Here is a 72,089-nt window from a genome sequence, read left to right on the forward strand (position 1 = left end):
ACAGAAATTGACTCAAAGTAGCAATGATAGATGATCTTTTAACTGATCACAGTAAAGCATTAAGAAAGTGCTGTATAGAAATCAAAATATATTTTTTTTTACTTAAATAGGATTGACATAGCAACACAAACTGATAAGAGAAATGTTTATAAACACAAATAGTTACTATAACAGTGACAAAATGTGTAATAAATTATTTACTAAGCTCATTTTACATTCTCAAAAGGCTGCTTCTCTCTTAAAAAGCTAACAAACCTTTTAATCTTCATGTGGAACCCTCTAGCCACCACATCTGCTCTGTCCGAGGGAGTTAGATAATCAAAAATGACCATAGCGTTACACGTAAACGTTACGAAGGTTCCAATCAAAGTTATTCTTCATTCGGATTTGCATTTGTAGCAAGTTTATGCCTAGACATGAGATTCTCGATTGCTTCCATGCTTGGTGGCGCATTTGCGCTTCGATTGGGACCCGTATTCCTCTGTTTTTCTTGAAAATGTTGGCCCTTTACCACTTATCCCAACTCCTCAAATGTAGCTTGCGATGTCCATTTTCCGCTTGCATACATGATTCTGTTAGGGCTTCAGTCGTCGTGTTAACTGAAAAAGATGTAAAATTTCTGACTTGTTAATCAATACTCTCCCATTTGTCCTAAACCCAGAGTTAAATATTCATCTTATGATCTTAATGAAGTGAACTACACATACACTATCTGAAAATATGCAAATGTTCACCTTCAACATAAATAATTACTTTAATGAAGCAAACTAATTTAAATTTTACCTAATCTGAATATTTTGTATTGACCTCTTTAAAAAGACATACACACATCGTCATATTTCTATTCTAGTTTTGACAGCTTCATTGTTTCAGAAAACAACAAAACTCAACGTTACAATCTTCTAGAAAACTGCAAAGCAAGAAAACAGGAAACCCTTATTCTAACAAACAAAACGTCACAAACTTGATAAAGTGACAGCCCTTTTTAATCAATATAAAATTAAAATCCTGTAATTATCAAAACACCATATGAACCCGTGCAGTTTGTTGAAATCAATATGCAGTCAACAGAAGCATACATTATACAACAGCTTATAAACTCAAATTCAAGGAACCCTAGTACTAAAATCCCTTTAATCAAGTGAATAAACCAGATTCTGACCTGAGTTTTTTTTTTTTTTTTTTTTTTTTTAACACATAAGTTGCATATTCAAACTTGAAAACCCTATATTCTTTTAAAATAGCTGCTGCTGGTGGTGATTAAGAGAAGAGAGGGTTATCTCTATTATTTGATCATCTGGTCTTGCACTTCCTTCCCTTCACATATGACTTTAACCTCACAATATGTTGGTGCATTATGTATTATTTGATCAACAGTCTCGCCACCTCCCTTTTTGCTGCTATTTCTGAGTTTGCAGTTATCGAAGGCAGAAGGATTAAACAAAGATTATAATGCGAAGTTGGGACGAAATTATATTATGAGATAGTTATAGCTGGTGCACTTGCTTTAAGTTCGATTTAGTGGTTCCTAACACCAGCGTTCTTATATTTAGATCTGGATTGACGTCCAGAAAGCTTTTGCTTCCATATCACTCTCAATAAGCACGGTTTCAACTTGGACCTGGTAACCATCAGTTCATTAAATAGTCAATACTCGCAACTGATATTCAATTGCAATCATAATCGTAATTGTCATCATAGTTAGGTTATAACACTGGGTAGATATGCAGCTGGTACCTCTGAAGAAGAGCAATCAGAAAGAAACTTTTGGAGGTAATCACTTCTGTTGCTTCTTTCTTGAATCAAGTAGCCTTCCTTTTGCTCCGGGTTTGCTTGACTTAATGGTTTACCAGTAATAACTTGATAACCACAAAAGAAACATGATTAAAGAAGGTAAATCAAAACCAAAAGGTGTTGATATCGAAAACTTTAATAAACAAAGTAGTATAACAAATAGCATATTCACCATGGTGATTTAGGCTTTCTATATTAGATCATGAAACATATCTTATACTAATTATAATAAAATGCCACTCCAATTGGAAGTCAAGAAGCTATCTGTTAGGATTACATCCTAATTGGGTTGTTATCACCCCTTTTATTTAGCTTTCTGTGATTCTTCATCATCGATGATCTTACTATCGACTAAACACTATTGTCACTTTATCCTTAATATTATCTGTATAAACGGCGTGTTACAGTCTTAATTATCTTCTTTCTAAAATCATACACACTTACATTCATGGCTAAAGAAACCAATCCAACGACTGCTGTTGAAACATGAACACATCTAAAATAGAAAGTAAAACAACAGACCTGCGCATTCTCCGTTAAGCAAACTACGCTGACCAGGAACCAAAGTCGAAGTCGTAAGTTGATCAACTGGCAACAAACAATTGTGAATTAAAGTGAATACTAAAATTGCAAAGAAAATAACACATAGTAAACATAAGCAAACAGCTCAGACAGTATACCTTCATTGGACTCGTTGACCACAACGGCATCTACATTGTTGGCACTGTGAGTTGTCAAGCCTACTGCGACAACAGGTACTACAGACTCCAAAACAACATTGGCAAAACCACCATGAAGCAACAGGCTTAAACTATTGCAATCTCTCAATTAGTTACCCTTGTTAATTTGTCATTGCGACACAGAATCGAAAATGCCTACCTCAGGAACACGGGTACTTATCACCAGAAATGAACACTGACCAATCTCAACCTTCCTTTGCCTCTTTCTACCACTCATGTCGTATATCAACTACTATCAACTACTAACGACTGATTAACACTAAACTCAACTTAAACTAAACAGGAAACACACTTTTGAATGACCAATGTCAACCTCTACAGCCAGTAACAACCATAAACGAAAAAAAAAAAAAAAACCTGCAAACCATGAAAACACAAACAAAGATTATGATAAAGACACGTCTTACCAGCTGAAACGATGATCCTTGCAAGAAAGCTTAAAAGAAGACAACAATGAATATTGTGCCTCACCTGAAACAAAAAGCGAAAAAAAGAAGAAGGAAAAAAACCACTCTGTCATTACCACAAATACAAAATCATTAACTAACCCAACCCTTCTGTTGCGCCACCTCCACTAATTGTCATTCCCGATTGAGTTTTTTCCTTCTATGTTCTCGGGCTAAGCAATTCCTTCCCTTCAATTAAATGATATATTAAAAAAAAAAAATTAGACACAAATTATACGCTAATCGTTTTAATAAGTTGGTTTCACTTTTCTTGATATGCTACTATATTCATTCAGGGATGGAACACATATGAAGCGATGAATAATCAATATAAGTTTTGGAACCCCAAAATTGAAACCCTAATATTTGTTCGACTAATTTTTTGTGAAAGGATCAGGTTATCCGTGTTTTTTAATTATTAGAAAAAGAGGTATTTTAGGAATGAGTGTATGTAAAATTGATTTATTAGTTAATTTTTTTAGTGGATGATTAAGGATCGTTAGATCAAGAGGTATTATAATGTAATTTTCTAATCTAATGGTAATTAAGGGGGTTATTAAAATATTTATTAGCTAATCGAGACTCTCTTTTAATGTATATAGTGATAGTGAAGTGATATAGTGATATTTTAAATTCAGAAACGTGATTCCATTATTTTAAAACCCGATAATATTAACAAAACGTAATTAAATAAAACCTGCTATTCAATATTTTAAACAAATCAATATTTTAAACAAAGCACTAACAAATTAGTATTCAAGCTTCCTTCATAAACATACAAAATTCTTCAAAATATATTAAATAATTCTATAGTTATGATCTAAAACCACAATAACTTGCAAACAATACTACATACCAAGAGCAAAAGGTACACAAGTCTTAGTTTTGGTAAAACATCAACCAAAATAACGTCACAAGTCTTAGTTATGTAGAAACATCAACCAATCTGTTCAACAATCATAAGTAAAATAACTAAGTACCACTAAAAACTTAACGAATCAAGGCTTTGACAAGTACTCGGAGATCCATGTACTAACGATATTTTCCAACTCGGTCGCGCTAAACGGTTGTATAATCATCCAAGGTATCTAAAAAAAGAACACAATACATGTTAGAACCATTACTACAACGGTTAAAATGTGAATATACATAAAGCATCATATAACATTTTGCCATATATAATACATCATATTTGTGAAGAAGGTGCATGTCATTGATAATAATAATTTACTACACTAGTTTACATTGGAGATAAAGAAGTGTTTATAAGGAACCCAGCCAAATATTAACATGTTAGCAGAAGATATTATTGTCCCATTTGAACACATGAGGTACTTGACATCTATATGATACATTTTACAAACATTGCATTCGTTTTTGAAAAGACAATCTTTCATTATATTGAAAGTTGACTGCATGCATACCATTTTATAATTATATCTAACTATAATTGACTTAATAATAATCTTGATGAACTCAACGACTCGAATGCAACGTCTTTTGAAATATGTCATGAATGACTCCAAGTAATATCTTTAAAATGAGCAATTGCACAGCGGAAGACTTCTTTCATACCTGAGAATAAACATGCTTTAAAGTGTCAACCAAAAGGTTGGTGAGTTCATTAGTTTAACATAAATAATCATTTCATAATTTTAATAGACCACAAGATTTTATATTTCCATTTCTCATAAACATACGTCCCATGCATAGAGACAAAATATCATTCATATGGATTGAACACCTGGTAACCGACATTCACAATATGCATATAAGAATATCCCCATCATTCCGGGATCCTCCTTCGGACATGATATAAATTTCGAAGTACTAAAGCATCCGGTACTTTGGATGGGGCTTGTTGGGCCCGATAGATCTATCTTTAGGGTTCGCGTCAATTAGGGTGTATGTTCCCTAATTCTTAGATTACCAGACTAAAAAGGGGCATATTCGGTTTAATAATCCAGCCATAGAATGTAGTTTTAAGTACTTGTGTCTATTTCGTAAAATAGTTATAAAAGCAGCGCATGTATTCTCAGTCCCAAAAATATATATTGCAAAAGCATTTAAAAAGGGAGCAAATGAAACTCGCACATATAAATATTGTAAAACAATTGATAAAGCATTTTGCATGTATTCTCAGCCCTAAAATGTATATAAAAAGGGAATAATGAAACTCACCATACTGTATTTTGTAGTAAAAATACATAGGACGACATTGAACAAGTATAGGGTTGGCCTCGGATTCACGAACCTATATCATTTGTATATTTATTAATACATATCATGAAATCACATAATTTTATTTATCAATATATATTATTTATGTATATATTTGTAGTTATATAGAATTTATTTCAAATTACATTTAAAGCATATACTTATATTATATCTTAAATTATATATTAAATATATTTATTTTTTATATATATATATATATATATTTTGGGAAGTGATATTTCCAGTTGCAATTTTTATAGATCCAACATTTTTTATGTCATTGGCCAAAAATACCCTTTATATTAAATTTAAAATTATTTATTTAATGTTTATTCATGTTAGGTTTCCATTACAATCTGTTTCTCTTACACATTCTCAGCAACCTTTTTCTCTTTCAAGTACAACAAAATTTTTCTTCCAAATAAATATACATCGGAATATTGTAATCAAACCATAAATTAAAACTTAGATACTCCGTAAATCACTCGTCTTGCCTCAAAAATATCATAGTTTGTCGATGAGGAGATGAAGACGACGATATTATGGCCGGAGTTCATGACCCAGCTGATTAAAGGTGAGATTATACAATAAATTGTTGATAAGGACCCAGAAATGCTGTTGAACAAGAGTTCTTGTTTTGAGCATAAAGGTGTTTATGGGAGTTGTAGATCTCAGTGCCATTTGCGTTATATAATTCCCAGTGATTTTGATTTGTAATCTGATTAAGTTTTAGTTTGGGTCAACGCATTTAGGTATTTTGATTTAAAGGTTGAAGATGAAGTTGAGAATTTTGATTTGAAGGGCTGGTATTACACCTATTTGATGAATTACAATTAAAATATTGATACATGGCTGGGGGTTCAGAATTGATTTGGTTTATAGATAAGCCTTAGAATTATAGTAGTAATAAAAATTCTAGTTTCTATTGAAGAATTAACGCATACTGTAAAAAAGAGATCGAGAAATGAAATAGACTGGAGAGAAAAGAGAACTGAAACAGACAAAAAAAAAAATGCAAAGGTGAAAAGTCTCCTTAATAGATTAAACAATTGAAATACAAGGGTATTTTGGGTAGATCATATAAAAAGTTGTGGATCTATAAAAATATAGAGTGGAAATATCAGCTCCCATATATTTTAAAATGATTAGTATTTATTCATTTAGTTATAGTAATATATGCATTTCCATATATATATATAATATATATATATATATATATATATATATATATATATATATATATATATATATATATATATATATATATATATATATATATATATTACATTGTTATTATTATGTTTGAAAATCAATAGTTCGTTACTTGTAATTATTTATCTAGATAATGTTAATGTATATAGTTATATGAAATATTAATATAGTTATAGTATATGTACTAAATATATTTTATATACAGATTATTTATTTGTTGAAAATGAAAGTTTTTTAACATTAGTGAGTTACTAAAAATAATAACTTTATTAATAATGATAGTACTGATAATAGTAATAATATTATTACTAATTATAATAATAATTCTAATAATTATAAAACGATACTAATTAAAGAAAGTAATAATAACTTTTATTATTTTCATAGTATTGATAATAATAGTAATCTTAAACATGTTAATAATAATACAACAACAACAACAACATTACCCAATCCAACGAAAGTGGGGTATGGGGGAGGTGAGTGTAGACAATCATTCCTCGTACCCTAGATTAGAAGGAAGTCACTACTCCACCCGCGGGTATAGAACCCGCGCCTAGATAAGGTCGTCCCTCCCTCTACTCTAGCGCAAAAGAGATTGCTTCCTAAAGGACCTCCGGCCCGAAGAGCTCATAAGAACGAAATAGACAGGGCAAATGATACGTACCTGTACGAGTAATGAGCACCTAGCAAGAAGCAACCATACACAGTAACCATAAAGGGGACACATATAGCAGTAATGCACAACAGTAGGGCAAAGAGCATGAATAAAATAGTGCACATAACCATTTAATTTCAGGTAGACATACAGACAAACAAGATATATACATATACATATACATATACATATACGCACCCACACAGACACACACATCGATGTATATATACCACACGAAAGCATGAAAAAAAAAAAAAAAAAAAAAAAAAAACTCATGCTTAAACATAAATACATATAGATACATTCGTAGATATATATATCTAGGTACAGATACAAGACAGACAAACCTACATACACCAATACATGCACTTAGATACATAGATACATATATATATAGATACAAACATATACATCGGTACATATATATAGCCTAAAAACATATACATAGATACAAAGGCATATAAACCATGTAGAGGGGTATAAATAGTGTGGTTATTGAATATCTGGTTATAGTTATATATGTAGTTGTATAATAAAAGTAACTAACACAATGAAAAAAAAAAAAAAAAAAAAAAAACCTACTCAATAATTCTAATTCTACTCCTCCACAGGCTCCTATCAGAAGTCATGTCCTCCGTCAGTAGGAGCTCTTTCATGTCAAGCTTCAATCTATCCTCCATCCTACGTCTAGGTCTACCCCTTCTCCTTACGCCGCCAACGGCGAGGGTCTCGACTCTCCTAACTGGGGCTAAAAGTGGGCGCCTCCTAACATGCCCAAACCATCTAAGTCGTCCTTCCCTAAGTTTGTTGATGATGTTCCCAACTTCCAATTTCTCTCTAAAAACTCCATTTGGTATCATATCTAGCATGGTCTTACCACACGTCCATCTAAGCATCCTCATTTCTGCCACCTCCATCCTCCTCTCTTGGGCCTTCGTCATTGGCCAACACTCTGATCCGTACAACATGGCTGGTCTAATTGCCACCTTAAAGAATTTACCTTTCAGTTTAAGTGGGACCTTCTTGTCGCACAACACCCCTTTCGCAGCCCTCCACTTCAACCATCCTACTCGTATACGATGCGTCACATCCTCATCTATCCTTCCCGAAATGTGAAGCATCGAGCCTAAATATCTAAAGGACTCTTGCGGGGGTAGAATCTGATCCCCAATTCTGATATCCACTATATCGTCGTGTTCCTCTTCGCCCCCCTTGAAATCGCATCTAAGGTACTCCGATTTAAGTCTGCTAATCCGTAGGCCATTTGATTCTAAGGCGATCCTCCATTGCTCTAGCCTCCTGTTAAGCTCATCCTGAGAATCCGAAACTAATACAATATCGTCGGCGAAAATCAGGCACCATGGGATGTTGTCTTGTATCCTATGAGTCAACTCGTCTAGGATCAAAGCGAAAAGATAAGGGCTAAGGGCAGATCCCTGATGTAAACTAACCTCTACCGGGAAAAACTCTGTGTTTCCTACCGTCGTACGTACACGAGTCTTCGCCCCCTCGTACATATCTCTAATAGATCTTATATATCTACTTGGGACTCCCCTAGCATTAAGAGTCTTCCAAATCAGCTCACGCGGGACACAGTCATAAGCTTTTTCCAAGTCTAAGAACGCCATGTGTAGGTTCTTTTGCTTTTCCCTATACTTCTCCATAAGGCTTCTAACTATGTGAATCGCTTCCATCGACGAGCGTCCTGGCATGAAGCCGAATTGGTTCTCTGAAACCTTTGTCTCGCGTCTGAGCCTCGTCTCGATCACTCTTTCCCAAAGCTTCATAGTATGACTGAGTAACTTTATGTCTCTATAGTTACTACATAATTGCGCATCTCCCTTGTTCTTGTAAATGGGAATAACCTCACTGAGTCTCCATTCCATAGGCATATTTGCGCTTCTAAACGTCGTGTTGAAAAGGTTTGTCAACCATCTAACCCCGTCACCTCCTAGGCACTTCCACGCCTCAATCGGAATTTGGTCTGGTCCTACTGCTTTGTTTCTCCCCATCTTTCGTAGGGCCAATCTAACTTCCTCCTGATTAATCCTCGTGCAGAAACAGTTGTTTTGAAACTCCTGAACCTCGTGGGGTTCACCGTTCCGCTCTGGTCTTCCCCTACCGAAAAGGGATGCAAAATATTCTTCCCATCTTTTCCTAATAAGGTCTTCTCTCACTATACTTTGCCCTGCTACATCCTTGATATATTTGATGTTACCTAAGTCCCTCCTTCCTCGCTCCCTAGCTTTGGCTATCCTATATATGTCATTAGCTCCCTCTTTAGAGTCTAGTTTTCTATACAAGTCTTCATATGCTTTGTCTTTTGCAATTGCTACGGCCTTCTTAGCTTCTCTTTTAGCTTCTTTATATCTTTCTTCTACCCTAGTTCTCTCTTCAGGTGTCCCTTCTCCAAGAGTAATGAGCTCCTTAAACCTCGTCTGCTTTAACGCGACTTTCGATTGGACATCGTCACTAAGCCACCACGACTCTCTTCTACTCTTATGGGCTCTCGATGTCCCTATAGCCACTCCTAAGGTCTCTTTTGCCACATCTCTGATAGTGGACGCCATGCGATTCCATATCTGGTCTGCGTCCGTAGGGGCAACGTAATCCTCTTCTACACTCAATCTATTAACAACAATCGCTCTAAAAGTCTCCGCATTCGCTCCATAGAGGTTCTTCCAAAGGATTCTAGGTTGTACAGCCCTAGCCCTCCTGCCAACTCTTCCCCTAGTGACTAGGTCCATGACCAGCAATCTGTGCTGGGAGGAGCACGTCAAAGCTGGAAGGACCTTACAGTCCTTACATGTCCTAAGTTCCCCTTTACGAAGAAGCAAAAAGTCAATCTGGGTGCTGCGACCCCCGCTATGGAATGTGGCTAACTGAGCATCCCTCTTCTTGAAGAAAGAGTTTGCTACCACCAACTCGTGGGCAATGGCAAACTCAAGAATTGAGCGCCCCTCTTCATTTCTAGGACCAAACTCAAAGCCACCATGGGCTCCCTCATAACCTTCTGCCTCCACTCCTATATGTCCATTCAGATCACCACCTATAATCAGTCGATGGTCGGCTGGGCACCCCCTCACCACCTCATCTAACAATTCCCAAAAACTCTTCTTTTCCGCATCACCTAAACCCGCATGAGGTGCGTATGCACTAATGACCGTGAAAGTCTCCTCCTTAATAATTAAACTAACCGACATAATCCTATCGCTAAACCTGCCCACGTCAACAACGTTATCTTTATGTAGTTTTCCTAAAAAGATACCTACCCCGTTTCGTGCTATCCTAGAACCCGAGTACCACAACTTATAGTCCTGAATCTCTATCGCCTCTTCACCCTTCCATCTAGTCTCTTGAACACACACTATGTCTACCTTACTCTTAAGAAAGGTATCAACGAGCTCAATCCTCTTACCAGTCAAGGTTCCTATATTCCAACTACCCACTCTAATCCTACCAACGGTGGCTACCCTACAACCTCCTCTAACCCCTCTAGGCCTACCCGCCCCTAAAACAGGAGAACATGACCTCAAGTGACCATAACTATGCGAAGGATCTATGTTACTTTGTGCACTAAAAAGATGACCAAGTACAAGCTAAACAATATGAATAAGATAAATTCGTATAAATTGTAAATTATAATATTTAGAACTAAAAAAAAGGATATATAAATGTAAGTTATACTATAATATAAATTACAACTAGGCGGTATAACAATAAAAGAATAATATATAATCCAATATAGTCAAATAGGAGAGAAAAAAAGGAAAAAAAAATATATATATATGTATATATAAGAAGAATTTATACCCAATGGAAAATACTTAATAAATTTATAAAAAAAATCTATTAGATGGAAACTTAATATACTATAGCTACAAAAATATTACTCTTAATTCGGGGAAAGCACAGGTTGTAAAGGCGTAAAAAAAAAAAAAAAAAAAAAAAAAAAAAAAAAAAAAGACAAACAGCATAAAAGCTTAAGTTATGAAAACCAAATAGAAATTGTACAGTAAGGTTGGCTACAGAAAAGTTAGGTTATGGAGAAGAGAAATTTAAGGGTCAGAGAAAACAAACACAGCCTTATGAGGATGAAGGAGTTCCGGCAGCAGCGGCTCCCGACGGCAAAGAAGTAGCAGCGGCTCCGTTATATTACCTGCGAGAAAGAAAAAAAAAAAAAAAAAAACGGGAACTATTCCGGCGATCTGAGAGGCGGCGCGTGGTGGCGCGTTGCGAGAGGTTTGCCGGCGAAAGTTATACTCTCAGGTTCGGAAAATTCCTGCGATTTTGATGGTGCCGGTGACGGCTTCTAATTTGATCCAAGCTAAGAGCAATTTAAGTTTAAATGTAATAGGTGGTTGTTTGCTTTTTGGGGTGGAGCAAGGCAGAGAGAAAGACACGTTAGAAGAGAGAGAATATATTAATAATAATAATGATACAATAATAATAAATACTAGTAATGATATTAATAATGATAATACTGATAGTTTTATATGATAATACTAGTGATAATAATATTGTAAGATATATTAATGATAATAATAATCATGTAACTAATAATAATAACTAGCATAAATACAATAATTAATAATAACTAGAATAACAATAATAATAATAAAAATAATAATAATGATAATAATAATAAAAATTGATTACTACCTTAAAGGCTCAAAAAAAATAACAAACTGCCCAAGCTGGGACTCGAACCGGCGACCTCTCGTTACCCTGAAAACTCCCCTAACCATTCATCCATTTTCTATTTTCTGAATTATGTTGTAACCCCTGTATACATATCCCGTTCTACTTTGTGTCAGCCCCATACTATAACAAGATACGGTCCAATATCTAGATTATCTAAGCCCAATAGAAACAAGAGGACTCGGCCCAACAGAAGATAGGACTCGGCCCAATACACAATCACGGCCCAAGATAATATTTGTGGCTGTTTTTCCTCGCCTGCATTCGACCAGAGTGAATCCCAAATAAAAAAAATCGCTAATCAGCAACCTACATGCCACGACATAATTATTATTATCATCCTTCTAGCATCTAATATCCTCAACTAATTCTCATTCTCTAGTGGAGGAAATCTTTAACTTTTAAATGGGGTTCCTCTTTTTTTTCCGATGTATTAGAAAACTAAACTCAATAAAGGTATACGGCTTCTATCTGTGAAGGTCCACAAGAGTATGCATCGATTAAAAGAAAAATTGTGAGTGGAAATTAGAATCCAACCTTGCCCACTTTGTCGACCCCTCTACTTTACTTTTATATATTTAAATTGCATCAATCAAACAATTCAATCTGTCTTACTTCCTTCGGTTTCTTTTTGTTTAAACAAACAGAAACCAGCAGGTACATAATGATATCGATATTGATTTACCTGCAGCAGGTAAATGAAGGAAGAAACAGAAAAGAGTTGCATCGTCTTATAGCTGTGGTGACGGGTTGTAGTGGTGATTGTTTGAATACTTTAACAGTGAAAATAACATCAACGTTTGATGGTGTTTCACAATTTAAAGAGGAGAGAGAGATAGAGAAAAGAGTGATGGTTATTTCGATCATGGTGTTCAATTTTCAAACGGAAAAAAATATGGCATAGCAGTTGCTGCACTTCATGGTTTCGATGGTGTGGTTTATTTGCTGAAGAGATGATTGTGTCATGGTGGTGGTCTTGGTTGTTCAAACGAATAGGAAGCAGAAAAAAAAAACAAAACAAAGCAAGCGGTTGATTGGTTGTTGATGATGTCGTGAAAGTTATACACCAAGGTGATGGTGGTTTAGCCGTTTAGGTAGGGTGGTCACAGTGGTGATTAAAAGGTGATGGTGTTCTCGATCATGAAGAAGAAGACGGTTAGTAGTTCTTCGATCCCATCAACCGAAGGTGGTTATGGTAGTGGCGGTTGTCTAAGTAGAAGTAACAAGTAACTAGTATCAATGGTGAATGATGATTTGTAGGATGGTGTGTGGTTTGGTGGTACATCAAAACGAAAAAGAAAGAAAGGTGATGAAGTTGGGAATCAAGAGTGTTAGTTTGGTTTAGTGGTGATAGTCTCGGCCATCAATTCATGAAGAATATTGGTGTCATTTGTATTGGGTTTTTCATGACTATTAATAGAATATAAGAGTGGTAAACAAGTGGAGTGAATTGACAAGAAGAGTTAATCCAATTACATTCAGACAAAATAAATAAAATGAGATTGAGATTGATAACAACTAATTCGATTATGTATTTGATATCCAACAGAATTCTTGGCTGGTGACCACGACATTTAACAACTTGGTACGAACGATTTTGATATCTAATACTTTTAGAGATTCAAACAAAATTAGATACTGTAATTGATCGAGTTGCAAAATCTGATTTTGATTTTCTGAAAGAAAAATACGTGTTTGTATATATATTTATATATGTGTTTGAGTATATGCGTACTGTATTAGGTGTGTGTATACGTATACTGTATTCGGCATGTATATATGTATATGTACCTGGTTAAGGTCCATATTAATACATATATATTTGTATTAATAATAATTTTAATACTAATAATGAGTTTGTAATTTATAATAATAAAACTAATAATGATAATTAGTATCATTAATTCTAATAATTAATAATTAACTAGTTCAATAATAGTTCTAATAATAACATTAACAATTATGATAATAATAATAATTATTATTAACAATATTAATATTATTATTGTTTAGTTGTAATTTAAATATTATTGGTTATCATGATTAATATTATTATTATTAATATTATTACTCTTATAATTATAATTACCAATATTATGTAATAATATTAATAATTAATAATACATATTTATTTACATATTTATTTATACACAATTGTTCGTGAATCATAGAGAGCAGTCAAAGGTTAAATAAATTCATGTAATCTATTCTAAAATTTTTGAGACTCATTATATTCACTTTGCTTATCATGTCGAGATCTAATAAAGATTAAGTTTAAATTTGATCGGAAATTCCCGGGTCGTCACAGTACCTACCCGTTAAAGAAATTTCGTCCCGAAATTTGGGTGGAGTCGTCATAACTAACAATAACAATGTTTTCATGACGAATATTAATTGATAAATAGAGTTTTATCGTTATTGAGTAATACAGATAAAACAATCCTATTATTCGAAGCGTATGAGTGAAGTTATCACAAAAGAGTGAATTGGAGAAATAAAGTTTCGTCTTAACTTTTGAGGTTGTCTTGGTTGAATTCCGAAATTCAATGGATTTAAAGGAAATCTTCGAAATCTAAAAGATTTGATTCTTTGTCGAGTAAGGAAGTTAAGATCTCTATGATTAAATACGATGATCTGTCTCGATTACCCTGTCTGATATTTCCATTATAAATTAAACTCTTCCGTTCCATTATTCTCACCATTCCTATACTTTCTTTCTTAGTTCATACATCCAAAAGATTTTTGAAAATGCTTAATCCCGTTCTAATCCTTAATATTTTTCTAATTATCACTTCTGTCATCCTTCTTTTAAATCTTCCACCAGAAAATCTGTTTACTTCTACTATTACCTTGGGGTGATACTATTCTTAATTGTACCGTGTCTTTATATTGCTATTCGTATTAATATCCACGGTTTATAACCTCCGTGTTGTTATTGGGCTTTATATTTTCTCTTATATTTTGGAACTCTTTGCCTTCATATTATCTTCTCGATCTCTAGTAAAGCGAGTAACGGTCCAGAATTCGTAAGTATGGAGCTTCGAATGAACTTAATGTTCCAATCAAGAAAGAACGTAATGGCACGGTTTGATTTGTCAAATTACCAGAATCACTGAGAATAGAACTATCAAGAATATACTATCTTGATGTGTTCAGAAGTTAAGCAGAATGAAAGAGATATGTAACATGACACATGATGACTTTATAATCTGTGAATCATCATGTTCCATTTAGAAACTCAGCATGACTTATTGTAATATAATCACGTTGATCAAGTGTCATTATATTATACTAACTCATGCTTTAGTTCCCAACATTACTTCAATAACATTCATATTTTAAGCTCGAAAGTTTACAGAATATAGAAACTAACAGTTTCTATATGATGTAACACTTATATCATGAAGAGATTAATGATTTCAGATAAGAATAGTTATGAAAATATCTTCAGAAAAATGGAGGATATTTATAATGAAAGATACGATGATATCTTGGAATTTCTAATATCGATGGATGATGAAGAAACTATTATCCGCAAGGGTTTAGAGTAAAGAGTAAGATATTTGCTAAAGACTTTAGCAGACATTGAATCATTTGGATTCTTTGAAGTCTAACTTATTCTTTGTGATTTGTCCACGGCTTCCTTCATAGTTTCGCATAATCCGCTTTTTGGTACTAAATTTTTCTATTGAATGTTTTCCAATACTCCATTCTTTATCATCAAACTTTCGACGGTTAAAGTCGTGTACAGTTTTTGCCGCTGTATTCAGCTTTTTCAGAATGGAAGATCATAATTCTAAGAGATAAATGTTATATGTTTACATATAACTGTTGATGTAGACATGCTGCGAGATTTAAAAATATTGATTGCTGATTCTCGGTGTTTGGTACGGCAATTCTCGTTATCAGATGCAGATGAGTAGATGATAGGATTTCAATGAATATAATAACTTTTCACAAGGTCAAAGATCAATGATGTTGCTGGTAAGTTTACTGCTAATGTAGTGAGATATAAACGGTTTTCCGGTATTATAACGAAAGGTAACTTTTATATCAGGGTTATAATAAGCTAATCCGAGTGAAAAGTCGAAGTTGACTTGTTGGAGCTGTGACAAAATTTACTACCTTGAAAAAGGGATTGTAAAGTTATTTTGGGTAATAATAATGCTAAATGATCTAACACAGATACATGTTAAACGTTTACTCAGGTTCTGAGTGTTTTCAGGTGTATAACTATATGTATCAATCTTTTCTTCCGTAGATGAAGTGCGGTTGGTTCATCCTCTCGATTGAGGTGTTTTCAAGAATTACGAAAGGTTTGAATGAGGATCGTAATCGTCAAGATACAAATGAGGTTTAGGATGATATCAAGTGGCAACTTGAAGAATTGTTTAGTTTCATATGTTATAATCCATATTTTAATTCATTTTAATTGTCCAATGTTGGCAGTTCACAGTTGATAGTCCACAGTTAGCAATTCAATAATTCATATATAATATTCGAATTAATTAATACATATCGTGATCCGTGTACATGTCTCAGACTCGATCACAACTCAAAGTATATATATTATTTGAGAATCAACCTCAACCCTGTATAGAGAACTCGATCATTACTGCATATAGAGTGTCTATGGTTATTCCAAATAATATATATATATATATGCGTCGATATGATATGTCAAAACCTTATATACGTGTCCCGATATCTAAAGTGCGTAAAATAAATACAAAAATTAAATGACGATAAATAAAATTGCGATAAATAAACTGCGATAAATAAAATGTAATCAGTTAGCTAGGAATAGTTAGCTAGGATTTTGTTAGCGTGGATTCTTAACAAAATTTCCTCATGGTTAATTTGTTTGTTTCTAACAAATTTTATTTTTGTCAAATGTTTTCTTCATTATGCCACTTGTCGAATTCTGATAGGTCAAAATCTAAATATGAAATTGAATGAAAATGATTATTCTGCGATGAACGGATTCGTATATCTGTGGATGTAAGTAAGATAGTGAATGACTGTTGAATCAGATTCGAAGATTGTACAGTGTAACTTATTAATGTGAAATCTAAATATTCCTCGGGTATTACCTACCCGTTAAAATATTTTCACCATTAACAGTTTGTACGAAAGAATTTTTAATTACAATCTTTATGAAAATATATACATATATATTTTCTTCAGATGTAATCATAGATTTAATGAGTCAATATGATATTAAACTCATTTGGTTTACCGTTAGAACAAGAATATATAATCTCTAAAACATTAGAGATTACATAATCGTCATATAGAACGAAGATAAATGATATAGAACGTCATGTAGAACGATGATTATGCTCGAGATATAGGATGAGATGTTGAGGCATGGATTGTTGATGGTACTGGTGCTGTTACTGGTGGTACTGTTGGTGCCGGTGATGTTGCTGAAGCTGGTACATTTTGCACCATATTCTCCAGAGCCACTACTCGAGCGCAAAGCTCATTGACTTCTTCTATTACGCCGGGATGATTGTCGGTTCGGACGAGCGGATGAATGAGGTTTAGAATTTTAGATAGAATATAATCATAGCGAGATATTCGGGAAATGAGGGTGGAAGTGGTGTTTCGGACTGGTTCGCCGGTAAGTGCTTCAGGTTCATTGCCAGGAGATAAATTCGGTTAGTGGAGGGGATCGCCTTCTGCGCGTTTCCATTGATTAAGTCGACTACGAACCCATCAGATGAATTGGGGATGGATGATTGGTTGATTCATTCTGGTTATATTGCTTTCGGAGTTCGAGTGGTGTCACGACCCGGAAAATTTCGACTAATTTTAAAAATATTTAATTTTGAGTTGGGATCGAGCTCGAATGACAGGTTAATTTTTATGGTTGATATTAAACAGGTCTAAATACGAACTCATGATAAGATCTAGATAAACGTTGATACATAATTAAGTTATATAAATTTAGAATTTATTTAAAAATATTTTTACTTTGATAAGTTGAGTTTTAATACTCCGTATAGATTACTTGAAATTAAAATTAAATATTAGACGCACATTTTTAATCAGGTTTCAAACATTTAATGACCAAAATAAATAAATATATATGAGATTTTTAGGAAAACTCTTAATTGAAAACTGTTTAGCAAATGAGCACAAAATACAGCCCGAGAAAGAAAATCTAAACAATAATTGACGATGGCTTAACTGGTTTTTAATTCTCACGTTTATTAATTTACGAATATTAATATGGGATATTTTCTTGTTTCAAATAATATCTTCCGTGATTTGAGGAGTAACATGAGAATTACTGTTGTTGTCTCACTCACAAACAAATCACCTTATATATAAACATATAATTACATATACATGTACTGGGGAGATTTAAAAACAACATCATCTTGAAACCTTCTTTAACAACGAGCCACCTCCTACCACCATGAACTACACCACCTACAACCACGATCAACCAAACCTTCTATTACAACCACCGGCGACCATCACCAAGAACCACCACTTCCTCCATTAAACTACCACCATCCAATCGAAACCCAACCATCACCACCTTGAGACCACGTCCTGCTGCACTTATAATTTTTGTTCGTGTCTCATTGTTGCTGTAAACAGTCGGAAAGATAGCCATGAGCACCCATCGTTTGCAATTTCTGTTTTCTATCATTGTTAAAGAAATTCTGCTGTTTGTTTTCTGTTACCTCACGCAACCACCACCAACACCATAACTGCCGCCACCTGCAAACCCCTATATGTTGATGTTTCAGTCATCTCCGTGATTGTTGCTTCTGCAGCCTAAACAACTTCTAAAACAGTCGCTACTGCTAAATGTTACCTCATGTTTTAATTCTAAAACTATGATGATGGTGATTGATGGCGATACAGATAATGATGATGATAAACGAAGGGGATAAAAGAATGATGATGATGATGCGTACAGGGAAAATGATCATGATAAAGATGATAGTTATAATTGATGAATGATGTTGATTGTTCCTTTAATGCTCCTGATTAGAACCGAACCCCACAAAAAGCCTAACATTCAGCTATTTTTTTTTTTAAACTCACGAATTATATAACCATTAATAATACAAATGCATCGGTTTGTAAATTAAACTGTTGGACTGCCATTTTTTTTGGGCCGAATAAACTTGGTTAGATTGGGCCTTCGCATGTTTACATCCTGTTGGGCCGAAATAATTCAGACTAGGTATAGATATGACGATGATAGAGGTTATAAAAATTCGAAGTGGTTTTAAAACAGAAAGACAGAATTAGAGGCATGGTTAAGAGTGTATGTGTATGAGCAAGTGGTCGCGGGTTCGAGCCCTGTCGTGGGCAATTCATTTTAGAAAAGCTTTAAAAAGGGTATACATTTTTATATTTATATTTTAATTAGTATTATTATTATTATTATTATTATTATTATTATTATTATTATTATTATTATTATCATTAATATTATTATTAACATTAATATTATTATTATCATTATTAGAAGAAAAAAATTAGCATTTTTATTTACATTTTTACTAAAATTAACATCTCTATTAAAATTGACATTTTTTTTACATTTTTATATGATGTCATATATTTTCACTATCATAAAATCTAATAACATTATTATTATTACTATCATTATTATTGTTATTATTATTATAAATATTATATTATTATTATCATTTCCAGTATTAATATTATCATTATCATTATTATTATTATTATTATTATTATTATTATTATTATTATTATTATTATTATTATTATTATTATTATTAGTATCATTTTTATTGAAGACTATTATTTTAATTAAGAGTATCATTTTTATTATTATTATCATTATTAGAAAAATTATCATTTTTATCAAAATTATTATTATTACTATCATTATTATTATTTTGACACTAATGTTATTATTTTTATATTATCAATATTAGTATCATAATAACTATTATTATTATTGTAAAATAAAATAAGTTTTTATTATCAATGTTATTTTATCAAATAACTATTAGTTATGTAAAATCATATTTATTACATATAAAATAACTATATTAATAATTTTATAATAAATATTAATAAATATAATTAATTAGGTTACTAATGAAAAACCTAATTAAAATAACAATTAAATCACTAATAATATATAAATTTGTTCGATTACCATTATATGTGTTAATATATATATAAATGATATAGGTTCGTGAATTCGATGCCAACCCTACACTTGTTAAATGACGTCATATGTATTTTTACTACAAAATACAGTATGGTGAGTTTCATTTGCTCCCTTTTTAATTGCTTTTGCAATATATATTTTTGGGCTGAGAATACATGCGCTGCTTTTATAAATGTTTACGAAATAGACACAAGTACTTAAGATATATTCTACGTTGAGTTGTACCACTGGCATACTTCCCTGTAGCTTGGTAACTAATATTTACATGGGTATTGTAAACGCGAATCCTGTTGATAGATCTATCGGGCCTGACAACCCCAACCGGACTGGACGACCAGTATTCAACGGTTGCACAGTACTTCGTTTCGTGACTACACTTGGTACGGTGTAGTGAGATTTCATAATAAAGGGAATATGCGACGTTGATTAAATGTTAAGTATGGTTACCAAGTGCTCAACCACTTAGAATATTTTTATTAAAACGTTTGTGTATATGAAATCTTGTGGTCTATTAAGATATTGAAATGATTGTTATGATAAACCTATGAACTCACCAACCTTTTGGTTTACACTTTTAAGCATGTTTATTCTCAGGTACGAATTAAGTCTTCCGCTGTGCATTTGCTCATTTTAAGGACATTACTTGGAGTCGATCATTGCAATGGGACCAAATGTTGATGACTTCGTCCAGGTGGATTAGGACGGGTCGTCTCAGGTGGTATCAGAGCGTTGGTCCTAGCGAACCAGGTCTTGCATTAGTGTGTCTAATTGATAGTTGTTAGGATGTATTAGCAAGTCTGGACTTTGACCTAGTAGTTGTTAGGTTATATTAGTAAGTCTGGACTTGAACCTGGTCTGCATGTTAAAAGTGTTTGTCTACCACCATTTGTCGAAAATTATCTACTTATCATTATCGGTCTCGACGCGTCATATTGCAATTATTGCATAGACGGTGTACAGACAAATTCACATCCCATCACATTAAGTCTTGTCTGACACGTTTCCTTAATTCCCTCCGTAATCTACGGGATTTCCTGTACTATGTATAGGTATTCTATGTAATTAGAATATCATCTGATATTCGAAATTCATTTCATACCAAAAACTCTTTATTTAACCGAGCAAAATGGAACTCACCATTAGTTCAAGTCCCTCGGATACCGATATGGATATTCACCTGGACTCCGAAGAAAGTGTAACCGGAATGGATCAACCACTTAGCCATCACCTATTTTGGATGAAATGGGGATGGGTTCGTAGTCAACTCAACCAATGGAGACAAGAAGAAGGCGATCCTTTCCACCCACCAACCTGCACCCTCGGCAAAGAACCTGAAGCACTTACCGGAGAACCTATCCGAAACACCATTTTTAGCCTCATCTCCAGGGTAGCTCATCACGATTATCTTCTATCTAAAATTCTAAACCTTATTCATCCGCTCGTTCCGACCGACAATCATCCCGAAGTAATAGAAGAAGTCAACGAGCTTCGCTCGAGTAGTGGCTTTAGAAAATATGATGCAGAACCTACCAGCTTCAACAACATCACCGGCACCAACAATACCATCAGTAACGGCACCAGTACCATCAACAATCCATGCCTCAACATCTCATTCTGTACCTCGAGTACAATCAACGTTCTACGTATCGTTCTACATCAATTATCTTCGTTCTTCATGATGATTATGTAATCTCTAATGTTTTAGAGATTATGTATTCTAGTTCTAAAGGTAAATCAAATGAGTTAATATTATATCTACTCATTAAATCCATGATTACATCTGAAGAAAATATATATGTATATATATTTTCATAAAGATTGTAATTGAAAATTCTTTTGTACAACTGTTAATGGTGAAAATATTTTAACGGGTAGGTAATACCCGAGAAATATTTAGATTTCACATTAATAAGTTACACTGTATATTCGATGAAGCTGATTCAACAGTCATTTACTATCCTACTTACAACCACCGATATACGTATCCGTTCACCGCAGAATAACCATTTTCATTCAATTTCATATTAGGATTTTGACCTATCAGAATCCAACAAGTGGCATAATGAAGAAAACATTTGACGAAATAAAAATATGATAGAAACAAAAAAAATAACTACGAAAAACTTTGTTAAGAATCCACGCTAACTGTTCCAGCTAACTGTTCCTAGCTAACTGATTACATTTTATTTATCGCAGTTTATTTATCGCAATTTACATTCTCGCAATTTACATTCTCGCAATTTTATTTATCGTCATTTAATTTCTGTTATTTACTTTACGCACTTTATTTATCGTCATTTAATTTCTGTTATTTATTTTACGCACTTTAAATATCGGGACACGTATACAAGGTTTTGACATATCATATCGACGCATCTATATATATTATTTGGAATAACCATAGACACTCTATATGCAGTAATGCGGGAGTTAGCTATACAGGGTTGAGGTTGATTCTACAATAATGAGTTGTGATCGAGTCTGAGACGTATACGGGTCATGATACATATTAATTAATTTGAATATTATATATTAAACTATATATGAATTGTTGGACTGTAACTGTGGACTATCGACTGTGGACTAATAATATTGGACAATTAAAATGAATTAAAATATTGATTACAACATATGAAACTAAACAATTCTTCAAATTTGTCACTTGATTTCATCTTAAACCTCATTTGTATCTTGACAATTCCAATCTGTGTTCAAATCTTTCATGATTCTTGAAAACACCTCAATCGAGAAGATGAACCAACCGCACTTCATCTACGAAAGAAAAGATTTATGCATATAGTTATGCACCTGAAAAACTCTCAGAAACTGAGTAAACGTTTAACACATAGCTGTGTTAATTCCTTTGGTGTTATTATTACCCAAAATAACTTTGCAGTCCCTTTTCAAATTAGCCAATTTTGTCACAGCTCCAACAAGTCAACTTCGACTTTTCACTCAGGTTAGCATATTATAACCCTGATATCTAAGTTGTCTTTCGTCATCGATACCGGGAAAAAGTTTATATCTCACCACATTATCAGTAAATTTACCAACAACTCCGTTAATCTTTGACTTTCCAAAAAATCACTATATTAAGTGAAACCCTATCATTCACTCATTTACATCTTATACCGAGAATTACTATACCAACTACCGAGAATTAGTAATCGGTATCTTGAAATCTCGCAGCATGTCTACATCAACAGTTATATGTAAACATATAACATTTATCTCTTAGAATTATGATCTTCAATTCTGAAAAGCACCCAGTCTACGAATCAATACCATAAATTCTGAAAAGGCTGAATACAGCAGCAAAAACTGTACACGACCTTAACCGTCGAAATTTTGATGATAAAGAATGGAGTATTGGAAACACTCAATAAAAAAATTTAGTACCGAAAAGCGAATTATGCGAAACTATGAAGGAAACCGCGGACAAATCACAAAGAATAAGTTTGACTTCAAAGAATCCAAATAATTCAATGCCTGCTGAAGTCTTTAGCAAATATCTTTCTCCTTACTCTAAACCCTTGCGGACAATAGTCTCCATCATCCTATGATTTTAGATATTCAAAGATATTATCGTATCTTTCATTATAAATATCCTCGATATTTCTGAATATATTTTCATAACTAATCTTATCTGAAATCATTTATCTATAAGAGTGGTAAACAAGTGGAGTGAATTGACAAGAAGAGTTAATCCAATTACATTCAGACAAAATAAATAAAATGAGATTGAGATTGATAACAACTAATTCGATTATGTATTTGATATCCAACAGAATTCTTAGCTGGTGACCACGACATTTAACAACTTGGTACGAACGATTTTGATATCTAATACTTTTGGAGATTCAAACAAAATTAGATACTGTAATTGATCGAGTTGCAAAATCTGATTTTGATTTTCTGAAAGAAAAATACGTGTTTGTATATATATTTATATATGTATTTGAGTATATGCGTACTGTATTAGGTGTGTGTATACGTATACTGTATTCGGCATGTATATATGTATATGTACCAGGTTAAAGTCCATATTAATAAATATATATTTGTATTAATAATAATTTTAATACTAATAATGAGTTTGTAATTTATAATAATAAAACTAATAATGATAATTAGTATCATTAATTCTAATAATTAATAATTAACTAGTTCAATAATAGTTCTAATAATAACATTAACAATTATGATAATAATAATTATTATTATTAACAATATTAATATTATTATTGTTTAGTTGTAATTTAAATATTATTGGTTATCATGATTAATATTATTATTATTAATATTATTACTCTTATAATTATAATTAGCAATATTATGTAATAATATTAATAATACATATTTATTTACATATTTATTTATACACAATTGTTCGTGAATCATCGAGAGCAGTCAAAGGTTAAATAAATTCATGTAATCTATTCTAAAATTTTTGAGACTCGGTTTTACAGATTTTGCTTATCATGTCGAGATCTAATAAAGATTAAGTTTAAATTTGGTCGAAAATTCTCGGGTCGTCACAAAATCCACACACCAGGCTTATGAGTAGAATAATCGATTACTTTAACAATTCTAAAACCAAAAGAATTTTAAAAATCTGAATGAACAAACGTAAACACTAACCAGCTTATACGGGTAATCGTTGTATTTTTCTTCGAATGGAAGCCTATCTATCATATTGTCTAGTAGTTCCACTTTTCCTACTTCAAATCGAAACAAATCAGATAGAAATGTCTATCTTGTATAACCGGGAAAAACACCTATGAAAACCAAATTAATTGTAAAGTTTAATAACATATATATATAGTAATCGAGCTATAGATAAACATATATTTATATTTATATTATGAACATAATTTAAAAACATAAATAGAAACAAGTGATCAACATACCAAATCGACATTTGATACTGCCCTATATTGTCTGTCTCCACACACAACTTTTTCGATATTAGTCACAAACAGATTATAACAGTTAATGTCTGACATATCTCCATTTATCATGCCATCCTTCTGAAAAACCAAATGTAACAACACATTCAGTTTGCATCCTTACCGGCAGAACAGAAAAATTTTAACTATTACTAACCAGTATTCCACTATGAAAAAACACACTCTTGATTGAATCTCTATCCCTCAACCTTTCCTCCAGATTTAGCAACGTAGCCTAGCAATCCATTATAGGTGACTCAACCCAGTTGCTAGGTAGTAAGCTATGGAACGTGTCCATAATTGTCTGGACACCATCTCTAGTTTCAAACACAATTTCCCTGTGCACATGTTTTATTACACACAGATGTTATAGTTAGTCACCATTTAGTTTAAACAACTTAATACAACTTAATCAAATTATCATCACATTTGCGTGGACTTCAAAATAATAATATTAATAAACAACTAGATACTTACATGCTTAGTTCGGTCCCTGCCTGAATATACTTCCATTAATTATTCTCTTCTGTGAATAATCTTCAATTTCTTGATTTTCAAGAAACTTTAATCGTGATTCACGGATAGTCTCTTCAATAGCAGCTTTGTCCTTCACAAGTCCGACGATAAAAATCCTCCAACTTGTTTTTATACACCTTAAATGAATATTGTCAAAAAATAAAAATAAAAATAAACTTTTCTTGCTAAAAAAATTAAAACATAACTGTAACATTCGTATTTGCAATACATGATATCAAACAAAATTGTTCATCTAAAACTGCTGGTAACATATATTATTAACAACATCTACTTTCAGAATCGTTTCCATACCTGATAATCATTATCATTCACTCCCCCAGCTTCTTTTGATGGTATACGCTCTTCAAAACTTGATGATAGTCTGATACTGATTAGAACTAATAGTTTCAGTTTATGCATTTCGGTTCCGTAATCGGGCCACCTTAAGACATGCTGTAATGAACACTCATAAGTCATAAACTTGATGAAATGGAAACACATCATAAATTGTACATACAAACATGATGATAATCCAAATCAAGTTCGTCATATGCTTAACAAATGCATCATGACTATCACAAATTGCTTTTCATTTCATAAAGTCTACTTTCCTTTTTATCTAGAAACACAAAATTTGAGAATAACCAAAACAATCGCTAATTTTAACAAAATCAAACACTAACTACTGATTTTAACTAACTCTAACACTAAATTTTACAAACCCTAACAATAATTTTAACAAAGAGAAAAAAAATTACCATGTGTGCTTGGATTTTTGTGTTTCAGTTGTAATCTACCAAAATTGCTGCTTTAATTGAAACACGGAGGTGAAGTGACGGAAGTAGGTGATGGGGCTAGTGAAGATGGAGAGGTAGATGTAAGATGGACATGCAGAGGGAGATGGATCGGGAGATGGAGGAGTTTTGTGCGAATTAGATGGAGATACAGAGGGTAGATGCCTAGATAGAGAGGTGAACGATTGAACGATTTGGTTCTAGGGTTTTTTTATGTCTACGAGAGTAATTAAGAGGGAGATGGAATTTTGGTCGATCCCACTGTATTACTTTTCGTTTTCCCGTTGTGATATTTTATTTGACAATTTAAAAAGAGCACAAATGTAAATGAACCGATTTTTTACAAATAAGAGGTTTTAAAAGTTTGAAACCGGTTTTAAAAAGAAAAAGGTTCCTATAGTCAAGGTTGTAAAAGTCGTGAGTTGGGGACGCATCGGTTGAGACCTAAAAAGGACGCGTCGACCGAGTCGGGGGACGCGTCGTGGACGCATAGGTCGTTAACCAACGTTGACTTTATTAATAATTTCTTAAATATATATTTATTATTTATATATATATATATATAATAGTTGATTATGTACCATAAATTTCTTAAATAAGAACTTGAATTTAAAAACAATCAAACTTCAAACTCAATTAATGTTACCGAGTACATAATCAGTAATGACACAGAGAAAAGAGCGGCTCAAAAAATGAAAACAAACCCTAATTTTAAAATATATCATATCTTGACGAAAATTTGATTGACATTGACCGTTTTTGACCAACTTTGACCGTCTTTGACAGACTTTGATCGAGCTTTTAGCTTTGACCGTCTTTTGAGTCATTTTCAGAAAAAACGGAACTGAGAACCCAAAAAAAGGACGCATCGGCCGATGCGTCGGCCAAGTCGGCCGACTTTTACTGTAACATCCCGCATTTTTCCGTTAAATTATTTTAACGCCCGTCTTTTTCTTTTTAAATAATACCCTTCATATCTAGATTCGTATCCTTTGTTAAGTAACATTTTAAATATTCTCGTTATCGGATTTTTAATATCTCCCGTACTTCCGTGTAATTTAAAATAATTCGTTTGGTTAGTTCTCGCACCCGACAACAAACTTGAGGGACTAGTTTCGCCAAGGTGCCAAACATTTGACTAGGTCAAATGGTCAACACCTCCTCTTATCCACTCATTTCACCTCCCACTTTCTTCTTTCTTTTCTCTCCACCATTTTTGAACTCAAAACACCCATTCACTAAATTCATCATCTATTTCCATTCAAGCAATCAAACATCAAAACAAATTATATATTCGTGATCCTCTCTTCATCCTCTTCGATTTGGTACCAATTTCATCACATTTGGGTAACATTTCTAAAACACTAGATTTCTTTAAATTCGTGTTCTTGACTTATAAAGTAGTTAATTAGTGTCTATGGCTCATTGTGATGTCGTGTATGTAATTTGTATGCTCGATTTGTTGTTTTTGGTGTAACTAGTTCATTGTGAAAATTGCTTGCTAAATCTTTGATTTTGGATGATTAAAAGTTGTTTAATTGTTAAAGTTCATGTTTTAAAAGTGTTACTAGTATCATTAGCTTCGTTTTGATGTATAGGTTGATTAAGGAAACTCCAAGAACATGATTAATGATTTTGTGAACTTGGATTAGGGTTTGATGAGCTTTACATGAACTTTTGATGCGTCAAATGCTATGAGATATTGTTGTTAAGTGTTTTGTTGCAATGTGTGTTTGATTACCTTCGAAACGGCATAACATACATGCAAATTGGTTGCCCGAATCATAAAATGCGTTTTTGGAACTTGAACTTTGATTATGAATGTTTAATTGCGGTTTTTGGTTGTTGTAAGTGGAAGTTTGATTGATGAAATGCGTTTAGATGTTTTCCTTATCAAAATACCTTTCCGATGGTATAAGATACATGTTTTAAGTGTTTTCGGTGCATGAGATGTGTTAAATTGTATTTTGGTTCGTGACTTGGACCATTTTTCTGCAAACTGCATGTTTCCCAGGTATTGCGCGCCGCGCATATACCCGCGCGCCGCGCATAATTAGAAATCCCAGATGTTTGCCTTCTTGGTTGAGTTCTGACCAGGATTTACACTTGGGTGCGCGCCGCGCAACCCATAGCGCGCCGCGCATATGCCCAGCTCATTTTTGTTTTTATTTTTCCTTTCACAAAATGTTTCCCGCTTAACCGTAACTCCGATTAACATGGAACTTGGCCATTCTGCTCATAAATGATTTCTCATCATGGGAAAATTGTCGGATACCCGACCCGACCCCGTTGAACTTGACTTTGACCAAGTTTGACTTTTAGTCAAACTTAACCAAACAATTATACGATCGTTCTAACATGTTTAATTACTTGTATCGTGCATGAAACTTGACTAATTGATTCACATGCTACATAATCGAGTCGTAACGAGCCATAGGACTAATTGAACATCTTTGACCGTTTGTGTTTACCGTTATTGATACAACCTATATGTTTAGGTCAAGACTAGCTTTGTCTTTGCACGCGTTTACTCGTTGAAGTACTTTATTGACTCTTGCACTCAAGGTGAGATCATAGTCCCACTTTTTACTCTTTTGAACTTACTTTTGGGATGAGAAAACATAAACGATTCTTTTGAACTAAGTGAACACAAGAACGGGAAAACAAACATTCTACATACGAGTTTAGAACGAAAATCCTCAATCCGATTATCATTAGTTACATCAGATGGTGTAAGCGAGAACTTATGTTATATGGCCATATGGGTTTGACAACCCTCATCTTTGACGGTTCGCTACCGTCTACGGGTGAAATATATTTTCGGGAAACAGTGTTTGTTCTAGCACTAATTACTGGGGTATTCAACGGACGGAATGTTAAGCTTTGATAATTGGGTGCTCGTGAATATTAACTTTAGAATGTATTACTATTATTTCAACTTTACAAATCTTGTGGTTCGGCTTACTTTACTTTTACTCACATACTTACTTAAACCTATGATTTCACCAACGTTTTCGTTGACAGATTTCTATGTTTTTCTCAGGTCTTGCACGATATGTGATACATGCTTCCGCTCACTATTTGATACTTGCATTGGATGTCGAGTATACATGCATTACTTGGAGCGTCTTTTGACTTTACTTTAAACCGTGTCGCCTAGATTTCAAATGTACTTATAACCTTGTAACTTAACTTTTGGTTGAACAATTCTTGTAAACTTTGGAAACAATCTTTATTTTGAAATGAAGGCGACATATTTTGGTCAAACTTTGTCTAAAGGACTTATGACTATGCAATGGGACCTACGTAGACGACGCCGTCATTTGACGATTTGTCGGGGTCGCTACAAGTGGTATCAGAGCCTTGGTTGTAGGGATTTAGAGTTCATTTGTGTCCACCCCGAGTCATAGGGTACATAGGTGAATCTAGACTACAACCGGCATATAGACTGAAGTAGGAATTACTTGACTAATTGTGCATTTATACTCGAACTCTTCTATCATATCTAACTCGTATTCGATCTTGATCTTACGTTGATAAATTTTGTTGATGCGCCACCTTGACTTTATGAAGTAATGTTAAATGCACATGAGAATCAGGGTAATATAATTTCCGGGATTATATTACGGTGATTCACATGGACGTTCCGACATTATGACATAGAGAATTTAAGGCGAGTCAAGGAAAATTTTCTCTCTATCCTTATTCCATGCCACGGTTAGTATTGTTGAAAATACTAACCAACGATATTCTTGTGTCATGAAGGAACAATGGTTCACCAAGGTCAACACAACACTCCTCTCGAAACTCTAGAACAAGCTCTTCAACGAATGATAACCACCGCCGTGGGTACGGCCGTGGCCAATCACTTTTCTAACAACAACAATCATGGAACCGGTAATTCAAACGAAGGTTGCTCCCACAAGAACTTCATGAAGTACAATCCTTCCACTTTCGATGGAACCGGGGGACCGGTTACTCTCACCCGATGGTTTGAACAAACAGAATCCGTTTTTAGCATAAGCGGTTGTCAGGACCAAGATAAGGTCAAGTTTTCCACCCTCACTCTTACCGGTATCGCTCTCTCATGGTGGAACACGTATGTACAATCAGTGGGTATCGATGAAGCCCTTACACTCTCTTGGACCGAATTAAGAGAAAGAATGATCACCGGATACTTCCCGCGCGATGAGACTCGAAGACTCGAGCAAGGGCTAAGGAATTTAAAAACGGTCGGAAATGACCTCGGAGCTTATAATCAACGGTTTACCGAACTAGTCTCAATGTGTCCAAATCTCATGACTCCCGAATCCCTAAGAGTCGAACTTTACATGGATGACCTCCCTAAGAGCATTCAACACGGGGTAATGGCATCCCAACCCATTAACCTACAAGAGGCTTTAACAATGGCCCGCCATACTTTAGACACGGCGAATGAAATGGAAACGCCGGCACCAATGGTCGAGAACCAATCGAGCGGCAATAAAAGAACATGGGAAGCCTCTCAATCAAGCAACCACAACCACAACAACATCTCCAAGAAGCCTTTCACCCTCGGCCGCAAGAAGGGGTACGCCGGAAATCTACCTTATTGTAACAAGTGTCGCAAACATCATTTTGGTGAGTGTGGCAAACCATTTTGCATCAAGTGTCACCGAAGTGGCCATGTGGCCCATGCCTGTAAGAGTACCGCTACCGTCGCTCGAAAGGAGCCCAATGCGCCCACGACGGGTGTTTGCTTTGAATGTGGCCAACCGGGTCATTTTAGGAGTGCATGCCCAAATAAGAAAATCAACCCCAACGCACGCCGTTGAACTTTCGACATCAACGCCTAGGATGCCCGAGACGACGATGGACTAGTCACGGGTACGTTTCTTCACAACAAACCGTATGTTTCATACTTATTCGATTCAATTACCGCTAGACGTTTTACAACCAAGACTTTGACTTGTACTCATTACCTTCCATCTTTTCCCCTAGATACTATTTAGGCGATTTAAGCGACCAACGGAAAAATATTGTGTGCCTATAAATATTATCGGAGGATATACGTTAAGAAATTGAACTCGACACCAATAGAACTAAGGAACTCAAAACCTATTCATTAAGGAGAAATTGTTGCCCTACATTTATGTATAGATTATTGTGAACTAAGAAATTTTCGGTTGGAAACCGATACCCTCTCCCTCGCATCCATGACCTCATGATTATTTGCACGAATCCCGTATGTTCCAAATCGACCTCCGTTCCGGTTATCATCAATTGGGGGTTAAGTGAGACGATGTCTCCTAAGCCACTTTCCGAACTCGCAACGTTAGTTGTAAATCTCTCTTAGTACCGTTTGATTTAATTAGGGCTCGCCCGTATCCATAAACCTCTTAAACCGCGTATGCAAATTCATATAGACTAATCTGTTATCGTATTTATAGATGACATCTTAACTTATTCAAGTAAAGAAGGAAAACGAACAACATCACCATCTTAAGCTCGAACTTTTGAGAAAAGAGCAACTCTATACCAAATTCTCCGAGTGAGAGTTTCTGTTGAACGAAGTCCAATTTTCTAGACCATGATGTTAATGGTCAAGGCATTACAATCAATCTCGAAATCAAGCCACATGTAATCAGGAAACTCTCCCAACTCAGACTTATATTCGTAAAAATATTAGATCTCACCGGTTGTTACCGAAGATTCATTTCTGACTTTTCTCGTGTCACACGACTTTTAAACTCGTTAACTCACTAAGGAAAACTCTAAACCTCTCCGTGTTCGAACCTTGAGCGTGATTCTTCACACCAACATTTCTAGTTAAAATCGTATAGCAACAGATGGAACTCAAACATGGAAATATTTCTACTTGAACGCCGAAAGGCATACTCTCTCGACTCAAAAATCAACATAACTGAAATTCGTTATTTTGCACGAAGAATTCGAATACTAAATTGTGGATCCGATCAATTTTCTCGTCATCCCGTACCACACTACATACCTCTGTTATTTCACCGTCACCGTCTGATATTACTGGAATTTAAGATAGCACACAATCCAACGATACTTCACTCTTCTTTGACTTAACGCCCTTGTGTTTCTGATAATCGGTCAACTATTATTCAACCCCGAACTATACAACTACGTGTACTACCTCGTTTCTCTTTCAGACTTCAACTTTTGACAACTAGAGGCACGTTATGGCAACCTCGAGATGTAAACTCATCCTATTCTAAGTCCTCATTTCACTACTATCTTTACCGTTCGCATTTCCGTTTAAAGAAACTCCTTGTAACATTTCTCCATGGATAGAGAAACTCCTCATATTACATAAGTATTCGCCACGAGGGTGAATAGTCCTAACGAACATTTTTCGAACCCTAACTAACTTGTTCAAACGTATCTTAAGAGATTCTATTCCAACACGGTGTATCTTTGTCAATTATCACGTATCGAAATACTCGCTTCACTTCTAGTTTTACAAGAAACCTTGGGAACCCGCTTAGACATGAGTACCGCGTACCACCCACAAACAGACGAACCGAGCAAACGAACGATTTACGTCTTGGAAAGACATGTCACAAACTCGTATTGTCACCTTTAGTAGATCACTCTTACAACAGTAGTTACCACTCGTGTGTTCACGCGCACTTTCCGAAACCCTATATGACCGCTAATGTCATACCCCTGTTCATTTAACCAAAGCATCAACCACCGAAATCTGAACTCCATCAAGAAACAACAATTGAAATCATTCAAATCCGAGGAGGGCTCGAGACGATCCGTAGTCGCCAAAAGAGTTATACCAAACTTAGATGAAAACCTCACAAATCCCAGTGTGTAACCGCGTAATATTGAGAAACCGCACCTTGGAAAGGTGTAATCCATTTTGGGAAATCGAGAAAGGCTATAGCCGCAATATTGAACCTTTTGAAACCTTGGGGCGTATTGGAACCGCTTCCTACCGTTTAGAACTTCCGACTCAATTAAGTTTCCGTTTACCTTACATTTCGTGTAACAAACATAGAAACGTGTCCTGCGGAACAGGAACGTGCAATTCTTCTAAATGCACCAACTATTGAAGACAAACTTCTCTTCATAGGAAAACCAGTTGAAACCGGGGATCGTAAAAATCCAAATTCATGAGAACACTCAAGGACGTACCTTCACTTATTCATAGCATTGACATCTCCGGTCTCGAGTGAGAGGCATCGATTATTATTTCCAACTAAATTTCGGGACGAAATTTCTTTTGAGGTGTGGATAATGTAACATCCCGCATTTTTCCGTTAAATTATTTTAACGCCCGTCTTTTTCTTTTTAAATAATACCCTTCATATCTAGATTCGTATCCTTTGTTAAGTAACATTTTAAATATTCTCGTTATCGGATTTTTAATATCTCCCGTACTTCCGTGTAATTTAAAATAATTCGTTTGGTTAATTCTCGCACCCGACAACAAACTTGAGGGACTAGTTTCGCCAAGGTGCCAAACATTTGACTAGGTCAAATGGTCAACACCTCCTCTTATCCACTCATTTCACCTCCCACTTTCTTCTTTCTTTTCTCTCCACCATTTTTGAACTCAAAACACCCATTCACTAAATTCATCATCTATTTCCATTCAAGCAATCAAACATCAAAACAAATTATATATTCGTGATCCTCTCTTCATCCTCTTCGATTTTGTACCAATTTCATCACATTTGGGTAACATTTCTAAAACACTAGATTTCTTTAAATTCGTGTTCTTGACTTATAAAGTAGTTAATTAGTGTCTATGGCTCATTGTGATGTCGTGTATGTAATTTGTATGCTCGATTTGTTGTTTTTGGTGTAACTAGTTCATTGTGAAAATTGCTTGCTAAATCTTTGATTTTGGATGATTAAAAGTTGTTTAATTGTTAAAGTTCATGTTTTAAAAGTGTTACTAGTATCATTAGCTTCGTTTTGATGTATAGGTTGATTAAGGAAACTCCAAGAACATGATTAATGATTTTGTGAACTTGGATTAGGGTTTGATGAGCTTTACATGAACTTTTGATGCGTCAAATGCTATGAGATATTGTTGTTAAGTGTTTTGTTGCAATGTGTGTTTGATTACCTTCGAAACGGCATAACATACATGCAAATTGGTTGACCGAATCATAAAATGCGTTTTTGGAACTTGAACTTTGATTATGAATGTTTAATTGCGGTTTTTGGTTGTTGTAAGTGGAAGTTTGATTGATGAAATGCGTTTAGATGTTTTCCTTATCAAAATACCTTTCCGATGGTATAAGATACATGTTTTAAGTGTTTTCGGTGCATGAGATGTGTTAAATTGTATTTTGGTTCGTGACTTGGACCATTTTTCTGCAAACTGCATGTTTCCCAGGTATTGCGCGCCGCGCATATACCCGCGCGCCGCGCATAATTAGAAATCCCAGATGTTTGCCTTCTTGGTTGAGTTCTGACCAGGATTTACATTTGGGTGCGCGCCGCGCAACCCATAGCGCGCCGCGCATATGCCCAGCTCATTTTTGTTTTTATTTTTCCTTTCACAAAATGTTTCCCGCTTAACCGTAACTCCGATTAACATGGAACTTGGCCATTCTGCTCATAAATGATTTCTCATCATGGGAAAATTGTCGGATACCCGACCCGACCCCGTTGAACTTGACTTTGACCAAGTTTGACTTTTAGTCAAACTTAACCAAACAATTATACGATCGTTCTAACATGCTTAATTACTTGTATCGTGCATGAAACTTGACTAATTGATTCACATGCTACATAATCGAGTCGTAACGAGCCATAGGACTAATTGAACATCTTTGACCGTTTGTGTTTACCGTTATTGATACAACCTATATGTTTAGGTCAAGACTAGCTTTGTCTTTGCACGCGTTTACTCGTTGAAGTACTTTATTGACTCTTGCACTCAAGGTGAGATCATAGTCCCACTTTTTACTCTTTTGAACTTACTTTTGGGATGAGAAAACATAAACGATTCTTTTGAACTAAGTGAACACAAGAACGGGAAAACAAACATTCTACATACGAGTTTAGAACGAAAATCCTCAATCCGATTATCATTAGTTACATCAGATGGTGTAAGCGAGAACTTATGTTATATGGCCATATGGGTTTGACAACCCTCATCTTTGACGGTTCGCTACCGTCTACGGGTGAAATATATTTTCGGGAAACAGTGTTTGTTCTAGCACTAATTACTGGGGTATTCAACGGACGGAATGTTAAGCTTTGATAATTGGGTGCTCGTGAATATTAACTTTAGAATGTATTACTATTATTTCAACTTTACAAATCTTGTGGTTCGGCTTACTTTACTTTTACTCACATACTTACTTAAACCTATGATTTCACCAACGTTTTCGTTGACAGATTTCTATGTTTTTCTCAGGTCTTGCACGATATGTGATACATGCTTCCGCTCACTATTTGATACTTGCATTGGATGTCGAGTATACATGCATTACTTGGAGCGTCTTTTGACTTTACTTTAAACCGTGTCGCCTAGATTTCAAATGTACTTATAACCTTGTAACTTAACTTTTGGTTGAACAATTCTTGTAAACTTTGGAAACAATCTTTATTTTGAAATGAAGGCGACATATTTTGGTCAAACTTTGTCTAAAGGACTTATGACCATGCAATGGGACCTACGTAGACGACGCCGTCATTTGACGATTTGTCGGGGTCGCTACATTTACAACACTGCCTATAGGTATAAAAAAGAGACCTCTTATTAAGTAAAAAGAGCTTCCAAAAGTTTGGAACCGGTTTCTATTAAAAAGAGGTTTCTTAACTTAAATAAAGAGACCGGTTTCTTTTTTGAACTACAAAACCGGTTCCTTTGAACTTTTGAAACCTCTTTTCTTCGGCTCCTCTGAAAATAGGTTTCTAATGAGGGTTCCTTTTATCATTTTTGTAGTAGTGCTACCAGAGAATATCGATCGTCGGGGATTATGGGAAGTATGTAAATCGTACGGTAATATCGTCGATTCGTATGTAGCATTCAAGAAATCAAAACAAGGTACTCGTTTTGGTTATGTAAGGTTCGCAGATGTGAAAGATCCATACACGTTTGCGAAGCTTTTGTCTATTATTCACGTAGATAAGATGAAACTTTATGTTATCGTGGCTAGATTTCAACAAAGGAATGATAAGCATGTTAAACCTAATGTTGTCAAGCCTCCCTATTCCTCACATGAATCTACTCAGGTTCATAATAAGGAACATGATTCACAAAACTTTTCAATAATAATAATTCGAATACTTATGCTAATGTGATTGCAAATAGCAAGAACTTTGATGGGAAAAGGGTTGAAAAGGCTCAGATCAAAAGAGTCCAGTTATTGGAACATGATCTTGTTCAAATGTCGAACCTAATGGAGACTATCCTGATTAAACTAAAGGATTTTAATTTATGGCCTAGTTTCGGTATTGTGCTAAAGGAAGAAGAGATCAATGATTTGTCGATCCAGTATATTGGTGGCCTAAGGATTTAGTGTACTTTTGATTCGGTCGATGCGTGTGCTGCATTTAAATTCAACACGAATTTGAGGTTACTGTATGCTTTTGCTAGGCCTATTGTCTCAGACTTTGTTATGGACTAAAGACTACGTGGATCGAAATTTCGAGTATGCCGTTATGTGCATGGAAATCAAGGTCTTTTAAAAGGATATCTGAATTGCTAGGAAGGTTCATCTTTTTCGATAAGGAAAGTTGTAATGTTATGAGTCGTAGACGGGTTTGTATCGCCACGAGTCAAAAAAAGCATTATTAATGAAAGGGTAAATGTGGATATAAATAGTGTCACTTGTGATGTTCATGTACATGAGGTTGGTTCATGGACCATCAAGTTTGAGGGTGGGAACAATAGAGAGTCTGAAGATGATATTTCAACCACGCCTTCGGAGTCATATGAATCGTCAATCGTGAAGGTATCTCGTATGCCCGAGAGACATATTAAATTAACGTGGCTAATATGTTTTGATCCAAGTCGGGTCATACCCAATAACAAGCTTACCGACACCTTATTCGTATTTGATCTTAGCGATTGGATCGTTGATTAAATACGCGACACTTGAACTTTAAGAAAAATGCTTTTCTGAAATATTACTTGATGTGTATATATAAATTATGGAATAATTTATATAATATGGATTTAATTATTTATAGGTTAAATAATTAAATAATTTATGTTACATTTTATATAAATTGGTTTTATATAATAAAATGTACATAAAATTAATATGGAAGTTTTATAAAACAAATTTTATAAAATCTAACTTTTATAAAATTAATTTTATAAACAAATATTGGAAGTGGCCTTGGAGTTGTGAGCACACATGCTAGAGATTCCATCTAGTTGGCCATGCTTTCCCTTTAATCCATATAGATGTTCCTTAACTCTTTGGAACACATACATGCAAAATAACATGAAGAAAAATCTGCACAAAACCTCCCAAAAAGGCTGCTGTTGGTCGTGGCATTTGGTGAGCTCAAAGGAGTTCTTATTTTGGTTTTTGCAAGCTCTTTCAAGTGTTAATTAAATCCTAACCAAAGTACAAGGCGTTGGTGGTTAGCTTGGGGTATAACTACTTGAGGTTTCATTCTTTTGGAGCTCCATTCATCATCATCATCTTCATCATTTACAACCTAGCTTGGAGAAGGTATAAACTCCTTTCTTACTTGTAGTTTGTAAGTATGTTTCACAACTTGATCCTAATTGGGATTTAACTTTAATTGGTTAAAGATTCACGAGTTCAATTAGTAATATATTCATGCTTCCGCTTTAATTTGATTCTTAAAATGTTTTAAACATTATGGAACTTGTTAAATCCCAACAATGGTATCTAAAGCCGAAGTTGATGGAATATGCTTCGAGATGATTTATTAAACTCACTATATTTTTGCATTTTATGAACATGCATTATATTAAAATGCAAAAATTTTCGGGTTTGGGTGGGTTTGTTATCTTGGCCGAAAATTTGGAGACCCAAAATGGGTTTTGGGTGCTTCCATTTTTTCATATTTTGTTGATATATTAATGTTCACAATCATAGCCATGACCTTGTGTTTGAATGAATGTTTGTTTGGTTGATTTGTTAATCTTTCAATGTGGTTGTAATATTCATTCATTTGGTTTGTAATATTAATTATTCATTTGGTATGTAATATTAATTTTGGTTATGTAATTTATTTTATATTTGGCATGTAAAATAGATTAGGTTGTATTTTAATTTTTTTGAGAAAAATGTATTAGGATATATTTTGTAAAAATGAAGATACAAGAAGGTGACAATGAAGAACACAAGGAAGGATGCAAGATTAAGTGTGAGATTTAAAATCTCCTACTTTGTGTTATAACCCCTTAACCGGTGGCATTTGTTTTCGGCCAAACAAATGTCTACCAAATTGGCTTGATTGTGAACATATTTGTTTTGCATGCATGGTTGTTTGTTGTGTTTGTATGTTTGGTTGCTACAAGTAAATCACAAATTAACAACAAGCAAATTGACAATTTAATTGGTTAAATTAGACATTATTAACGACATGCAAAACGATAATTTAATTGGTTAAATTAAAAATGGCTAAATGGATTATAATAATTGGTTATTAGAACACATATAAAATGGTTTATATCAATGTAATAAAATTGGCTTTATTACATAACATGAAAAATGGATTTTCAAATAAACCATACACTAAATGCATGTTGGTGTATGGTATAATTGTTTTCTTAAACTAGAAATAAAGAAAACTTAAAATCCCTTTAATTAACATGGTAAACAAGTTAAACGCCATCCTTTTGTGTGACACTTAGGCATATTAGGGAACTCATAATGGGATAAAGGTCACCTAACCATTATGAGCAAACTAATATGATTAAGGTGAATTTCGCACACTTGTGGGATAAAGGTCACCTAACCACTTGTATGTTAAATTTACACGTTTACACAAGTAGGACGACTTGATTTGGGAATCATGAACTTAGGGTCACCGAAGCATGAGGAACAAATAGGCGTTGATGGGATAAATATGCCATACAAAAGGATTGCATGATCCCATAACTTAGAAGTTGCAAAAGGATTGCAATTGTCATATAATGACAACCTAGCTAAATCAAATGACGGGATAAAGGTCACCTAACCGAAATTTGGTTTACCGTTGGATTCTAAAATTTAATAAATATCAATTGGATTTAAAGGGTATTGATTGTTAAATTAAAATTGATACTTAAACAACTTTGTTAAATTTTGTAGATGGCCACCAATAACAACAACATTCCAAATGCACCAATCAACTTTAACAACCTATCGTTAAGGTCTATCCTCGAAAAGGAAAAACTCAACCATACGAATTTCATGGATTGGTTTCGCAATCTAAGAATTGTCCTCAAACTTGAGGATAGGGCGTATGTGTTGGAAGAATTGTCCTCAAACTTGAGGAGAAGGCATGGCTTATTGGGATAAGTATTGCACCGATTCGGTGCAAGTCATTTGCCTTATGCTTGGGACTATGATACCCAAACTCCAAAAGGATTTCGAATATCATAGTGCATATGACATGATCACACAATTGAAGGAGATGTTCCTTCAACAAGCTCGTGTCGAGCGCTTCGAAACGGTTCGAGCGCTTCATGCATGTTGGATGGACGACTCCCAATCCGTTTCATCTTATGTCCTTAAGATGAAAAGCCTAATTGATCGAGCAAACCATCTAAATTGCAACGTGTCTAATGAATTAGCCACGAACCTTATCCTTAACTCATTGTCAAAAAGGTTTGACACATTCGTGTTAAATTATAACATGAATGGTTGGGATAAGAGCATTGGCGAATTGCATGCCATGCAAAAGACGGCCGAAGCAAGTATGGGAAAAAGGGCTTCACCCGTGTTTATGATCAATGAAGGCGGGTAAAAAAAATAACACTTCTAAGCCAAAGGTGGCTAAGAGGAAAGGACCCGCCTACCAAGGTAAGGGCAAGGGAAAAGGGGAATATGGTTACCCCAACCAATAATAACAAGAAGCAAAAGGTTGCTGGTAAAGCAAACCCCAAAGAAGATCCGTGCTTTGGTTGCGGTGAAATGGGTCACTGGAAACGCAACTGCCCGATCTACCTGAAGGAGTTGAAAGAAAAGAGGGATGCAGGGCAAACCTCAGGTAATGTATATATGGTATACATTGAGCTTAGTATTACTTCTTCTAATACATGGGTATTAGACACAGGATGTGGAACTCATATTTGCAATTCTTTGCAGGGGTTCAAAAGAAGTAAATAATGAGCGGGAACAACAAGTCTCTTCATGGGAAATGGTGCAAAGGTGCACGTAGAAGCTCAAGGAGACTTTGTTTTAAAGCTACAAACTGGGTTGGAGCTTTTTTTGAAAAATATTTTGTATGCTCCTGATTTGACTCGAAACATTATTTCTATTTCCTGTTTAAGACAATGTGGTTTTGATTTCAATTTCATTGATGATGATATCCATGTTTCTTTAGATAATGTGTTCTATTTTAAGGCTTCGCCTTCGAATGGTATTTATGAATTGGTTCATGATGACACATCATACAATAGCTCAATGTTCCATGCAAACACCAAGAAACTCAAAAGGGATTTGAGTGATTCCTACTTATGAAATTGTCACCTTGGTCACATAAACAAGAATCGAATGCATACACTTCAAAAGAATGGACTTTTGAAATCAAATGAACTAGACTCGTTTGATGTATGTGAATCTTGTTTAAAACAGGATGTTGTTGCATTATCCACAACAGAGTCAGAGTACATTGCCGCCTAATTGGCAGCTCAGGAAGCTGCATGGATGAAGAAATTCATTGACGACTTAGGAGTAGTCCCTTCCATTCAGGACCCTCTTGAGATCTTTTGTGACAACGAGGGTGCGATTGCTCAAATCAAGGAACCTCGTGCTCACCAAATGTAACGACCCTGATTTTTCCGATCGTTTTATACATATGAGATTTATATTTACATAAATTAAACCTTACTAACATGATAAGTAATCCTAATTGTTGAGAATGGTGTTTTTGAAAAGAGTTTTACACAACGTTTGACCGTCCAATTTGACTGATGATATCATGAACTATATAACATACGATAATTATACGTTTGTGTATATATATGTATATATATATATATTTAACATGATCTAAGGATGGTTTAATATCTCATTGTGTACCAATAACAATGATTATAAGTATACTTTGAGACTACTAACTTAAGTTTTCAAAACGGTAACTATACGTAACGTTCTTTGACATATATACCTATAGCCTATAATGCTTATACAAGCATCGTATAAATATGTATTTAATCACTTTTAAAGGGCTTTTATACATAAAACAATATAAGTATATTTACAAAAGATAGCTATATTTGAATCCTCGTTCCATTTCCTTAAGATTTCTACACGTACATCTAGGGTATATGTACCCGTATCATACCCAGCTTCTATACGTATTTACTATTAGTATATACACATCAAATCAATATCCTAATCAATCATATTACTGCCCTAGATATGAGGTAATTAGAATTTGGAAGTAGGCTTGACTAATTACACAAAATTACAACATGAAATTTGTTTTTGTCTCCCCCCCATTCACGTTTTTAAAGGGCCACGGGGTACATCATTTTGATTCAAATTCTACAACCATTTCCTAGCTAAACACACACACACTTATAAGCCTTAAACACCTTAATCATCTCAGCAAATAACCATGAAGATCTAGCTTCAAAAACAAGCCTTAATCATCATAAGAAATTCCTTTCAAGAACACTTCAATAATCCTTCCAAGTATACAAGTTTACTTCCAACCTTTTGATCTAACTCCACCACTCTTTGATTCCAAGATTATTTCTTATCTCTTGCAGTAACTTTGTCCAAGTAACTTGAGGTAGTAACCTTGTTCATAATCTTATTCAATTCATATTCATATAGCTATCTTATTTTGTGATATAAAATTTTAACAACAAGAACATAGTTTGAATGATTTCAAACTTGTTCGCAAACTAAATAGATCCTTATAAATTAACTTTTAAAACACTTCAAGACCTGTAATATATCATAAGGATATGCTAATTTAACAAGATACAACTTGATTTTACAAAGAACACCTTAAAACTGAATCTACATCGTTGGAGTGCAACCGGGGGCTGTTTTGGGTTGGATAATTAAAAACCATCTTGAACTTTGAATTGGAAGTTCATATTCTGGAAAAATGATATTTCTTATGAATATGTTAACACATAAAAATTTCATGGTTTAATTCAAAGTATAAGTATTTTTATAAAAATGATCATTAGATGTTGTTTTTATGAGGGAAAATGATCACTTTCATAAGATTCACCAAAGTTTGACCTATAACCTGTGATTTCGAATGCAAACTAAGGTATTTACAGTTCATATTCATAAATAATGACTCGATCCAAGGAAGTGGCAAGTTGAACCAACAAAAATGGAGTTATATTGAAGAAACTACGGCTAAAACAAAATTGGTTATCCGAAGCTAGTTTAGCTACGAAATTAATTGGAGTAAAACTAAACTAATCATATCTTTGCTAATTAATATGATATTTTATATATATTTACTTATGATTTGATTTTATATATTTCAGGACCACCCGTAAACAACACAAGAAGATTAATCATAAGACCTCATGATTGTACGCAACACGTCATTTGACAACACGGTACTTTATGTACGCAACACGTCATTTGACAACATGGTACCATGGGTCGAGATTAATTCTGATCAATACGAATACGATGGGGTCTTTATTTATTTTATTGAGCAACTAATTGTGGACCACTAACATCGGACTGCTAACTCCGGACTAATAGATATTAAAAGTATTAAAAGTATATATGTAACGATTATTTGAAAAGAAAATATGTTAATATATTATATATATGGTTAGGTTCATGATATCTATCGGAGACCAAGTCGTGTTAAATATCTTCAAAGCAAAAGTGAGTATATAGTCCCACTTTTAAACTCTAAATATTTCGAGATGAGAATACATGCATTTTATGATTTACGTTATGGACACAAGTGATTAAAAATATATATTCTACGTTGAGTTGTACCACTGGCATACCTCCCTGTAACTTGGTAACTACTATTTACGTGCGGTATTGTAAACGCGAATCCTGTTGATAGATCTATCGGGCCTGACAACCCCAACCAGACTGGACGACCAGTATTCAACGGTTGCACAGTACTTCGTTTCGGTGACTACACTTGGTACGGTGTAGTAAGATTTCATAATAAAGGGAATATGCGACGTTGATTAAATGTTAAGTATGGTTATCAAGTGCTCAACAACTTAGAATATTTTTATTAAAACGTTTATATATGAAATCTTTTGGTCTATATTTATAACGCTGCCGGCATTCAACCTATATCTCACCAACTTTATGTTGACGTTTTAAGCATGTTTATTCTCAGGTGATAACTAAAAGCTTCCGCTGTATCATGTTGAATTTAAGCAAGATCTGGAGTATGCATATTTGTGTCAAAAATAAAACTGCATATCGGAGGATTTGTAATGTAAAATATGTTGGAAATCGTATTGTTATCATCACTTGTAATGTTTGTAAGGCTAAGATTATCGCTAAACGATAATCATTATTATGCTATTTAAACCATGTATTTTAATAAAAGTTATGGTTTGTATTGTAAAAACGAATGCAGTTTTCATTGAAAAATGTCGCATATAGAGGTCAATACCTCGCGATGAAATCATATGTTATTATATTTGTCCTTATGATTTAGGACGGGTTATGACATGTGGTATCAGAGCGTTGGTCTTAGAGAACCAGAAAATTTGTATTAGTGTGTCTTATCGAGTTTGTTAGGATGCATTAGTGAGTCTGGACTTTGACCGTGTTTGATTTCGAAAACTATTGCTTATCCTTGTTGGTTAAAAATTAATATGTAAATATTATGTGGTACTAACGTGCTAGTTGTTATGTGATAGATGTCTGGCTTAGAACTTGTTATCACATTCAGCGACTCCGAACCAGAATCCTCAGATAATGTTCCAGTCATTAACCTATCCGATGATAAAAACGACACCTTTGGGGAAGACTCATAATTTTCGGATGAATCAATTGAAGAGGAACCGGAAAGTGATCCTGAGGAGGAAGAAATACAGGAAATTACGAAAGACAAGTTCGAACGAGAAAAGAAACGAAAGGCTACTGAATTGGAAAATCCAAATCCCGAGTTTAGTGAGGATGTTGTGGCACCAACTCCACCAGATACTTCCACCCCTATTCCCGCTATTCCTATTCGTTCTATCCCGACATCCAGTTCTTCGGTCCCTCAGCCAAAACGCAGGGAGAAAGCCAGGATAACTTTTAAGCGATTTCTTTGAACACAAACGTTTTGGGTTAAATGATGCGCTGTTGTTTTAAACTATGGGATCATATAACGTTTTGTATAATATTACTAGTGTGGTTTGCTTAATGTTTGATGTAAGATAAGCATATGTAAAATAGTGAAGTGTGAAATGCAATAATTTTCCATGGTTGAGTATTATTTGGGTGGTAGTAATTGATTTCAGTACAAAGCTATTAAGTATGAACTTTAACGGGTAGGTACTACCCTAGATAAAATTATAAAGCGCTAATAAGAAGAAAAGGCTTTTATAATAATAACCGGTTCATATTATTAATAAGCTAAGATGTACTGTAAATACACACTACATCTATAATATTCCATGTGAATAATTATTTTTTTTTTCATTCTTATTGAAGAATATGGCGCGATTGAACCGAATGACGGAACAAGAAATCGAGGAACTCGTCAATCAGCGAGTGAACGACAGAATGTTATGGGTCGAGGCTATAAGAGGTGCTGCAGTTAACCCAAATCCTCGTGTGGGATGTACCTACAAAACTTTTCAAGGTTACAAGCCCTCATCATTCAGTGGAACAGAAGGACCGGTCTGTTTAACCCGGTGGATCGAAAAGATTGAGTCTGTGTTTAAAATCAGTGGTTGTATTGAGAAGGACATAACCAAGTATGCATCGTGCACCTTACAAGATAATGCACTCATGTGGTGGAAAAACTATGTGAAGGCCGTAGGAGGAGATTTAGCTTATGATACTCCCTGGGAAGAATTCAAAACAATGCTAATCAACGAGTATTGTCCAAGGAACGAGGTTAGGAAGTTGGAAGCTGAATTACGAAGCCTGAAAGTTGTTGGTACTGAACTCACCAACTACAATCAGCGATTCATGGAATTAGCTTTGCTATGTCCCGAATTGGTACCAACCGAAGAATCGAAGATAGAACTATACAAAGATGGTTTGCCTAAAAATGTCAAAGCAAATGTTACAGCATCGAAACCCAAGACTATTCACGAAGCCATCACCATGGCAAACGAGTTGATGGACCAGATTATTCTGGATAAGAACACCGATGTCAAGACACCAGAAAACAAAAGAAAGTGGGAAGGTAATCATCAACAATCCAACAAGAAACAAGAAACCACGCAAGGTGCGGGTAGTGGTTCAAGCTCAGGTTACAAGGGACGAAATCCTTTATGTAACAGATGCCACAAACATTACTCTGGTTATTGTAATGTGGTGTGCAATAATTGTAATCGAAGGGGTCATCTTATTGAAGATTGTAGGGTTCCCGTTACAAATGCAAATGGCACCAAGACTCCTGCCACCAATGCAAATGGAACTGCCTTGGCCACTGTTACCTGTTATAGGTGTGGGAAACAGGGTCATTATAAGATCCAGTGCCCGAATCCAGAGAAGAATAATGGATCTGCACGTGGAAGAGCATTTATTATTAATGCTAGAGAGGCTTGTGAAGACCCGGAGCTTGTTACGGGTACGTTTATCATTAATAACTTATCATCATCTATTATATTTGATACTGGTGCTGATAGAAGTTACGTGTGTAGAGACTTTTACGCTAAATTGAATTGTTCATCATTACCTCTAGATGCTAAGTACATGATTAAGTTAGCTAATGGTAAACTAATTAAAGCCGATAAAATTTGCCGTGATTGTAAAATAAATTTAGCCAGAGAAACATTTAAGATTGATTTGATACCCGTAGAATTAGGAAGTTTTGACGTAATTATCGGCATGGACTGGATGTCAAAAGTAGGAGTCGAAGTGGTGTGTGCTGAAAAGGCAATTCGTATTCCTCGAAAGGATAAATCAATGATAATGATTTATGGAGATAAAGGTAACCCAAACCTAAATCTCATTAGCTGTTTGAAAGCTCGAAAGTGCTTAGAAAAGGGATGTTATGCCATCCTAGCACATGTAAAGTAAGTTGAAGAAAAGGAGAAGAATATTAACGATGTAAATATAGTAAGAGACTTTCCCGATGTATTTCCGGAAGAATTACCGGGACTACCTCCTTTCAGGTCTGTAGAATTTCAAATAGATCTTGTGCCAGGAGCTGCACCGGTTGCTCGTGCTCCATATAGACTTGCACCATCCGAGTTAAAAGAACTTCAGAGTTAGTTAAAAGAATTACTGGACCGAGGATTCATACGACCAAGTACTTCACCGTGGGGAGCTCCAATTTTATTTGTTAAAAAGAAAGATGGATCTTTTAGGATGTGTATAGATTATCGTGAATTAAATAAGTTAACTATCAAGAATCGGTATCCACTACCGAGAATTGACGACTTATTTGATCAACTGCAAGGATCATGTGTGTACTCGAAAATTGACTTAAGATCGGGCTATCATCAACTACGTGTCAAAGAAGAAGATATTCCGAAAACTGCTTTCCGGACACTCTACAGTCATTACGAATTTTTAGTCATGCCGTTTGGATTGACGAATGCGCCAGCTGTATTCATGGACCTCATGAATCGAGTTTGTAGTCCGTATCTAGATAAGTTTGTTATCGTTTTCATTGACGATATTCTTATCTATTCCAAAAATGAGCAAGAGCATGAACAGCATTTAAGATTGATATTAGAGTTGTTAAGAAAAGAACAGTTATACGCCAAATTTTCTAAGTGTGCTTTTTGGTTGAAAGAAGTGCAATTTCTTGGCCACGTGGTTAGTAGAAAAGGAATTCAGGTTGATCCAGTTAAAATTGAAGCCATTGAAAAATGGGAGACTCCTAAGACACCAACGCAGATACGCAGATACGCCAATTTTTGGGTTTAGCCGGTTATTATAGAAGGTTTATTCAAGATTTTTCCCGAATAGCTAAACCATTAACAGCGTTAACGCAAAAAGGGAAGAAGTACGAATGGACTTCTGAGCAGGAGAGTGCATTTCAATTACTGAAGAAGAAGTTGACTACAGCGCCCATTTTATCGTTACCTAAAGGGAACAATGATTTTGAGATATATTGTGACGCTTCGCGACAAGGTTTTGGTTGCGTCCTTATGCAACGAAAGCAAGTTATTGCATACGCATCCTGACAATTGAAGATTCACGAGCGAAATTATACGACGCATGATCTAGAACTGGGAGCAGTAGTGTTTGCATTGAAGATATGGAGACACTACTTATATGGGGTTAAATGCACTGTGTTTACCGATCATAAAAGCCTTCAACATATTTTCGATCAAAAACAGCTGAACATGAGGCAACATAGGTGGGTCGAGCTGATAAACGACTATGATTGTGAGATTCGCTATCATCCCGGGAAAGCGAATGTAGTGGCCGACGCTCTAAGCAGAAAGGAACGGGAACCAATTCGAGTACGAGCGATGAACATAAAAATTCGCATGAATCTCAACTCACAAATCAAAGAGGCTCAACGAGAAGCTCTTACTAAAGAAAACATAGGAAATGAAATAATTAAGAAGTATGAGAAGCAACTCATTATACGGGAAGATGGAATTCGATATTTTGCAAACTTTATTTGGGTACCGAAGTTGGGTGGATTAAGGAAGTTGATATTGAATGAGGCGCATAAGACAAGATACTCGATACATCCTGGAATTGGAAAGATGTACCAAGATCTTAAGACGCATTATTGGTGGCCTAATTTAAAGACAGACGTTGCAACATATGTTGGAGAATGTTTAACTTGTTCCAAAGTTAAAGCAGAACACCAGAAGCCGTCAGGGTTACTTCAACAACCAGAAATCCCATAATGGAAATGGGATGGTATTACCATGGATTTCATTACAAAGTTACCTAAGACTGCCTGGGGTTATGACACCATTTGGGTAATAGTTGATCGTCTCACCAAATCTGCACATTTCTTGCCTATAAAGGAAACGGATAGAATGGAGAAACTATTACGATTATACATAAAGGAAATTGTTTCAAGGCATGGAATACCTATTTCCATTATATCCGATCGTGATAGTAGATTTACATCAAAGTTCTGGCAATCTCTACAGGAGGCCCTGGGAACTCGTTTGGATATGAGCACCGCATGTCATCCGCAAACTGATGGGCAGAGTGAAAGAACAATTCAGACTCTTGAAGACATGCTCAGGGCATGTGTGATCGATTTTGGAAACTGATGGGATAAATATCTACCATTAGCAGAATTCTCGTATAATAATAGTTATCATGCGAGCATTAAAGCTGCACCATTCGACGCACTGTATGGAAGGAAGTGTAGATCCCCTATCTGTTGGAATGAAGTGGGATATCGACGATTAACTGGTCCCGAGATCATACACGAAACTACTGAGAAGATAGTACAAATCAAGGAGAGATTGAAAACAGCCCGTAGTCGCCAAAAGAGCTACGCCGATGTCCGAAGGAAACCATTAGAGTTTCAGATTGGAGACATGGTTATGCTAAAGTGTCACCTTGGAAAGGTTTAATACATTTCGGCAAAAGGGGTAAACTAAACCCAAGGTATGTAGGCCCGTTCAAGATCATCGAACGCATTGGACCGGTAGCTTATCGACTCGAGTTACCACAACAACTCGCTGGAGTATATAATACGTTTCACATTTCAAACCTTAAGAAGTGTCTTGCAAAGGAAGACCTCACCATTCCTCTTGAAGAAATCCAAGTCGACGAGAAACTACAATTCATGGAAGAACCAGTCGAAATCATGGACCGTGAAGTTAAACAACTCAAGCAGAGCAACATACCAATCATTAAGGTTCGTTGGAATGCTCGTAGGGGTCCCGATTTTACTTGGGAACGAGAGGATCAGATGAAACAAAAGTACCCACATTTATTTCCCGAGAACGCAAAATAGGTACAACTTTAAAATTTCAGGACGAAATTTATTTAACGGGTAGGTACTGTAATGACCCTGATTTTTCAATCGTTTTATACATATGAGATTTATATTTACATAAATTAAACCTTACTAACATGATAAGAAATCCTAATTGTTGAGAATGGTGTTTTTGAAAAGAGTTTTACACAACGTTTGACCGTCCAATTTGACTGATGATATCACGAACTATATAACATACGATAATTATATGTTTGTGTATATATATGTATTTGTATATATTTAACATGATCTAAGGATGGTTTAATATCTCATTGTGTACCAATAATAATGAGTTATAAGTATACTTTGAGACTACTAACTTAAGTTTTCAAAACGGTAACTATACGTAACGTTCTTTGACATATATACCTATAACCTATAATGCTTATACAAGTATCGTATAAATACGTATTTAATCACTTTTAAAGGGCTTTTATACATAAAACAATATAAGTATATTTATAAAAGATAGCTATATTTGAATCCTCGTTCCATTTCCTTAAGATTTCTACACGTACATCTAGGGTATATGTACCCGTATCATACCCAGCTTCTATACATATTTACTATTAGTATATACACATCAAATCAACATCCTAATCAATCATATTACTGCCCTAGATATGAGGTAATTAGAATTTGGAAGTAATCTTGACTAATTACACAAAATTACAACATGAAATTTGTTTTTGTCTCCCCCACATTCACGTTTTTAAAGGGCCATGGGGTACTTCATTTTGATTCAAATTCTACTACCATTTCCTAGCTAAACACACACACACACACTTATAAGCCTTAAACACCTTAATCATCTTAGCAAATAGCCATGAAGATCTAGCTTCAAAAACAAGCCTTAATCATCATAAGAAATTCCTTTCAAGAACACTTCAATAATCCTTCCAAGTATACAAGTTTACTTCCAACCTTTTGATCTAACTCCACCACTCTTTGATTCCAAGATTATTTCTTATCTCTTGCAGTAACTTTGTCCAAGTAACTTGAGGTAGTAACCTTGTTCATAATCTTATTCAATTCATATTCATATAGCTATCTTATTTTGTGATATAAAATTTTAACAACAAGAACATAGTTTGAATGATTTCAAACTTGTTCGCAAACTAAATAGATCCTTCTAACTTAACTTTTAAAACACTTCAAGACCTATAATATATCATAAGGATATGCTAATTTAACAAGATACAACTTGATTTTACAAAGAACACCTTAAAACTGAATCTACATCGTTGGAGTGCAACCGGGGGCTGTTTTGGGTTGGATAATTAAAAACCATCTTGAACTTTGAATTGGAAGTTCATGTTCTGGAAAAATGATATTTCTTATGAATATGTTAACACATAAAAATTTCATGGTTTAATTCAAAGTATAAGTATTTTTATAAAAATGATCATTAGATGTTGTTTTTATGAGGGAAAATGATCACTTTCATAAGATTCACCAAAGTTTGACCTATAACCTGTGATTTCGAATGCAAACTAAGGTATTTACAGTTCATATTCATAAATAATGACTCGATCCAAGGAAGTGGCAAGTTGAACCAACAAAAACGGAGTTATATTGAAGAAACTACGGCTAAAACAAAATTGGTTATCCGAAGCTAGTTTAGCTACGAAATTAATTGGAGTAAAACTAAACTAATCATATCTTTGCTAATTAATATGATATTTTATATATATTTACTTATGATTTGATTTTATATATTTCAGGACCACCCGTAAACAACACAAGAAGATTAATCATAAGACCTCATGATTGTACGCAACACGTCATTTGACAACACGGTACTTTATGTACGCAACACGTCATTTGACAACATGGTACCATGGGTCGAGATTAATTCTGATCAATACGAATACGATGGGGTCTTTATTTATTTTATTGAGCAACTAATTGTGGACCACTAACATCGGACTGCTAACTCCAGACTAATAGATATTAAAAGTATTATAAGTATATATGTAACGATTATTTGAAAAGAAAATATGTTAATATATTATATATATGGTTAGGTTCGTGATATCTATCGGAGACCAAGTCGTGTTAAATATCTTCAAAGCAAAAGTGAGTATATAGTCCCACTTTTAAACTCTAAATATTTCGGGATGAGAATACATGCATTTTATGATTTACGTTATGGACACAAGTGATTAAAAATATATATTCTACGTTGAGTTGTACCACTGGCATACCTCCCTGTAACTTGGTAACTACTATTTACATGTGGTATTGTAAACGCGAATCCTGTTGATAGATCTATCGGGCCTGACAACCCCAATCGGACTGGACGACCAGTATTCAACGGTTGCACAGTACTTCGTTTCGGTGACTACAATTGGTACGGTGTAGTAAGATTTCATAATAAAGGGAATATGCGACGTTGATTAAATGTTAAGTATGGTTATCAAGTGCTCAACAACTTAGAATATTTTTATTAAAACGTTTATATATGAAATCTTGTGGTCTATATTTATAACGCTGCCGGCATTCAACCTATATCTCACCAACTTTATGTTGACATTTTAAGCATGTTTATTCTCAGGTGATAACTAAAAGCTTCCGCTGCATCATGTTGAATTTAAGCAAGATCTGGAGTATGCATATTTGTGTCAAAAATAAAACTGCATATCGGAGGATTTGTAATGTAAAATATGTTGGAAATCGTATTGTTATCATCACATGTAATGTTTGTAAGGCTAAGATTATCGCTAAACGATAATCATTATTATGCTGTTTAAACCTTGTATTTTAATAAAAGTTATGGTTTGTATTGTAAAAACGAATGCAGTTTTCTTTGAAAAATGTCGCATATAGAGGTCAATACCTCGCGATGAAATCATATGTTATTATATTTGTCCTTATGATTTAGGACGGGTTATGACACCAAAAGACCCGTCACATTGAGCGGAGATTCAACTACATAAGGGATGAAGTTGAAAAGGGAAAGATATGTATTCGCAAAGTTCACACAGATCTTAATATAGCGGATCCACTCACGAAGCTCTTACATGGTGCAAAACATCAAGGGCATGTTAGCGCATTAGGGCTTCGATATTGTAGTGATTGGTTGTGATCTGTTTTATGTATTGTAACGGAACGAAGTGGTTCAAACTCATTAATATAATTATGGTGTTAATTTATTAATCTTGAGTCAGGTTCCTATTTTGCATATTTTATCCATGAATAAGTAATTATTCTAAATTCCGTAGTTGATCACATTTGTGGGAACAAGTGTGAGGTTTAGACTATTATGAACTTGGATTGGTATACATTCACGGGATGAATGTGGGGCAAGGTTGCAACCAAAGTTCATAGATATTTGTAGGATACAGATATTGGAAGACCCGCCCTCAAGATTTACTAAATGGAGCCTTTGTGGTTGATCACATGTAATCTTGAGTAAAGGTGAATATCATAGTATCCTCTGACCTGAGATACATATTGGGTTCAGATATTTACCAAGTATTGTGCCTTGATTCTTTCCTTCGCTATTCTGAAATATGGTAGTTCATAAGGAGGAGCTCAGGTATAATGCAAGGTATATATTTAGGACGTATGTAGTCAAGATGGAATTTGTCCTTCTTATTCGTTGAGAGTCAGATGTCTAAGGCCTGATAAAGTTAAATCTAAAAGAGAGTGATCACTCTGTATCTCTTGGATTTAACATGACATCTAGGATGAAAGGATATAATGAAAAGATTCACCTATTCATATTCGAGATGGGAACTCGAAAGGGATGATGTTATTGAATGGCACAAAGTCATAATATATTGGGGGTGATGGACGGTCGTTAGGTGGTATCCATCACTTGCATTAATTTCTTATGTTTCTCGTGCAAGTGGGAGATTGAAGGTATTTCATATGCCCGAGAGACATATTAAATTAATGTGGCTAATATGTTTTGATCCAAGTCGGGTCATACTCAATAACAAGCTTACCGACACCTTATTCGTATTTGATCTTAGCGATTGGATCGTTGATTAAATACGCGACACTTGAACTTTAAGAAAAATGGTTTTCTGAAATATTACTTGATGTGTATATATAAATTATGGAATAATTTATATAATACGGATTTAATTATTTATAGGTTAAATAATTAAATAATTTATGTTACATTTTATATAAATTGGTTTTATATAATAAAATGTACATAAAATTAATATGGAAGTTTTATAAAACAAATTTTATAAAATCTAACTTTTATAAAATTAATTTTATAAACAAATATTGGAAGTGGCCTTGGAGTTGTGAGCACACATGCTAGAGATTCCATCTAGTTGGCCATGCTTTTCCTTTAATCCATATAGATGTTCCTTGACTCTTTGGAACACATACATGCAAAATAACATGAAGAAAAAACTGCACAAAACCTCCCAAAAAGGCTGCTGTTGACCGTGGCATTTGGTGAGCTCAAAGGAGTTCTTATTTTGGTTTTTGCAAGCTCTTTCAAGTGTTAATTAAATCCTAACCAAGGTACAAGGTATTGGTGGTTAGCTTGGGGTATAACTACTTGAGGTTTCATTCTTTTGGAGCTCCATTCATCATCATCATCTTCATCATTTACTACCTAGCTTGGAGAAGGTATAAACTCCTTTCTTACTTGTAGTTTGTAAGTATGTTTCACAACTTGATCCTAATTGGGATTTAACTTTAATTGGTTAAAGATTCACAAGTTCAATTAGTAATATATTCATGCTTCCGCTTTAATTTGATTCTTAAAATGTTTTAAACATTATGGAACTTGTTAAATCCCAACAAATTGAAGAGTCTATCTTTGAAAAACAACATAATGAATGCCCGACGGTTGTAAAGGAATCTAGAACAAATAAGGGTGGGGAGGATGTCATTGGTAATAACAAGGAGAAAATAGTGGATGGAATTAAAGATGACAACGATGATGGGGGATGTAGTGGTTTTAAAGCAGCGACAAACTCTTACCCAAAGATTAACACACGTAACAACAGCTGGCCAAACTCTTACCCAAAGATTAACACACATAACAACAGTTGGTCGAATAAAGAAGCCGAATTGTTTGCCAGTATAGGTGCAAAAGTGGGTATAGACGGGGAGAAAACACGTGAATTTCTATACACACTTAGTTAGTTCTGGGGAATTACTATGTTTCCCCAATGAAGGTGTTACCGGTGAATATTCAGGGTTCTAAGAAGCGGAAAAATGAATTTGGGTAAAAGAGATATGTTATGCAAACAACATCCACTTCTTAGGGATTCAGGAGTCAAAAATGGAAAGATTGGAACTTTTTCGGTTAAAATCAATGTGGGGAAACTACGTGTTTGACTATGCATGCTCATTGTCTCGAGGTATGCCGGGTGGAATATTTTCAATTTGGGATCCTAATTTTTTTTTTACTAAAAGTAGAGTTTGGTGCGACGACAACTATGTGATAGTAAAAGGCAAGTGGGCGTCGTCAGATGTAGATTATTTTATGGTTAATGTATATGTTCCCATAATTCGAATGTTAAAGCTTCATTGTGGGATATATTGATGTCTTTCATTAATAATCATACCGTGGAGAATATTATTTTTGGTGACATGAATGAAGTCCGAGTCGATTGTGAAAGATTTGGTTCATCCTTTAATAGAGATGAAGCTAGGGTGTTTAACTCTTTTATTGCTAATGCCGGGTTGGATGAAATTCCATTATGTAGTAGACGGTTCACGTGGATGAATAAATCGGCTTCTAAGATGAGCAATATTGATAGGTTTTTGGTAACATCGAACGCCACTGATAATCTTGCGGAACACAAATTGGTGGCGCTAAACAGGGACTTCTCGAACCACTTTCCGATTATGTTTCATGATAACAAAGTGGATACCTTTTAAATTTTTTCATTCTTGGCTCAACTTAGATGGTTTTAGTGATTTAATCAAGTTCTCTACGGAATCAGATTGCTACAAAGATAATATTTCTTTTAATGACAAACTTAAAGTTGTTAAAGGTAATATAAAAGAGTGGGTGAATGTGAAACGGAGTGTGAAAGGACTCGTTCATATACATTATAAACGATTCACAATAGTTGATTACATCGCGAGGTATTTGACCTCTATATGATACATTTTACAAACATTGCATTCATTTTTAAAAGACAAACTTTCTTTACAACGAAAGTTGACGGCATGCACACCATTTCATAATACATCCAACTATAATTGACATAATAATAATCTTGATGAACTCAATGACTCGAATGCAACGTCTTTCAAAATATGCCATGAATGACTCCAAGTAATATCCTTAAATTGAGCTAATGCACAGCAGAAGATTTCTTTAATACCTGAGAATAAACATGCTTTAAAGTGTCAACCAAAAGGTTGGTGAGTTCATAGGTTTATCATAACAATCATTTCAATATATTAATAGACCACAAGATTTCCGTTTATAAATATATGTACACTCGCAAGTGTATAAAAGTATTCTATAAGCTGTAGGCACCCGGTAACAAGCCTTAACATTCATATTTTACCCTCTGAAGTACACCAGCAGGTGTGTTTAAAATAACCTCGAAGTACTAAAGCATCCCATAGTCAGGATGGGGTTTGTCAGGCCCAATAGATCTATCTTTAGGATTCGCGCCTACCGTACATAGACAAGTAGTTTAATGTTACCAAGCTAAGGGTATATTTCTGGTTTAATCCCACATAGAATTAGTTTTAGTACTTGTGCCTATTTCGTAAAACATTTATAAAACAGCGCATGTATTCTCAGTCCAAAAATATATATTGCAAAAGCAATTAAAAAGGGAGCAAATGAAACTCACAATACTGTATTTTGTAGTAAAAATACATATGACGTCATTGAACTAGTGCAATGTTGGCCTTGGATTCACGAACGTATCAATATTGAGATTCAATATTGCAGGAAAAGTACGTAGACGCAACGGAGATGATAAACACTAGTTTGACTCACGAGCAATACTCTCGATCAATACCCATAACCTCCATAGCTATAACCCATAATTTCCTTAGCTTTATCCCGTTTGAAAACTTATTTTGAAATCGTCTGAGTATAACTCCGTCGTAGTATTTTATGTATACTAATAATATCTTGAAATAATACAAAGAAAATATATATATGTAATTCGATTGAGAGAGTTTAGAGAAATATATTTTCAAGTTTCTATGAAATAATGAAACCTATTCAATTCTATTTATAATAGATTTTTAAATTATTAAAGTATGAATTATTAAAGTGAATTATTAAAGTGAATTATTAAAGTATGAATTATTAAAGTCAATTATTAAAGTGAATTATTAAAGTATGAATTATTAAAGTGAATTATTAAAGTATGAATTATTAAAGTGAATTATTAAAGTTAAAGTAAAGTAAAAGTAAAAGTAAAGTAAAGGTAAAGTTAAAGTATAGTAAAAGTATAAAACTATATACGTATAATACGCGTATAAATATATATAATATTAATTTAAATCGTTATATATATTTAATAAAATAAAATATAAATATCGTTATCTTTATCATACTGGTTAAGTAATGAGTTGTCAAAAGTGGTTCTAGATATTTATAAAAGATATCTACATTTTAATAATAAAGTTCTTTTTAAACTGAAAACGTTTTTTGTACTTTTGAAACTAAATCAAATAAATATGATAATTTTGTTTTCCAAAACTAAATATAGTTAAGAATCATTTTGTTAAAAGGTTAAAATAATGGAAATCGTTATATCATAAAACATTTTAGAAAAGTAGAATTATATATATTCATAATAGGTTTCAAGTTTTTAAATTACAGTCTGTTGGTGAAGCATGGGATAAAGTCCAAAGGTTTAATAAACGTATGAAATCATCTTAATGAAAAATGTTGAGTTACTTAACTTGTCGATATCCAACATCTAAGTTATTTACACTCCATGTTCTTACTTATAGATCACTTTACCATTTTCCGAATATTGTCAAAAAGAATAGATTTCTTAAATCACAATGGACCTCATAACATTGGCCCGTAATCATATCATAATGTATCTGATAATTCAATCATTTGATATTATCTCTTAATTCTGTCGATAAATATATCGAAACAAATACGTTCATGTAAAGTATCATATATATAATACTTTGTTAATGTTTTCAGTTAACATTATATATTATATATACATATCTATATACACATAATTGTTCGTGAATCGTCGAACACGGTCAAAGGGTAATTGATTACATGAATGTAGTTCCAAACTTTGTGAGATTCAACATTACAAATTCTGCTTATCGTGTCGGAAACATATAAAGGTTAAGTTTAAATTTGGTCAGAAATTTCCGGGTCGTCACAGTACCTACCCGTTAGAGAAATTTCGTCCCGAAATTTGATCGAGGTCGTCATGGCTAACCATAAAAATGTTTTCATGACGGATATGTGTTGATAGATAGGATTTTATTACCATAGAGTAATATGGATAAAATGATCCAATTACTCGAAGCGTATGAGTGAAGCTATCACAAAATATTGGAATGAGGAAAATAAGTTTCGTCATAATTTTTGACGTAGTCATGGTTGAATTCCGGAATTCAAGGGATTCAAAAAAAAAAATCTTGGAAATCTATAAGATCTGTTTCTTCGAGATTTAAGGAAATTAGGATCTCTTTAATTAAATGCGATGATCTGTCCCGATTACTACGTCTGATATTTCCCTTATATATTTACCTTTTCCATTCCATTAGTTTTTAGCACCTCTATACTCAATTCCAATTTCAAAAGATTGCGAAAATGCTTAATCCATTTCTAATCCTTGTCCTTATCCTTACTATAGCAACAATCATTCTCCTTTTCCAACTTCCACCGGAGGAATCTGTTTTCTTCTACTTCCCCCTTGGGGTTATAGTGTTTTTAATTCTCCCGTGTCTTTATGTTGCGATAAACATTGATATACACGGTTTGTAATTTATGTGTTGTTATTGGACTTTATATTCTCCCTTACATTTCGGAGTTTCATACTTTTGTTGTCTCTTCTCGGCTTTAAGTCAAGCGAATAATGGTCCAGAATTAGTAGGTATGAAGTTTTGGATGAACATAGTTAATGTTCTAAGAAGGAAATCGTAATGGTACGATCTTGATTTGGCAAATTACCAGAATATCCGGAAAGATAGAACTATCAAGAAGATATGTTCTTAATATGTTTGGAGATTTGGTAGAATGTAAGAGTCGTGTAAATGGCACATGATGACGGTATGTTATGTGAATCATCACATTCCATTAGAAACTCAGCATGACTTACTGTAATATAATCACGGTGATCAAGTGTCATTATATTATACTAGTTCATGCTTCAGTTCCCAACACTACTTCAAAAATATTCCTATTTTAAATTCGAAAGTTTCAGAATTTAGAAACTAAAATAGTTTCTTTTATGATGTAATACAGACATCACGAAGAGGTAAATGATTTCAGATAAGAATAATTATGGAAATATCTTCAGAAATATGGAGGATATTTATAATGAAAGATACGATGATATCTTAAAATTTCTAATATCAGAGGATGATGAAGAATATTGTCCGTAAGGGTTTAGAGTCAGGAGCAAGGTATTCGATAATGACTTCAGTAGACACGGAATCATTTGGATTCTTTAAAGGTAGATTTCGTCCTTGTGATTTATCCACAGCCTTCTTCATGGTTTGCTCAATCAGTATTTTTCAGTACCAAATCTTCTCTTTTTCTGAGCTTTGCCAACACACTACTCTTTATCATCAAACTTTTTACTGTTAAGGTCGTTTATAGTTTTTGCTACTTCATCAGTATTTCGAGAACTAGTTCGCAGTTTAGGGTATTTTTCAGAAACTTCACATTCAAAGTATACAAGTCCAGAAGATAGACACATATAATTGTTGGCGTAGACATGCTGCGAGATTTCAAAATACTGATTGCTAATTTCTGATGATTCGTATGGCAATTCTCGTTACAAGATGCAGATGAGTAAATGATGGGATTTTGATAAATATAAAGATTTTTCAAAAAGTCAAAGATCAATGAAGTTGTTAATAAGTTTACTGCTAATGTGGCGAGATATGAAAGGTTCCCCGGTAATAATGATGAAGGGGTAATCATTATAATAAGGCTTATTCGAATGAACAATTGAAGTTGGTTTGCTGGAGCTGTGACAAAATCGTCTATTTTTAGAAGGGATTGAAAAGTTATTTTAGCTAGTAATTGTCAAAAGGTCTGACATGGATACATGTTAAATTATGACTTTGGTTTCAAGAGTTTTTCAGCTACGTAACTGTGGATAACATGTGGTTGGATCATCATCTCGATTGTTCATTATTTGAAGTGTCTTCAGGTATTTCGAAGGGCTTGAACACAGATTATAATCGTTAATATACATACGATGTTCTAACACAGTTTTGAAGTTAAAGTATAGCTTTGAAAGATGTAAGAATCTAAGAGTGATGATATCGGTTATAACTTGAATTGAATTTGGCGATTTCAAAATCAGAATATGTAATTAGATTTTTGAATGGGTATGGTTGTTTTGATTTCTATAAAAGAATGTATATTGTTGTGAAAGTAGGGAGTATAATGGATGATTTGCTGAATCAGATTCGAAGAATATAACATATTAATTGTGAATTTATATATCTCTCGGGTATTACCTACCCGTTAAAAAAAATGTCACAATTAATATTTTGTACAAAAGAATTTTATTACAGTCTTTATGAAAATATATGTGTATATTTCTTCAGATGTAATATAGATTTAATGAGTTAATATTAAATTAAACTCACTTGATTTATGGTTAAGGCTAGGATAGATAATTTCTAAACTTTAGAAATTACATAATCGTCGTAGAATGTTTTCCCAATGAAGTTATGAATCAATACTTCATCGTTGTGGTATTCCTTAGTATCTACAGGGCGTATGACGTCGATGCTCATGGGACAGATTGTGAAGTTGAGGTTTGCGATGCGGTTGTTGTTGGTGGTGGTAATGGTACTGTTGATGTTGTTGATGGTGGTACTGGTTATGTTGCTGGTGCTGCTGCTGGTGTTTGTAACCTTTGCACCATATTCTCCAAAGCCACTACCCGAGCGCGAAGCTCGTTGACTTCTTCTATTACACTGGGGTGATTGTCGGTTCGGACGAGCGGATATATAAGATCTAGAATTTGGTGTAGTATATAATCATGACGAGATACTCTGGAAATGAGAGAGAAAATGGTGTTTCGGACAGGTTCGCCGGTAAGTGCTTCAGGTTCATTGCCAAGAGGGCAATGTGGTGGATGGAAAGGATCACCTTTTTCTTGTCTCCAATGATTAAGGAGGCTACGAACCCATCCCTAATTCATCCAGAATAGATGATGGCTGATTGGTTGATCTATTCCAGTCACACTGCTTTCGGAGCTTGAGTGGGATTCCATTTCGGAATCCGAGGAACTTGAACTGATGACGAATTCCATTTCGTACGATTTGATAAAGGACTTTTCGATACGAAATGATTTTCCGGCTATCGGGTGGTATTCTAACTACATAGAATATCTATATATATAGATCAAAAGATTTCATAGATTACGGAGGAATTTACGGAATATGTCAGGCAAAGTTTACGGTAATAGATACGATAAGATATGATTTAGCAGATACGCTAAGATATGAATTTTGTCTATACACTATTCATGCAATCAATGCAGCAAGACGTGTCTAGACTAAGAATGATAAGCAGGTAATTTCCTAAGGATGGTAAGTAGATGATTTTCGACTAAAAATGATAAACAAAACTTTTGACATGCAGACACGGTCGAAGTCCAGACTCACTAATGCATCTTAACAACTATCAGTTAGACACACTAATGCAAGATCTGGTTCGCTAAGACCACCGCTCTGATACCAACTGAAAGGACTCGTTCATATACATTATAAACGATTCACAATAGTTGATTACATCGCGAGGTATTTGACCTCTATATGATACATTTTACAAACATTGCATTCATTTTTAAAAGACAAACTTTCTTTACAACGAAAGTTGACGGCATGCACACCATTTCATAATACATCCAACTATAATTGACATAATAATAATCTTGATGAACTCAATGACTCGAATGCAACGTCTTTCAAAATATGCCATGAATGACTCCAAGTAATATCCTTAAATTGAGCTAATGCACAGCAGAAGATTTTTTTAATACCTGAGAATAAACATGCTTTAAAGTGTCAACCAAAAGGTTGGTGAGTTCATAGGTTTATCATAACAATCATTTCAATATATTAATAGACCACAAGATTTCCGTTTATAAATATATGTACACTCGCAAGTGTATAAAAGTATTCTATAAGCTGTAGGCACCCGGTAACAAGCCTTAACATTCATATTTTACCCTCTGAAGTACACCAGCAGGTGTGTTTAAAATAACCTCGAAGTACTAAAGCATCCCATAGTCAGGATGGGGTTTGTCAGGCCCAATAGATCTATCTTTAGGATTCGCGCCTACCGTACATAGACAAGTAGTTTAATGTTACCAAGCTAAGGGTATATTTCTGGTTTAAACCCACATAGAATTAGTTTTAGTACTTGTGCCTATTTCGTAAAACATTTATAAAACAGCGCATGTATTCTCAGTCCAAAAATATATATTGCAAAAGCAATTAAAAAGGGAGCAAATGAAACTCACAATACTGTATTTTGTAGTAAAAATACATATGACGTCATTGAACTAGTGCAATGTTGGCCTTGGATTCACGAACGTATCAATATTGAGATTCAATATTGCAGGAAAAGTACGTAGACGCAACGGAGATGATAAACACTAGTTTGACTCACGAGCAATACTCTCGATCAATACCCATAACCTCCATAGCTATAACCCATAATTTCCTTAGCTTTATCCCGTTTGAAAACTTATTTTGAAATCGTCTGAGTATAACTCCGTCGTAGTATTTTATGTATACTAATAATATCTTGAAATAATACAAAGAAAATATATATATGTAATTCAATTGAGAGAGTTTAGAGAAATATATTTTCAAGTTTCTATGAAATAATAAAACCTATTCAATTCTATTTATAATAGATTTTTAAATTATTAAAGTATGAATTATTAAAGTGAATTATTAAAGTGAATTATTAAAGTATGAATTATTAAAGTGAATTATTAAAGTGAATTATTAAAGTATGAATTATTAAAGTGAATTATTAAAGTGAATTATTAAAGTATGAATTATTAAAGTGAATTATTAAAGTATGAATTATTAAAGTGAATTATTAAAGTTAAAGTAAAGTAAAAGTAAAAGTAAAGTAAAGGTAAAGTTAAAGTATAGTAAAAGTATAAAACTATATACGTATAATACGCGTATAAATATATATAATATTAATTTAAATCGTTATATATATTTAATAAAATAAAATATAAATATCGTTATCTTTATCATACTGGTTAAGTAATGAGTTGTCAAAAGTGGTTCTAGATATTTATAAAAGATATCTACATTTTAATAATAAAGTTCTTTTTAAACTGAAAACGTTTTTTGTACTTTTGAAACTAAATCAAATAAATATGATAATTTTGTTTTTCAAAACTAAATATAGTTAAGAATCATTTTGTTAAAAGGTTAAAATAATGGAAATCGTTATATCATAAAACATTTTAGAAAAGTAGAATTATATATATTCATAATAGGTTTCAAGTTTTTAAATTACAGTCTGTTGGTGAAGCATGGGATAAAGTCCAAAGGTTTAATAAACGTATGAAATCATCTTAATGAAAAATGTCGAGTTACTTAACTTGTCGATATCCAACATCTAAGTTATTTACACTCCATGTTCTTACTTATAGATCACTTTACCATTTTCCGAATATTGTCAAAAAGAATAGATTTCTTAAATCACAATGGACCTCATAACATTGGCCCGTAATCATATCATAATGTATCTGATAATTCAATCATTTGATATTATCTCTTAATTCTGTCGATAAATATATCGAAACAAATACGTTCATGTAAAGTATCATATATATAATACTTTGTTAATATTTTCAGTTAACATTATATATTATATATACATATCTATATACACATAATTGTTCGTGAATCGTCGAACACGGTCAAAGGGTAATTGATTACATGAATGTATTTTACAAAGAACACCTTAAAACTGAATCTACATCGTTGGAGTGCAACCGGGGGCTGTTTTGGGTTGGATAATTAAAAACCATCTTGAACTTTGAATTGGAAGTTCATGTTCTGGAAAAATGATATTTCTTATGAATATGTTAACACATAAAAATTTCATGGTTTAATTCAAAGTATAAGTATTTTTATAAAAATGATCATTAGATGTTGTTTTTATGAGGGAAAATGATCACTTTCATAAGATTCACCAAAGTTTGACCTATAACCTGTGATTTCGAATGCAAACTAAGGTATTTACAGTTCATATTCATAAATAATGACTCGATCCAAGGAAGTGGCAAGTTGAACCAACAAAAACGGAGTTATATTGAAGAAACTACGGCTAAAACAAAATTGGTTATCCGAAGCTAGTTTAGCTACGAAATTAATTGGAGTAAAACTAAACTAATCATATCTTTGCTAATTAATATGATATTTTATATATATTTACTTATGATTTGATTTTATATATTTCAGGACCACCCGTAAACAACACAAGAAGATTAATCATAAGACCTCATGATTGTACGCAACACGTCATTTGACAACACGGTACTTTATGTACGCAACACGTCATTTGACAACATGGTACCATGGGTCGAGATTAATTCTAATCAATACGAATACGATGGGGTCTTTATTTATTTTATTGAGCAACTAATTGTGGACCACTAACATCGGACTGCTAACTCCGGACTAATAGATATTAAAAGTATTATAAGTATATATGTAACGATTATTTGAAAAGAAAATATGTTAATATATTATATATATGGTTAGGTTCGTGATATCTATCGGAGACCAAGTCGTGTTAAATATCTTCAAAGCAAAAGTGAGTATATAGTCCCACTTTTAAACTCTAAATATTTCGGGATGAGAATACATGCATTTTATGATTTACGTTATGGACACAAGTGATTAAAAATATATATTCTACGTTGAGTTGTACCACTGGCATACCTCCCTGTAACTTGGTAACTACTATTTACATGTGGTATTGTAAACGCGAATCCTGTTGATAGATCTATCGGGCCTGACAACCCCAACCGGACTGGACGACCAGTATTCAACAGTTGCACAGTACTTCGTTTCGGTGACTACAATTGGTACGGTATAGTAAGATTTCATAATAAAGGGAATATGCGACGTTGATTAAATGTTAAGTATGGTTATCAAGTGCTCAACAACTTAGAATATTTTTATTAAAACGTTTATATATGAAATCTTGTGGTCTATATTTATAACGCTGCCGGCATTCAACCTATATCTCACCAACTTTATGTTGACATTTTAAGCATGTTTATTCTCAGGTGATAACTAAAAGCTTCCGCTGCATCATGTTGAATTTAAGCAAGATCTGGAGTATGCATATTTGTGTCAAAAATAAAACTGCATATCGGAGGATTTGTAATGTAAAATATGTTGGAAATCGTATTGTTATCATCACATGTAATGTTTGTAAGGCTAAGATTATCGCTAAACGATAATCATTATTATGCTGTTTAAACCTTGTATTTTAATAAAAGTTATGGTTTGTATTGTAAAAACGAATGCAGTTTTCTTTGAAAAATGTCGCATATAGAGGTCAATACCTCGCGATGAAATCATATGTTATTATATTTGTCCTTATGATTTAGGACAGGTTATGACACCAAAAGACCCGTCACATTGAGCGGAGATTCAACTACATAAGGGATGAAGTTGAAAAGGGAAAGATATGTATTCGCAAAGTTCACACAGATCTTAATATAGCGGATCCACTCACGAAGCTCTTACATGGTGCAAAACATCAAGGGCATGTTAGCGCATTAGGGCTTCGATATTGTAGTGATTGGTTGTGATCTGTTTTATGTATTGTAACGGAACGAAGTGGTTCAAACTCATTAATATAATTATGGTGTTAATTTATTAATCTTGAGTCAGGTTCCTATTTTGCATATTTTATCCATGAATAAGTAATTATTCTAAATTCCGTAGTTGATCACATTTGTGGGAACAAGTGTGAGGTTTAGACTATTATGAACTTGGATTGGTATACATTCACGGGATGAATGTGGGGCAAGGTTGCAACCAAAGTTCATAGATATTTGTAGGATACAGATATTGGAAGACCCGCCCTCAAGATTTACTAAATGGAGCCTTTGTGGTTGATCACATGTAATCTTGAGTAAAGGTGAATATCATAGTATCCTCTGACCTGAGATACATATTGGGTTCAGATATTTACCAAGTATTGTGCCTTGATTCTTTCCTTCGCTATTCTGAAATATGGTAGTTTATAAGGAGGAGCTCAGGTATAATGCAAGGTATATATTTAGGACGTATGTAGTCAAGATGGAATTTGTCCTTCTTATTCGTTGAGAGTCAGATGTCTAAGGCCTGATAAAGTTAAATCTAAAAGAGAGTGATCACTCTGTATCTCTTGGATTTAACATGACATCTAGGATGAAAGGATATAATGAAAAGATTCACCTATTCATATTCGAGATGGGAACTCGAAAGGGATGATGTTATTGAATGGCACAAAGTCATAATATATTGGGGGTGATGGACGGTCGTTAGGTGGTATCCATCACTTGCATTAATTTCTTATGTTTCTCGTGCAAGTGGGAGATTGAAGGTATTTCATATGCCCGAGAGACATATTAAATTAATGTGGCTAATATGTTTTGATCCAAGTCGGGTCATACTCAATAACAAGCTTACCGACACCTTATTCGTATTTGATCTTAGCGATTGGATCGTTGATTAAATACGCGACACTTGAACTTTAAGAAAAATGGTTTTCTGAAATATTACTTGATGTGTATATATAAATTATGGAATAATTTATATAATACGAATTTAATTATTTATAGGTTAAATAATTAAATAATTTATGTTACATTTTATATAAATTGGTTTTATATAATAAAATGTACATAAAATTAATATGGAAGTTTTATAAAACAAATTTTATAAAATCTAACTTTTATAAAATTAATTTTATAAACAAATATTGGAAGTGGCCTTGGAGTTGTGAGCACACATGCTAGAGATTCCATCTAGTTGGCCATGCTTTTCCTTTAATCCATATAGATGTTCCTTGACTCTTTGGAACACATACATGCAAAATAACATGAAGAAAAAACTGCACAAAACCTCCCAAAAAGGCTGCTGTTGACCGTGGCATTTGGTGAGCTCAAAGGAGTTCTTATTTTGGTTTTTGCAAGCTCTTTCAAGTGTTAATTAAATCCTAACCAAGGTACAAGGTATTGGTGGTTAGCTTGGGGTATAACTACTTGAGGTTTCATTCTTTTGGAGCTCCATTCATCATCATCATCTTCATCATTTACTACCTAGCTTGGAGAAGGTATAAACTCCTTTCTTACTTGTAGTTTGTAAGTATGTTTCACAACTTGATCCTAATTGGGATTTAACTTTAATTGGTTAAAGATTCACAAGTTCAATTAGTAATATATTCATGCTTCCGCTTTAATTTGATTCTTAAAATGTTTTAAACATTATGGAACTTGTTAAATCCCAACAAATTGAAGAGTCTATCTTTGAAAAACAACATAATGAATGCCCGACGGTTGTAAAGGAATCTAGAACAAATAAGGGTGGGGAGGATGTCATTGGTAATAACAAGGAGAAAATAGTGGATGGAATTAAAGATGACAACGATGATGGGGGATGTAGTGGTTTTAAAGCAGCGACAAACTCTTACCCAAAGATTAACACACGTAACAACAGCTGGCCAAACTCTTACCCAAAGATTAACACACATAACAACAGTTGGTCGAATAAAGAAGCCGAATTGTTTGCCAGTATAGGTGCAAAAGTGGGTATAGACGGGGAGAAAACACGTGAATTTCTATACACACTTAGTTAGTTCTGGGGAATTACTATGTTTCCCCAATGAAGGTGTTACCGGTGAATATTCAGGGTTCTAAGAAGCGGAAAAATGAATTTGGGTAAAAGAGATATGTTATGCAAACAACATCCACTTCTTAGGGATTCAGGAGTCAAAAATGGAAAGATTGGAACTTTTTCGGTTAAAATCAATGTGGGGAAACTACGTGTTTGACTATGCATGCTCATTGTCTCGAGGTATGCCGGGTGGAATATTTTCAATTTGGGATCCTAATTTTTTATATACTAAAAGTAGAGTTTGGTGCGACGACAACTATGTGATAGTAAAAGGCAAGTGGGTGTCGTCAGATGTAGATTATTTTATGGTTAATGTATATGTTCCCATAATTCGAATGTTAAAGCTTCATTGTGGGATATATTGATGTCTTTCATTAATAATCATACCGTGGAGAATATTATTTTTGGTGACATGAATGAAGTCCGAGTCGATTGTGAAAGATTTGGTTCATCCTTTAATAGAGATGAAGCTAGGGTGTTTAACTCTTTTATTGCTAATGCCGGGTTGGATGAAATTCCATTATGTAGTAGACGGTTCACGTGGATGAATAAATCGGCTTCTAAGATGAGCAATATTGATAGGTTTTTGGTAACATCGAACGCCACTGATAATCTTGCGGAACACAAATTGGTGGCGCTAAACAGGGACTTCTCGAACCACTTTCCGATTATGTTTCATGATAACAAAGTGGATACCTTTTAAATTTTTTCATTCTTGGCTCAACTTAGATGGTTTTAGTGATTTAATCAAGTCCTCTACGGAATCAGATTGCTACAAAGATAATATTTCTTTTAATGACAAACTTAAAGTTGTTAAAGGTAATATAAAAGAGTGGGTGAATGTGAAATGGAGTGTGAAAGGACTCGTTCATATACATTATAAACGATTCACAATAGTTGATTACATCGCGAGGTATTTGACCTCTATATGATACATTTTACAAACATTGCATTCATTTTTAAAAGACAAACTTTCTTTACAACGAAAGTTGACGGCATGCACACCATTTCATAATACATCCAACTATAATTGACATAATAATAATCTTGATGAACTCAATGACTCGAATGCAACGTCTTTCAAAATATGCCATGAATGACTCCAAGTAATATCCTTAAATTGAGCTAATGCACAGCAGAAGATTTCTTTAATACCTGAGAATAAACATGCTTTAAAGTGTCAACCAAAAGGTTGGTGAGTTCATAGGTTTATCATAACAATCATTTCAATATATTAATAGACCACAAGATTTCCGTTTATAAATATATGTACACTCGCAAGTGTATAAAAGTATTCTATAAGCTGTAGGCACCCGGTAACAAGCCTTAACATTCATATTTTACCCTCTGAAGTACACCAGCAGGTGTGTTTAAAATAACCTCGAAGTACTAAAGCATCCCATAGTCAGGATGGGGTTTGTCAGGCCCAATAGATCTATCTTTAGGATTCGCGCCTACCGTACATAGACAAGTAGTTTAATGTTACCAAGCTAAGGGTATATTTCTGGTTTAATCCCACATAGAATTAGTTTTAGTACTTGTGCCTATTTCGTAAAACATTTATAAAACAGCGCATGTATTCTCAGTCCAAAAATATATATTGCAAAAGCAATTAAAAAGGGAGCAAATGAAACTCACAATACTGTATTTTGTAGTAAAAATACATATGACGTCATTGAACTAGTGCAATGTTGGCCTTGGATTCACGAACGTATCAATATTGAGATTCAATATTGCAGGAAAAGTACGTAGACGCAACGGAGATGATAAACACTAGTTTGACTCACGAGCAATACTCTCGATCAATACCCATAACCTCCATAGCTATAACCCATAATTTCCTTAGCTTTATCCCGTTTGAAAACTTATTTTGAAATCGTCTGAGTATAACTCCGTCGTAGTATTTTATGTATACTAATAATATCTTGAAATAATACAAAGAAAATATATATATGTAATTCGATTGAGAGAGTTTAGAGAAATATATTTTCAAGTTTCTATGAAATAATGAAACCTATTCAATTCTATTTATAATAGATTTTTGAATTATTAAAGTATGAATTATTAAAGTGAATTATTAAAGTGAATTATTAAAGTATGAATTATTAAAGTGAATTATTAAAGTGAATTATTAAAGTATGAATTATTAAAGTGAATTATTAAAGTATGAATTATTAAAGTGAATTATTAAAGTTAAAGTAAAGTAAAAGTAAAAGTAAAAGTAAAGTAAAGGTAAAGTTAAAGTATAGTAAAAGTATAAAACTATATACGTATAATACGCGTATAAATATATATAATATTAATTTAAATCGTTATATATATTTAATAAAATAAAATATAAATATCGTTATCTTTATCATACTGGTTAAGTAATGAGTTGTCAAAAGTGGTTCTAGATATTTATAAAAGATATCTACATTTTAATAATAAAGTTCTTTTTAAACTGAAAACGTTTTTTGTACTTTTGAAACTAAATCAAATAAATATGATAATTTTGTTTTCCAAAACTAAATATAGTTAAGAATCATTTTGTTAAAAGGTTAAAATAATGGAAATCGTTATATCATAAAACATTTTAGAAAAGTAGAATTATATATATTCATAATAGGTTTCAAGTTTTTAAATTACAGTCTGTTGGTGAAGCATGGGATAAAGTCCAAAGGTTTAATAAACGTATGAAATCATCTTAATGAAAAATGTTGAGTTACTTAACTTGTCGATATCCAACATCTAAGTTATTTACACTCCATGTTCTTACTTATAGATCACTTTACCATTTTCCGAATATTGTCAAAAAGAATAGATTTCTTAAATCACAATGGACCTCATAACATTGGCCCGTAATCATATCATAATGTATCTGATAATTCAATCATTTGATATTATCTCTTAATTCTGTCGATAAATATATCGAAACAAATACGTTCATGTAAAGTATCATATATATAATACTTTGTTAATGTTTTCAGTTAACATTATATATTATATATACATATCTATATACACATAATTGTTCGTGAATCGTCGAACACGGTCAAAGGGTAATTGATTACATGAATGTAGTTCCAAACTTTGTGAGATTCAACATTACAAATTCTGCTTATCGTGTCGGAAACATATAAAGGTTAAGTTTAAATTTGGTCAGAAATTTCCGGGTCGTCACAGAGTGAGAAGAAATCACGATCTAAGAAAATTCTAGAAAAGGTTGGTGAAATAAAAAGGAAAATAGATGGTAACATGGCAGATAATGATGAAAATAAGGAGAGGTTAGACTTGATGAATGAATTCATGAACATTCAAAAATTGGATGATATTGATATGATGCAAAAATCTAAGGTTAAATGGAATATTGAAGTGGATGAGAACACAAAATACTTTTATGGAATGTTAAAACACCGGCGTAGTAAACAATCTATTCAAGGATTATCATTAAATGGTGTATGGGTAACGGATCCAAGAAATAACAAAAACGCGTTTAAAGAATTTTATAGTGTCAAGTTTTCGAGAGGTACCTCAAATGGGTTGATGCCGAATTTTGTTCCTGAAACACGATTACTGGAAAGCGATAATGACGTCGTGCAGAAAGATATTTCGGAGGAAGAGATCTGAATCGCGGTATGGGATTGTGCAAATGATAAATCCCCGGGTCCGGATGGGTTTACGTTCTTATTTTTTAAAAAGTTTTGGGATATTCTAAAAACCGATTTGGTTGAGTGGATTAAAGAGGCATTCATGAACAATACTATTCCAAAAGGTGCTTCATTGGCCTTTTCTCTTTAATTCCTAAAGTGTCTAATCCAACTTGTATCAAAGATTATAGACTGATTTCTTTAATTGGGTACAATATAAGATCATATCCAAAATCTTAGCAAACAGGTTGTCTCTTATTATTGATAAAGTTATCTCTAAGGAAAAAACGTCGCTCATTAAAGGTAGACAAATTCTCGAAGGTCCCTTGCTTGTTAGTGAATTATTTAATTGGTGTAAGTTGAAGAAAAAACGTCTAATGCTTTTCAAAGTTGCTTTTGATAGAGCTTATGACACCCTTTATTGGAATTCTTGGATCATATGTTTTGTTTATTGGGATATATTCGGGTTGAGATGGCGTAACTGGATCCTAATGTGCCTTTAAAACTCAAATATATTCTAGTGAATGGTAGCCCAACGCGAGAATTTAGTTTAGACCGTGGTCTTCGGCAAGGTGACCCGATAAGTCCATTTTTTCTAATAATCATGGAGGGACTTCATTTACTTCATTTACGCTGATGATGCCATTATTATATTGGATTTGGAATGGAGATAGTTTGACTAATACTCTTGCGACTCTTACTGATTTTCATAGTACGTCGAGTTTATAAATAAATGTGGCAAAATCACATTTTTTCAGGCTTGGAGTTGATGAGTTACAACTTGATGCGCATGTTCAGGAATTTGGTTGCTCGAAAGGTATTTTTCCTTTTACTTATTTGGGTTTATCTATTTGTGTTAATATGAATACGATTTCAAATTGAAAAGTTCTTGAAGATCATTTTGTTAAAAAGTTGGGATGGATACCCAATTTTTATCGAAAAGAGGTAGGTTAACACTTGTTAAGGAGGTT

General features: G+C 33.8%; 2 protein-coding genes and 1 long non-coding RNA gene across 3 annotated transcripts; all 3 read right to left on the bottom strand.

Moving 5' to 3' along the window:
• Positions 1–988: 988 nt before the first annotated feature.
• On the bottom strand, positions 989–2,751 carry LOC139895689 (uncharacterized). Its single transcript, XM_071878222.1, has 5 exons — positions 2,735–2,751; positions 2,475–2,617; positions 2,317–2,382; positions 1,738–1,859; positions 989–1,621 (listed from the first exon to the last, which is right to left on the bottom strand). The coding sequence occupies exons 1-5, from the start codon at positions 2,749–2,751 to the stop codon at positions 1,550–1,552; spliced, it is 420 nt and encodes a 139-aa protein (XP_071734323.1). The 3' UTR covers positions 989–1,549.
• A 1,166-nt stretch (positions 2,752–3,917) lies between these two features.
• Positions 3,918–11,826, bottom strand: LOC139895695 (uncharacterized). Its single transcript, XM_071878228.1, has 4 exons — positions 11,798–11,826; positions 9,011–10,646; positions 4,018–4,068; positions 3,918–3,926 (listed from the first exon to the last, which is right to left on the bottom strand). Exons 1-4 carry the CDS (start codon positions 11,824–11,826, stop codon positions 3,918–3,920), a joined length of 1,725 nt encoding a protein of 574 aa, XP_071734329.1.
• A 12,773-nt stretch (positions 11,827–24,599) lies between these two features.
• On the bottom strand, positions 24,600–26,455 carry LOC139868598 (uncharacterized). The gene is made up of 5 exons (XR_011765975.1): positions 26,174–26,455; positions 25,728–25,868; positions 25,377–25,552; positions 24,861–25,237; positions 24,600–24,728 (listed from the first exon to the last, which is right to left on the bottom strand). It is a non-coding gene; the product is annotated as an uncharacterized lncRNA (long non-coding RNA).
• Positions 26,456–72,089: the final 45,634 nt, after the last annotated feature.

Source organism: Rutidosis leptorrhynchoides, chromosome 1 (assembly GCF_046630445.1).
Source record: "Rutidosis leptorrhynchoides isolate AG116_Rl617_1_P2 chromosome 1, CSIRO_AGI_Rlap_v1, whole genome shotgun sequence".
Classification (NCBI taxonomy): Eukaryota; Viridiplantae; Streptophyta; class Magnoliopsida; order Asterales; family Asteraceae; genus Rutidosis; species Rutidosis leptorrhynchoides.

Excerpts from the sequence above, each read along its gene's own strand:
- LOC139895695 (XM_071878228.1), bottom strand. The coding sequence starts at position 11,826 with ATGGATGAATGGTTAGGGGAGTTTTCAGG. Across the intron at positions 10,647-11,797 it reads TGGTTAGGGGAGTTTTCAGG|TGCACAAAGTAACATAGATC; the intron begins GTAACGAGAGGT and ends TCATCTTTTTAG. Across the intron at positions 4,069-9,010 it reads AGTGCCTAGGAGGTGACGGG|ATACCTTGGATGATTATACA; the intron begins GTTAGATGGTTG and ends TTCTTTTTTTAG.
- LOC139895689 (XM_071878222.1), bottom strand. Across the intron at positions 1,860-2,316 it reads GCTTAACGGAGAATGCGCAG|TTATTACTGGTAAACCATTA; the intron begins GTCTGTTGTTTT and ends GTGGTTATCAAG. Across the intron at positions 1,622-1,737 it reads CTGATTGCTCTTCTTCAGAG|GTCCAAGTTGAAACCGTGCT; the intron begins GTACCAGCTGCA and ends GATGGTTACCAG.